The sequence below is a fragment of the Vicia villosa genome, linkage group LG6 (assembly GCF_029867415.1).
Source record: "Vicia villosa cultivar HV-30 ecotype Madison, WI linkage group LG6, Vvil1.0, whole genome shotgun sequence".
Classification (NCBI taxonomy): Eukaryota; Viridiplantae; Streptophyta; class Magnoliopsida; order Fabales; family Fabaceae; genus Vicia; species Vicia villosa.
In genome coordinates this window covers 162,843,704-162,915,792 of record NC_081185.1, presented here as the reverse complement: position 1 = coordinate 162,915,792, position 72,089 = coordinate 162,843,704, and the positions used below count along the sequence as shown (strand labels likewise).

At 32.7% G+C, this 72,089-nt stretch overlaps 5 protein-coding genes and 1 pseudogene across 10 annotated transcripts; 1 reads left to right on the top strand and 5 right to left on the bottom strand.

Moving 5' to 3' along the window:
- Positions 1-14,394: 14,394 nt before the first annotated feature.
- LOC131615210 (protein FAR1-RELATED SEQUENCE 5-like) lies at positions 14,395-16,620 on the bottom strand (annotated as a pseudogene).
- Positions 16,621-31,873: 15,253 nt separating this feature from the next.
- LOC131613061 (transcription repressor OFP6-like) lies at positions 31,874-33,197 on the bottom strand. The gene has a single exon (XM_058884778.1). It carries the CDS (start codon positions 33,093-33,095, stop codon positions 32,496-32,498), a length of 600 nt encoding a protein of 199 aa, XP_058740761.1. The 5' UTR covers positions 33,096-33,197; the 3' UTR covers positions 31,874-32,495.
- A 3,749-nt stretch (positions 33,198-36,946) lies between these two features.
- Positions 36,947-46,336, bottom strand: LOC131610932 (uncharacterized). Of its 3 annotated transcripts, XM_058883024.1 has the most exons (14): positions 46,216-46,330; positions 45,879-45,983; positions 45,717-45,790; positions 44,554-44,625; positions 44,427-44,455; positions 44,293-44,343; positions 43,832-43,882; positions 43,201-43,260; positions 43,003-43,085; positions 42,569-42,716; positions 42,061-42,111; positions 39,948-40,052; positions 38,316-38,494; positions 36,947-37,446 (listed from the first exon to the last, which is right to left on the bottom strand). In XM_058883024.1, exons 1-13 carry the CDS (start codon positions 46,314-46,316, stop codon positions 38,348-38,350), a joined length of 1,077 nt encoding a protein of 358 aa, XP_058739007.1. In that variant the 5' UTR covers positions 46,317-46,330; the 3' UTR covers positions 36,947-37,446; positions 38,316-38,347. The 3 variants fall into 3 exon arrangements, with proteins under 3 accessions (XP_058739007.1, XP_058739008.1, XP_058739006.1); XM_058883025.1 differs by having other exon boundaries at positions 36,947-38,494; positions 45,875-45,983; positions 46,216-46,336; XM_058883023.1 differs by having other exon boundaries at positions 36,947-38,494.
- Positions 46,337-46,743: 407 nt separating this feature from the next.
- LOC131615209 (helicase swr-1-like) lies at positions 46,744-47,715 on the bottom strand. Its single transcript, XM_058886688.1, has 3 exons — positions 47,583-47,715; positions 47,081-47,345; positions 46,744-46,978 (listed from the first exon to the last, which is right to left on the bottom strand). Exons 1-3 carry the CDS (start codon positions 47,713-47,715, stop codon positions 46,744-46,746), a joined length of 633 nt encoding a protein of 210 aa, XP_058742671.1.
- A 10,476-nt stretch (positions 47,716-58,191) lies between these two features.
- LOC131610930 (putative HVA22-like protein g) lies at positions 58,192-60,572 on the top strand. 4 transcript variants are annotated; one of them, XM_058883018.1, is made up of 8 exons: positions 58,192-58,287; positions 58,438-58,485; positions 58,562-58,602; positions 58,736-58,834; positions 59,207-59,263; positions 59,351-59,414; positions 59,575-59,790; positions 60,250-60,572. In XM_058883018.1, the coding sequence occupies exons 3-8, from the start codon at positions 58,571-58,573 to the stop codon at positions 60,355-60,357; spliced, it is 576 nt and encodes a 191-aa protein (XP_058739001.1). In that variant the 5' UTR covers positions 58,192-58,287; positions 58,438-58,485; positions 58,562-58,570; the 3' UTR covers positions 60,358-60,572. The 4 variants fall into 4 exon arrangements, with proteins under 4 accessions (XP_058739001.1, XP_058739003.1, XP_058739002.1 ...); XM_058883020.1 differs by having other exon boundaries at positions 58,199-58,217; XM_058883019.1 differs by having other exon boundaries at positions 58,222-58,248.
- A 99-nt stretch (positions 60,573-60,671) lies between these two features.
- LOC131610931 (uncharacterized) lies at positions 60,672-61,264 on the bottom strand. Its single transcript, XM_058883022.1, has one exon. The coding sequence runs from the start codon at positions 61,159-61,161 to the stop codon at positions 60,676-60,678; it is 486 nt and encodes a 161-aa protein (XP_058739005.1). The 5' UTR covers positions 61,162-61,264; the 3' UTR covers positions 60,672-60,675.
- Positions 61,265-72,089: the final 10,825 nt, after the last annotated feature.

Sequence of the window (72,089 nt, the reverse complement as noted above, 5' to 3'; positions counted from 1 at the left end):
GCTGATGGCTACAGAAGATGATGAATCAGAATCTACATCAGAATCAGATTCTGAAGAGGTATTTTCTGAACTATCTAGAGAAGAGTTAGTTTCCAGTTTAACAGAACTTCTGGAACTCAAGGCTCATCTTAGTATCAAATACAAAAAGCTGAAGAAGCAGTTTGAATTTGAAACTAAGAAGCTGGAAGTGGAAAATTCTGAACTGAAGGAAAAAGTTTTAAATCTATCCAAAGATAGTGGATCTCCTTCTGAAACAGAAAAATCCATTCCTAGCATGAATCATATTCTGAAAGAATATGACTCGAGCTTCAGAAAGTTCTTATCTAGAAGTATTGGCAGAAGTCATCTTGCTTCTATGATATATGGTGTTTCTGGAAACAGAAGGTTTGGTTTTGGCTATGAGGGTGATACCTCACATAAATTTGAACCTATTGATGATCTGAAGATCACATACAAGCCATTGTATGATCAGTTCAAATATGGCCATGCACATGATATTAGGCTCACTTCACATGCACAGAAGTTTAACACTGTTCACACCAAGAAGCATGTGACACATCCTAAGAAATATCATGCTGACAAACCTAAAGAATATCATGTTGTTCCTCCTGTTAAATATTTTGCTAAACCCAAGTTCAATCAGAACTTGAGGAGAACTAACAAGAAAGGACCCATGAAATTGTGGGTACCTAAGGAGAAGATAATTTCTGTTGTAGATATCCTTGGCGGCAAAGAGGACAAAAAGCAAAATGTCATGGTACCTGGACTCTGGGTGCTCGCGACACATGACGGGAAGAAGGTCTACATTCCAAGACCTGGTGCTTAAACCAGGTGGAGAAGTCAAGTTTGGAGGAGATCAGAAGGGCAAAATCATTGGCTCTAGAACCATAAGTCTTGGTAACTCTCCTTCCATAACTAATGTACTTCTTGTAGAAGGATTAACGCATAACTTATTGTTCATAAGTCAATTAAGTGACAATGGTTATGATATAATCTTCAATCAAAAGTCTTGCAAGGCTATAAGTCAGAAGGATGGCTCAATCCTATTTACAGGCAAGAGAAAGAACAACATTTATAAGACAGATCTTCAGGATCTTAAGAATCAGAAGGTGACGTGTCTTATGTCTGTTTCTGAAGAGCAATGGGTCTGGCACAGAAGATTAGGACATGCTAGTTTGAGAAAGATTTCTCAGATTAACAAACTAAATCTGGTCAGAGGACTCCCAAATCTGAAATACAAATCAGATGCTCTTTGTGAAGCATGTCAGAAGGGCAAGTTCTCCAAACCTGCATTCAAGTCTAAGAATGTTGTTTCTTCCTCAAGGCCGTTAGAACTCTTGCACATTGATCTGTTTGGCCCAGTCAAAACAGCATCTGTCAGAGGAAAGAAATATGGATTAGTCATCGTTGATGAGTATAGCCGCTGGACATGGGTAAAGTTCTTGAAACACAAGGATGAGTCTCATTCAGTGTTCTTTGAATTCTGCACTCAGATCCAATCTGAGAAAGAGTGCAAAATCATAAAGGTCAGAAGTGATCATGGTGGCGAATTTGAGAACAGATTCTTTGAAGAGTTCTTTAAAGAAAATGGTATTGCCCATGATTTCTCTTGTCCTAGAACTCCACAGCAAAATGGAGTTGTAGAGCGAAAGAATAGGACTCTACAAGAAATGGCCAGAACCATGATCAATGAAACCAATATGGCTAAGCATTTCTGGGCAGAAGCAATAAACACTGCGTGTTATATTCAGAATAGAATCTCTATCAGACCTATTCTAAATAAGACTCCTTATGAATTGTGGAAGAACAGAAAGCCCAACATTTCATATTTTCATCCTTTTGGATGTGTTTGTTTTATTCTGAACACTAAAGATCATCTTGGTAAGTTTGATTCTAAGGCAGAAAAGTGTTTCCTTCTTGGATATTCTGAACGCTCTAAAGGCTACAGAGTATACAATACTGAAACATTGATTGTAGAAGAATCAATCAATATCAGGTTTGATGATAAGCTTGGTCTTGAAAAACCAAAGCAGTTTGAGAATTTTGCAGATTTTGATATTGATATATCAGAAGCAGTAGAACCAAGAAGCAAAGCTGCAGAAGCTGGCAGTCTCAGAAGCAATGGATCAGAAGATCAAGTTGCTGCATCTTTAGAGAATCTCAGGATTTCTGAAGAACCAACAGTCAGAAGATCACCTAGACTTGCCTCAGCTCATTCAGAAGATGTGATCCTTGGAAAGAAAGATGATCCTATCAGAACAAGAGCATTCCTCAAGAACAATGCTGAATGTCAATTAGGTCTGGTTTCTCTGATCGAGCCAACTTCTGTTGATCAAGCTCTAGAAGATACAGACTGGATAATTGCCATGCAAGAAGAGTTAAATCAGTTTACAAGGAATGATGTTTGGGATCTTGTTCCAAGACCTAAAGGATTCAATATTATAGGAACAAAATGGGTTTTCAGAAACAAGCTGAGTGAGAAAGGTGAAGTGGTAAGAAACAAAGCCAGACTGGTGGCTCAGGGTTATAGTCAGCAAGAAGGGATTGACTATACAGAAACCTTTGCACCAGTGGCCAGGTTAGAATCTATTCGTCTATTAATTTCTTTTGCCACTCAACACAACATCACTCTTTATCAGATGGATGTTAAAAGTGCCTTCTTAAATGGTTACATAGATGAAGAAGTTTATGTCCATCAACCTCCTGGTTTTGAAGACTCCATGTCTCCAAATCATGTTTTTAAATTAAAGAAATCATTATACGGATTGAAACAAGCTCCTAGAGCTTGGTATGAACGTTTAAGTTTTTTCCTTCTGGAAAATGGTTTCACTAGAGGAAAAGTGGACACTACTCTCTTTTGTAAAACATTTAAAAAGGATATTTTAATTTGTCAAATATATGTTGATGATATTATCTTTGGAACATCTAATGCTACACTTGGAAAGGAGTTTGCTGAGTCTATGCAGGCTGAGTTTGAGATGAACATGATGGGTGAACTCAAGTATTTCCTTGGGATTCAAATCAACCAAACTTCTGATGGAACCTATGTTCATCAAACGAAGTATGTGAAAGAACTTCTGAAGAAGTTTAATCTTTCTGAAAGCAAAGAAGCCAAAACTCCTATGCATCCAACATGTGTCCTAGGTAAGGACGAGGTAAGTAAGAAGGTAGATCAGAAGTTGTACAGAGGTATGATTGGATCTCTTCTATACCTAACTGCTTCTAGACCTGACATTCTCTTCAGTGTTTGCTTGTGTGCTAGATTCCAATCAGATCCGAGAGAATCTCATTTAACTGCGGTTAAGAGAATTCTGAGGTATCTGAAAGGTACTACTAATGTTGGTTTAGTTTACAGAAGATCCAAAGATTACAACTTAGTAGGATTCTGTGATGCTGACTATGCTGGAGATATAATAGAAAGAAAGAGCACTTCTGGAAGTTGTCAATTTCTTGGAAGTCATCTGATCTCATGGTACAGCAAGAAGCAAGCTACTATTGCCCTCTCAACAACAGAAGCAGAATATGTTGCTGCTGCTGGATGTAGCACACAAATGCTCTGGATGAGAAGTCAGCTAGAAGATTATCATATATATGAGAGTAACATTCCTATTTTCTGTGATAATACTTCTGCTATATGTTTATCTAAGAATCCTATCTTACATTCAAAAGCTAAACATATTGAGATTAAACATCATTTCATAAGGGACTATGTTCAGAAGGGTGTTATATCTTTAAACTTTGTGGATACAGACCATCAATGGGCTGATATCTTTACAAAACCCCTTGCTGAAGATAGGTTTAAGTTCATTCTGAAGAATATCAGTATGGATTTATGCCCAGAATGAGAAGATGAGAAGATCTTATGTATGAGTATCTTCTGAAATGAGATTGGATTAGTCTTTTATAAGAAGTTCTATTTGTAATCAATTAGAAGTTGTGATTCTGTTATTACTAACGTTTCATTGTCTAAGTTGACTCAGAATCTCTTTAAAGGTAAAACAGTTGTAACTGGCTATCCAGATGGTAAACACGTGTTCACTAATTCTGGACAAGCGTGCGTGCAGTTGAGGGGACGCCTACTTAGGTAACTGTGCTAATCACTTCTTTTGTCATTATTATCTCTCCTCACGTCATGTAACATTAAATGCCATTCATCATTTCAGTTTCTTTTTATACTCTTCAAACGTTTCTTTTCCCTCTATTTATTTCTCTCTCTCTCTCTCTCTCTCTCTCTCTCTCTTTATCTGCATTTTGCATAAACCCTAGTTTATTCATCTTCAACGTAGCATTCACCATGAATCCGTCTTCAAGTTCCTCTCAAGAGGTTTCTCCACTGAAAACTCGCTACATTCCTCCATCGGAAATGGAAGTTTTGTGTAAATCTTCTGTGGACTCTGATGACTTGGGTGCTTATGGTTTCAAACCAAAAACGAAGACGAAGACTCAAGGGTGGTCGATCTATTTGAATAGAACGGCTAGAAGGGTTGTATGGTTCCAGGTTGAGAAACAAATCTCGGGGATCGCTGACATTGATTTCAAGACGGATCTCTCAAGACTCCAAGAAGTCTCAAGTCAGATCTCTTATGTGATGTTGTTATCAACATTTATCCAAAGGAAGAAGACTTTCTTGAGATATTGGATGATGTTAAGGATCATGTTCTTGACTTCTATGTTAAGGGAAAGCCTCGTTTGAGACATTAGCTCTCTTCCTGTGAACTGTCTCTCACTTCCTCCTTGAATTCATGCATTCTCTTACAGTGGAGGTTCTAGTCTGGACAGGCATGCAGAGTTTTAAGCTTTCATGGCTAGACAAACTGAGAACACCGCAGGGATTCATGATATGTTAGCTAAGATTATGTCTAAGCTAGGGTTGTAGTCCTTAAGTCTTTGTAGTTTTCTTTCCTTGTTGCATCTGTTTTCTGCATACATCTTTTGTAATTCTGTTTGCTTAATCAATGAAAAGTTTGATTCTGTTTCTTTCCTTTGTCGTTTTCTACATCTGAATATTTTATATTCTTTTTGATGTTATGACAAAAAGGGGGAGAAAATATATGATAAATGATCTGATTAATATTATCAGTTACCGGGTAAAAAGGCCCCACATTACTAACAGAACTTGCAAAGTTCTATGCTTTAAGTTGTGCTGTTGCAGGAATTGAAGATTCTCTTTAAAGATCAACATGAGAAGCAACAAGATGAATGCTATGGATTCTTGAAGCAAGCTGAGTGCTATGAAGCTTCAGAATCAGAATCAGAAGCAAGAAGGAAGAATGTTCAGATATTCTGATGATAGAATATGATCTGAAACATTATGTCTATTTGTTCTGACACATTCTATATGGCTCTGATACATATTATGTGTTCTAAAACATATTCTATGTTTTGACTCACTCATGCTGACTTTTGTCGTTTAGTTTTGTTCTGTAACATTTCAGGATGTAGAGATGCTCTGATGATGCTTTGGTACATTCAACAATGTTCTGATACAATCTAGCATGAAGTGATGTAAGAAGAAATTCAAGCTCTGAAGCTGTCCCAATGGAAGCAAGAATCAGAAGCTGGGAATGTTCTGAAGATCAAAGAAATTCAAGTTCTGAAGCTGTCCGATGGAAGCAGAAGTTAGAAGCTGGGAATGTTCTGAAGATCAAAGAAATTCAAGTTCTGAAGCTGTCCGATGGAAGCAGAAGTCATAAGCTGTGAATGTTCTGAGGATCTAAAGAAATTCAGTGTTCTGAAGCTGTCCTATGGAAGCAGAAATCAGAAGTCATGAATGTTCTGAAGATCAAGCACTGTGAACGTCTCTACTGAAATACTCAGGGAAGTCTTTTATTCATAAAATTCTTCTAGTATTAATCTCAGGGGGAGATTGTTAATCTCAGGGGGAGACATATTCACATGCTTATGCTATAGCTGTGTAAATTGTCTTTAGCCGTCTGCTCTTTCTGATCGCAAATTCATATCATTTATATATGTTTTTGTCATCATCAAAAAGGGGGAGATTGTTAGAACAAGATTTGTTCTGATCAATATTCTTAGTTTTGATGATAACAAGGATATGAATTTTGTGTGAGATAATGTGGTACTCTAATACATTGCAATTTCCTTTTCAGGAAATATATAAAGAGTATGCACAAATCAGCGCTCAGAAGCTTTGACTCAGAAGGTTCAGCATGTAACATCAGAACATGGTCTGGCAAGACATCAGAAGATGGTCGAAGCAGAATCAGAACATGGGTCTATGGAAGCATCAGAAGAACTTGAGATCAGAAGCAGAAGCACTGAAGTTCTCATGGTATCACGCTCAGAAGCACTTCAAGGTCAGAAGACAAGAAGATGTTATGCACCAAGCTGTTTGACTCTGATGATATTCAAACGTTGTATACACAAACATCAGATCAGAAGAAAGTACAGGTGGCAGGCTACGCTGACTGACAAAAGGAACGTTGGAAGCTATTAAAGGCAACTTCAGTAGACACAGCGTGAACAAGGCTCGAGGTAGTTGACAAAAGCGTGAAACATTAAATGCAATGCTGTACGGAATACGCAAAGCATTAAATGCTCCCAACGGTCATCTTCTCAAGTGCCTATAAATATGAAGTTCTGATGAGAAGCAAGGTTAACAATTCTGAACGAACTTATTCTGAAAAACTTGCTGAAACGCTGTTCAACTCAAAGCTCAGAAACTTCATCTTCATCAAAGCTCACTACATTGCTGTTGTAATATATTAGTGAGATTAAGCTTAAAAGTTAAGAGAAATATCACTGTTGTGATTATAGCTTTTCATAAGCAATTGTAATACTCTTAGAATTGATTACATTAATTTGTAAGTAACTAGAGTGATCAAGTGTTGATCAGGATACTCTAGGAAGTCTTAGCTTGTGTCTAAGCAGTTGTAATTAGAGTGATCACGTGGTGGTCAGGATACTCTAAGAAAGTCTTAGCTTGTGTCTAAGCATTTGTTCCTAGAGTGATCAGGTTGTGATCAGGATACTCTAGAAGACTTAGTCGTGGGCTAAGTGGAAAACCATTGTAATCTGTTGCGATTAGTGGATTAAATCCTCAGGTGAGGTAAATCACTCCGTGGGGGTGGACTGGAGTAGTTTAGTTAACAACGAATCAGGATAAAAATAACTGTGCAATTTGTTTTTATCGTTCAAGTTTTTAAGACTACACTTATTCAAACCCCCCCTTTCTAAGTGTTTTTCTATCCTTCATGAAAATCCTAGAAAAAAAATTAGATAAGAATGTGATGCATAGACATATGTTTCCATTATTTTTTACTTCTTTTAACACTTGACACTCAAAAGATCAAAATAGATTGAAGGACCGTGGTAATGCTATGAAACTTTGCAACTTTTCTCTATTCGTTGTCATAGAAATCCTTTACAAAATTTATCAAAATACGACGCATTGGCCTATGTTTATGTTGTTTCGGTCTCTTAAAAAATATATTAATATATGTGTTTTGATCAAAAAATTCAAAAAAAAAAATTTATTTATTTGAAATGGAACAAAACTTTTCAGATATTTTATGTGTTATAGAAGAAGTCGATGCAAAACATTAGGCATCATTTCAATCATATGCCTAGATTTATGTTGTGTTTGTTTTAGGAAAATTGACACTTAAAAATTCATTTATAATTAATGTCACCTCAAAAAAAGCTTCAATTTATTTGGGAGAGATTCTTATAATGTGATATACTTTCATGAATAATAATCATGAAAAAATCAAGTCTAGGTCATTACAAGTAGGGGTGGCAAACGGGCATGCCCACTCCGTTTAGACTCGTCCCGCAAAAATCCACAAAAAAGAGGAACGGGCGGACATATTTGAGAGTGCGGATCTAAATGAGAAGTTAGAGACTTAGAGATGAGCTTTAGAAACACATGGTTTTCACCTAAGCATAAGTAAGACGAAGTATATGGAATGTAATTAAGTTGAACAAAAGAAATAAGCGTGTCTAATTTGAAGTTGAAAATTGAAGACCATATCATCCCTCAAATCACACGATTTAAATATCCTAGGTCCATAATACAAAAACGATAGAGAAATAGAAAATGATGTAAATCATCGAATTCAAACCGTGTGACTGAAATTGAGAAGGGTTTCAAACTACAATAAGACTTGCGATATTGTACGAGACAGAATGTCAGTTGGTTAAGATCGAACACAAGAATAAAGTTAGTGTAGCATGGATGAAGATGTTGCGTTAGATGTGTGATAAGACTTGACATAATAGGATTAGAAATGAAAATTTTAGAATGTTGGGGTAACATCTATAGTAAAGAAAATTGTGGAAAATATATTTAGGTGGTTTGGTCATGTAAAGAGAAGATATGTAAACTTTATGATAAGAATAACGAATCTAATGGAAAGAACTCAAAAAATTTGAAGAATGAGAAGATCTAGAAAAACAAAAAAAAATATTAAGAAAATTTTAATATTAACAATTTAAATAAAAACATTGTATTAAATAGAATATTATGATAAATATTCATCTATGTAATCTATAACCATCTATATTTAATGTGATAAGGCTTTATTGTTGTTGTATATCTTTTTATAAAATATATTTAGTATAGTGATTTTAATCTATTACTTTTTGACCTTACAAGTGCGAAGTGCCGGTTAAAACTCTTGTTTGTGTAGGAGGTTGTTCATTCCATTCTTATAGTGCGACTAACATTCATAAAATTTGAAAAATATATTTTTTGTGTTTGTAGATGTATCTTTAAACACACCTAAAATTTTACTAATAAATACATTGCAAGTAAAACACTTTTATTTTATAAAAAAAAAAATTAAAGATGGATCTCAAAAAAAACTCAGAGATGTATCTATAAAATTCATTGCAAATTTAAATCTACTATCGTGCAATTCTACTATTATTTAATGCTCTAATAAAATTCTCCGTCTGCAAGTTTAAATATTCATAATACAATTTCTTAAGATAATGATGATAATATTTAAGTATCGTTTAATGCAAGTGACTATGAACTAGTAACTCTGATTATTGACACTCTTTCACAAAAAACAGATACAGTGCATTGTTACTAAACTCACAGTTGTTTTGCCATTTATAATAGAATATTTCCTTATTTTTTAAATAATTAAGATCATCTTAAAGAGAGGTGGTATGTTTTCTTTCTTGAATAGGTAGAATGATAAATGAAAAGTAATGCTGAGAACATCGTTTTTAATTCTCTCTATCCAAACTATTTTTTCCTTATTGAATATTTATGTGTTCTTCCATTTTGAAATTAAATAAGATTCACATGATTTTATTAAATAAAAGAGTGAATATTAAAAAATAAATACTTTTAACACCCTTCACAAAAGAAAGTGCAAGAATACATAGAAAAATATCAATAATTATTTATTTTATATTTTATTTAATCTCATATTTAAATTTTATTTTACCTTCTACACATTATAATAGAAAAAAGAAGGAAAAAATTGAAGAAAAAAAAATCATTTGTAGAAGGCGATCACGCGGATCCAATCAAAATAAACTTACAAGTAGAGATGGCAAGCAGACCCAAATTCGCGGGTCCCACCCGCACTCGAACTTGAGTCAACGGATGAAAATCTGAGTTGATTGAGTTTGGGTTCGGCTTCGGGTGTCACCGGTATTTCGAATTCGGGTTTGGATAGTGTGAAACTCGTATCCGAAACCCGAAATCACACCCGATATATTATATTTTGTGAAAAGTTGTAGGAAAATTGTAGAAAAAAATATTTTATAAATTTTATTGCAGGTTTGCATAAAAAAATCTGAACCCAACAAATATGGGCGTGAGTGTTATTTTACCACCCAAACAGCCTTTAGGTTCGGGTTCGATTTCGAATGCAGATTTGAGTAATGCAAAACTCGCATCCGACCCAATCCGTTGTCATCCTTACTTAAATTAAAAGAGACTACTTACCCAAAAAAAAAAAAATAAGATTACTACATGATGTGATGAGTCTACATTTCCCTGTCATTAATCATTATATCAAATAGATAAACATTGATTTAGATTTTTTTTTTAATCTTTCCTTTCACTTAATTTCTTTTATTTTAATTTTGAAAAAATTTCTCTATCAATAATGTTAAAGTTTATACTATACCACAAGTTATAACCTAAAAGCATTCTCCTATTCTTCTTTTGTATTCAATCAAAATACTCAAAAGTATGCAAAGGCTTATGAGTGATGATGCTCTGGTCTCACTTTAATTGAAAGTTGGATCTATTAATTTCAGCCTTGAATGCTTTGCCTCCATAAAAACCAATGTCCATCTTACTTCAATGCTGGCAGAACCTGACGATAACTATGCCAAATGATGATATTTCCAATCCCTCAATTAATTGCCTTTATACTCCAACAGTAGATACGATACTGAAAATCTAATGAGTACTAAGTTACATTACAACTTTAAATTTTCTTCTTTTTTTTTTAAGCCAAGAATGAAGTTAAAACTTCTGTTTGTTTGTGTTGTCAATTCAGAAGTTAATTACTGTAGTTTATCACTTTAGACTAATATGTCGTAACACAATTTTTTAGTGTTTGCAATGAAGAATAAACTTTCTCCTTTAATCATGTGTAACTTAACCATTTCAAGGATTCATTAAGAATGGATGTGAAAAAATGATCCAATAGTTTAAGAAATGCATATAGATATAATAAAGAAGAAAAAATGTGTAAAATAATTAGATTAATTGATTGTAAAGGTTAATTGTTGAGCTGTAAAGGTTAATTGTTGGCCAAAAGCAAAAGGAAAAATCAACATGGCTTCTTAATACACTTAACAACACTAAGATGAGTAATGTAGCAGATTCCTTTGAGTTGTAAAGCTGACAATAATATCATCTCAATTTTCAGATAATTCCAAAGAAACTTTATTCCCTTCTTATCTTCATCTCTTTTAAAGCATAAAAGCCAAAGTAACTTTATTGATTTCTTATCTTCATCTCTTTTTAGACATAAAAGCCAAAATAACTTTAACGTTGGACAAAGACAACTCTTATCTTGAAATTTAATAACATTATTGTAATATTATCATGGTAATAATATCCTAGATCCTTCTTAGAGATCTAGAATACCGTAGCAGTCGTCTTCATTTTTCGGTGTCAATTCTGATATGCGGGATGCATCTGAATTGGCCTAGCTTTGGTTGGTATATTAATTTCTTTAAAATTGAGTTCGTAAGGTAAAGATACAACAAGAATTTTCCTTTTCCAAAAAGCGTTAGGTTGTTTGAACAAAGGTCTTTAACAAATTTGTCTTGTATTTCCTTAATTTTTTTCTTTAATTTTCTTAGATTGTAATTGTTCATCTATTCTTTTGAAATGAATTTCTTTATTAATAAAATTAATTTATTTTCTTTTTATATCTATTTGATTTATATGGGATATACTTTTTTTCTTTAATGAAATTATTATATCCATTTCTAACATTATTATATCTATTTAATTTATATGGGATATACTCTTGTATACCATTGATGGGATTTAATCCTACCAATATTATCTATGTAATTCTCAAAATTATTAGTATCTGATGTTGAAGGAGTCTCAGTTGATCTAATCTTTTGTTCTTGACTAATAATAAAATTTCCTTGAAGCTCTAGGAATTTTAATTCTAAATTATCTACACGTTCCTTTAGATATCTAATTTCAGTCTTTAATATTTTTATTTCATTATTGAAATCGTTAATAGTAATTGTTTTAGGTGGTTCAAACATTTTCATAATATCTTTAAATTCTATTTTATGAACGTCGTTATCGTTAATAATATCTTTTATTTGACGCATGAAAGCTTCTTTACTTTTAGAGTCTTGCATTTTATCTAATATGGTGATTAATGTATTAGCTTGACTATTGGTAAGGACATTAATTCCTTTAGAACAGTTGTTACAACTACAAAAGTCTAATCCAAAGCATTCATCAGAGTCAGAGGCTGGCTCTTCTGAACTACTTAGTTGATTAACATCATCATACGGTGATTTTTAGAATGATTCTTCGGAAGATGAAGAATCCTCATTGTTTAGCATAATATTTTCTAAAGTGCTAATGAGGCTTTCTTTTAATTCATTAGAAATATCTAAGTTACTGATTTGATTAATTTTTTCTTTAACATTGCATTTATTAGGGTAATGACCAAAATGACTACATTTAAAACATTTTACATCTTTATCTTTGTTATGAGTTTTTTCAAAGTTCTTTTACTCTGTGGTTTCTTACCATAATTCCTTTTGTAAAATTTATTATAAAATTCCTCATTATCTTTTTTATAATATTTGTTATGGTAATGAAAAGTTTTTATTTTGTTACTAACTTGCTTTTTTCCTGTTTTTCCTTTGAGGTTACTGGGAGCCCTTATAGGGATAACTCCATATTGTTCACAAAATATTCTCATTTCGTGCTTACTATTTATTTTTTCATTTTTAATTTTATTTTGTATTTTATAATAAGTACATATTTGTATACATGTTTCTAATATATAGTTGGAAATTTCTCCCATAGACAAAGCATTGTAGGGAACAGTCCCATTACAGTTTTGTTTAATATTGGTTTTAACCTTTTCAGCGAATAATTTAGGTAAGCCACTAATAAATCTTTCTTTCCAATAATTCGCCGCTCCATCAAATCTAAGGTAGAGTTTAGAAAGAAACATGTCTTTCTACTAAAGATAATCAGACATGGTAGGGCAATAAAGGTTCATTAATTGATTCAGAGTAACTGCCATATCAATTTTTAATTTATCATCTGGGACAATGATGTTATCCCACCAACCCTTTAATTGACCAATAAAGCCCATGACTATCATATCTTTGGACTTCTTATCACTATTCCTTCTAATTTTAAAAGTTGTAGTAGCCATTGTCATTTGTTGAATGGTATCCAAAATATGTTGTTCCGAAGCACCATCTATATTCTATTAAACTATAGCTTCTCCAGAGTAGTTATCTCCTACAAAGCTACCTCTTTCTTCAAATTGCAATTTAGCAAATGAAGGCCTAGGATAATAATTTCTAGTTTTTGGCCTAGGGCCTCTATTACCTAATTTATTTAATGTACTACTACTTTCTCCTCCGTGAGAGAGGGTGTGTAATATATATATATATATATATATATATATATATATATATATATATATATATATATATATATATATATATATATATATATATATATATATGTGTGTGTGTGTGTGTGTGTACGTTAGTTTTTATACATCTCGTTGAAATATCAAATGATTTTCGATTTCAATTTAATTTTATAGACATTATCTATATGATAATATATTTCAATCCTACGGTGGATTTTATTATACGGATATGCGGTAAATATTTATCAGAGGTGTCATTCGATCCTGACCATATATATATATATATATATATATATATCATGAGAAAGTCTTTCTTATGTGAGAATGAGAGGGTCTCTTTTTAGCTTTTAGATTACAATGGATGGTTGAGATTATAATAAATGAATAAGCGAGTCACGTGCTTATGTTTTAAGTTCATTAAAGAAGTTGTTTTTTTTTAATCTTACTTCTCTCTCCTCTTCTATTACGTTAACTGTTTTTACTCTTTCTTCTCTCTCCTATTCTATCTCTCTCTTTAATAACTTTTATTTTACAATCAATAATATCACTATGCCATTGATAACATTCCTAATAAACACACCAAAATTATATATTAAAACAAACTAGTTAATAGAACTAGAAAATATGTTCTTACTGTAACTGAAAGAATTTATAATTAGTTTTTACTATAAGAATGAATCACACCATAATAATAACGAATCACATTATAAATTGATGTTTGACAATCCTATAATGAATTTATAATTCACTATAACAATGAATCATACTCTAATAATGAATTTCAAATTAGTTCTCATTGTAACTAATTTAAAATTAGTTCTTACTGGAATTTATAATTAGATGCTTGACAATTTCACTCTAAGAATGAATCACACTCATATTTTAGAGACCTTAAATAATATTATATTCTTACTTTCTAAGTATAAACTTCAAAATGAATAAACTACAAAGTTTCATCCAGAAATTAAAAACAAATTACAAAGTTCCAAAAATAAAAAGCTAATTAAACTCCATTACATCCATGACAAAAGTTTCAAATTAAAATCCTTCATCCAACCGTGCAAGTTACTTCAACAAACAAGAAGTTACTTCATCCAACAGAGCAAATTATTTCAATCAATAGAGCAAGTTACTTCATCCAACAGAGCAAGTTACTTCATCCATGATAGAAATTAAAATTCTTCATTATGACTCCAAATTTTCAACCAGATCCTGAGTAAAAGTAATATGAAAAGTTAAGCATTTCAATAAAGTAAATCTCTAAAGATAAAGCTGAAATATAAATATTTCTTACCAAAAATTATGAAGATTTTGTGGGACAGTTGCGACTATCATGATACGCAAATTGTCTACAAGCTTTACAAAATCTTGTTCGCTTTTTTTGTTGTTCCATTGCTTTCTCTTTTCCCCCTTTGATTCGTTTTCCACATCCTTTGGTATTTGAATGTTCAGGTGGAAAAATATCAATTTCTTTTGGTACATTAGAACCGATGAAAACCTCTAATTCATCTAAGGTTGTTGGTGCAATATCATTCTTCATCTTAGCCAATTTTGATTCAGTACTAGCACCATCATTTATAATGAGGAGCAATTTCTCCTTATTTGTACCAGTCATATGCATGCATTTAAAAAATTGTGCTCATGCATTTGAGATTAACTTACTTTCACTTTCAAATTTAGAACAGTCCTCCAACACATTTTCAACGGAAGCAAAAACGGATCTACTTGTTGCTAACTTCGTCCATCTATTAACAACATAATGACTTGGTATTTTATTCAAACCTTTTCCCTTCAATATAAAAAGAATATGCCGACAGGGCATACCTTCAGACTCAAACAATTTACATGAACAATGTGCAATATAATTTGAAAGTTGATACACAACCTCTCTATATTTGCTCAATTTGTTTCCATTTACCACAATGTTATCTATTATAGAAAACAATGAATTCTCACCTTCCTCTTTCTTTCCTTCTATTCCACAATCTACACATGCACTCCACAACTCTCTCTGAAATATGTAAAAGTTTTCATGAGTATATACTTCTCTACCTTGCTTCTCTAAATCCATTTGCAACTTCAATTCTGGAAAAGAATGAAGTGAATCATTATCTGCAAGAAGTTCCTTATGCCTTTGTGCCTCTATTGCAAAATCAAATCGCATCCAAAATTCCACCAAGCTGAGGTTCTTGTTCAAGTAATTTCCAAAGAATGAATTTTCGCTCTCTGATCTTGAGGTTGTTCTCAAAATTCCCGCCATAAATATATCTTTAAAATAGGCTGGTATCCACATACTTCTAATATCAAACATTTGAGAAAGCCAATCATTCTCCTCTAATTTAAAATCACTAATAATACTATTCCATCTTGACTTAAATTCTTCAAGAGTCTCTGAATTCCAAACACATGACTTAAGACGATTATTAAAATCAATGTTGGCATTTAAGAAAACGCCTACCTTTTCTGAAACTTTTTTTAAAATATGCCATATGCAAAATCTATGTGAAGAACCATTAAATACCTTCTCTATTGAAATCTTCATAGCTGGGTCTTGATCTGTTATAATCACAGTAGGTTTGTGCCCTTCCATTGCTTTCAAAAATAACTCAAACAACCACACAAATGAATCGACTTTTTCATCAGCTAAGAATGCAGCTCCAAATGTTACACTTTGACGGTGATGATTTACACCTGTAAATGGTGCAGAAATCATACAATACTTGTTCGTACTGTATGTTGTGTCAAATGAAATCACATCTCCAAATAAAGAGTAATTTTTCCGACAAATACCATCAGCCCAAAATACATATTTCAGCCTACCTTCATCATCAACCGCATAGTCATAGAAAAATGAATGGTTCATCTCATGTTTTCTCCTAAAATTATCAATAAACATATGTGCATCTGAGTCTTTGATCAATTCTTTCAAATTTCTTGAATAGTTTTGAAAATCTCTTTGAGTGCATCCTATATTTTCATAACCCTCAACTTGCTCTTTCAATAATTGGTAAACTTTGGAAGTTCCCACATTAGCTTTGTTACAAGAAAACAATAATTCCTTGTGAGCATTGTTAACACTCCTTGCTGATCTTAGGAGTTGTTTCTTTCTAGGTGTGACTAATGCATGTGTATGACCTTCATAAAATTTTGCAACTTCATATCTACCATCTATTGTCCTCTTAAAAGCAATTTTTGCATTGCATCCTTCCCTTGTCAATTTTCTTTTTCTCACTTTAGGCAAACTATTTTCACTAATAACCAATCCCTGTAAGGTTACCGGTTTTTCTACTTTAAATCCTTCTTTTGAACATAAAAAATACTTCCATTTCACCTCGTTTTTATCACTTGTTTGAGATGAATTACGCACGCTAAATCCAACTGAATGTGCATACATTTTATAAAAGTTCTCTCCTTCTTCTATAGAATCAAATTCATCTTCACACATAGGAATCCATTCTTCTGGCATGTTTTCTACATCATCTAAATTTTTTGATGTCGATGCTAAATCAACTCTTTCGTCACTCATTTCCATACAAATATTCCTATAATAAATATCAAAATACATGTAAATAAAATCAAAAAATAACAACAAAAAATTCATCTTAATATGTATTTCAAAACAATAGATATTAATATTCCAAAAGTAGTATATACTGCAAAAAAAAATATTAATAAGTGTTGTTCCATTTCATGTGTATATATATATATATATATATATATATATATATATATATATATATATATATATATATATATATATTAGCATATTACTAACATGGAAACAGTAAAGAAAACACTAATATAACTAAAATGAAAATAGTACAGAAAATAGTAGATGGAGAGAAAGAGGAAACAAACTTACCGAAAATGTTGAAGATTGGAACAAAATGAAAATAATGTAGCAGTTGAATTGCAGGTAGTAGGCGAAGAGATGCAAGGCTTTAGAATGGAAGAGTAAAAGTTGAGGCTATCAGTAAAATATTGCAAGACTTTAGTAGGGAAGAGAAAATGTTTTATTAAAAGAAAACACAATTAAATAGATAGATAGAAACAAAATCACGTGATAACTTAAAACATTATTTAATCTTAGTCATAAATTTTGATCCAATGGCTTATAATTACTCCTCTCACTCTCATATAAGGGACCCATTTCTCACTTGATATGCCCTCTCACTCCAATGGCTTGTGTGGTTCTTCCTTAACCAATACTCATAATGTCTCGAATACTCTTCAGATGGGAAGAAAAGATAATATGTTTGTGTATGGTGTACTGGTGATCAGAGCCTATAAATAGAGTGATGGCCAATTAAGGTTCCCATTATTCTAAAAGGGGTCATCCTGACATTCACTCATGTTTGAGTTCATACCCAATTAATTAATTAAGTTCTAAATGAAATCTAATTAGCCTTTTAACTTTATTTTATCACTTAATTTGTAAAATAATTTATATATATATATATATATATATATATATATATATATATTAAAATAATAATAAAATATTCTAACAATCTTCCACTTGAGCAATATATCTTAATCATTATATCACAGTTCTTTAGGTATGTATCTCTTAGCCTGGAATTTTGAGCTTAGCATTTCGATATGAATGTGTAATATAAGATATATATATATATATATATATATATATATATATATATATATATATATATATATATATATATATATATATATAAAATGCTAAGTGTGATTAGATGACTTAGACGTTTTATACAACAGTGACGATTTGAAGCGGGTCAAGTGATGAGGACACGTGGAAACAAATCAGAAGACGAAAGTCCACATAACAATATACGTGTCAGAATTTGAAGAGTTAGTCGTTGCTATTAGTTGATAGTGTACCTAGTATATAAGCGAGTTTTTACTCTCTAATCAGTGGTTGCAATTCATTTATTCTCTTTAGGACTTATACATTTGATTCACTGGAATAACGAGTTTGTGATAAATGTATGAATCTGTGATCCATTTACAATTTAAGCGTTTCAATTGCTTTTTTGTTGTTTACTCATTTTCTTGCTTTTGTTAATTTAAGCAATTTTACTCTATTTATTTTGTTATTTACATTAGAAATCCTTTCAGCACCATTACATTTTCTCAAACATTTTACGCAAAGTATCATTTAGGATTTTCGAGTTTGATCCTACAAGTGAACTAAAATTTGTGATTGTTTAATAAAAACACCAGTAAAAAAATTGGCACACGCGCTGGGACCTACTTTTGTGCAAAATTAAACTTTTGTAGAGAGTGTATTTGCTTTTATTTTTGTTTTACGTTCTTCATACATGCAAATGGTTTCAATCGTTGAGTGTTTATGCGTTTAAGGAGTGTCAAACTTGTTAAGATGTCTCATCAATCATCAAATAACTCATCCCCTTCAGGAGTTCTTCCTCTCCAGAACAACACTCTAAATGTAGAAGCATAACCAATCGGATCGACGGTTGGTGGAGGAAGCTAATTCGACAACTGATAGAGAAACTGTTTCTTCCATGAGTCAAACTTTAGTTTCGACAACGACACTAGATATGGTGATACCCCCGCCATAACCAACCATTTTTCCTATTATTCTCATTGTTACACAAACCATTATAGGAGGTTCTCGGCCTCCATTACTTCCAGGCTTCACACTTCCCCATGGTGGTAAGGAGTATCCATATGTCATGCCAACTGCATTGATGGCAAGCCTACAAATTAACGCGTCGACGTATGCAGATAATGCAATGGTTGTTGTCTCGCATGTCAATCAATACATGGCATCGGGATTTACCATAAGCAACCTTGGTTGAATGGGTCAACCTCGTGGAGGATTAGAATATATCCCTCAGGTTATACCACCTTTAACTGCTAGTTCTCTCTTGACTATAATGCAACAAATGGATGTCAGTAACCATGATATTGTTAGAACAAGATTTGTTCTGATCAATATTCTTAGTTTTGATGATAACAAGGATATGAATTTTGTGTAAGATAATGTGGTACTCTAATACATTGCAATTTCCATTTCAGGAAATATATAAAGAGTATGCACAAATCAGCGCTCAGAAGCTTTGTCTCAGAAGGTTCAGCATGCAACATCAGAACATGGTCTGGCAAGACATCAGAAGATGGTCAAGGCAGAATCAGAACATGGGTCTATGGAAGCATCAGAAGAACTTGAGGTCAGAAGCAGAAGCACTGAAGTTCTCATGGTATCACGCTCAGAAGCACTTCAAGGTCAGAAGACAAGAAGATGCTATGCACCAAGCTGTTTGACTCTGATGATATTCAAATATTTTATTCACAAACATCAGATCAGAAGAAAGTACAGGTGGCAGGCTACGCTGACTGACAAAAGGAACGTTGGAAGCTATTAAAGGCAACGTCAGTAGACACAGCGTGAACAAGGCTCGAGGTAGTTGACAAAAGCGTGAAACATTAAATGCAAAGCTATACGGAACACGCAAAGCATTAAATGCGCTCAACGGTCATCTTCTCAAACGCCTATAAATATGAAGTTCTGATGAGAAGCAAGGTTAACAACTCTGAACCAAATTCTGTGAATATTAACTTGCTGAAACGCTGTTCAATTCAAAGCTTAGAAACTTCATCTTCATCAAAGCTCACTACATTGCTGTTGTAATATATTAGTGAGATTAAGCTTAAACGTTAAGAGAAATATCACTGTTGTGATTATAGCTTTTAAGAAGAATTGTAAAACTCTTATTTGATTACATTAATTTGTAAGTAACTAGAGTGATCAAGTGTTGATCAGGATACTCTAGGAAGTCTTAGCTTGTGTCTAAGCAGTTGTAATTAGAGTGATCACGTGGTGGTCAGGATACTCTAAGAAAGTCTTAGCTTGTGTCTAAGCAGTTGTTCCTGGAGTGATCAGGTTGTGATCAGGATACTCTAGAAGACTTAGTCGCGGACTAAGTGGAAAACCATTGTAATCTGTTGCGATTAGTGGATTAAATCCTCAGGTGAGGTAAATCACGCCGCGGGGGTGGACTGGAGTAGTTTAGTTAACAACGAACCAGGATAAAAATAACTGTGCAATTTATTTTTATCGTTCAAGTTTTTAAGACTACACTTATTCAAACCCCCCCCTTTCTAAGTGTTTTTTCTATCCTTCAATTGGCATCAGAGCGCCGGTTCTAAGGTGCAAGCACTTAACCGTGTTTAGAAAAGATTCAGGAAGAGAAAAACGCTTCAGTAAAAGATGGCTGGTGAAATTCCAACAAATCCAGCTGCATCTACATCTGGCTCTGCTGAGCAATACAATGGTAACAATGGTTATACTAGACCACCAGTATTTGATGGTGAAAACTTTGAATACTGGAAAGATAAACTGGAAAGTTACTTTCTTGGTCTAGATGCTGATCTATGGGATCTTCTGCTGGATGGTTACAAACATCCTGTTAAAGCTACTGGTGTAAGGCTCACGAGAAGCGAAATGAATGATGATCAAAAGAAAGATTTCAAGAATCATCACAAATGCAGGACTGTTTTGCTGAATGCTATCTCTCATGCTGAGTATGAGAAGATATCTAACAGGGAAACGGCCCATGACATATATGAGTCCTTGAAAATGACTCATGAAGGAAATGCTCAAGTCAAGGAGACTAAAGCTCTTGCTCTAATCCAGAAATATGAAGCCTTCAAGATGGAGGATGATGAAGATATTAAGAAGATGTTCTCAAGATTTCAATCTCTAACTGCTGGATTGAGAGTTCTGGATAAAGGCTACACCAAGGCTGATCATGTAAAGAAGATTATCAGAAGCTTACCCAGAAGATGGGGCCCAATGGTGACTGCATTCAAGATTGCGAAGAATCTGAATGAAGTCTCTTTGGAAGAGCTGATCAGTGCCCTGAGGAGTCATGAGATTGAACTTGACGCTAATGAACCTCAGAAGAAAGGTAAGTCTATTGCATTAAAATCTAATGTTAAAAAATGCACTAACGCTTTTCAGGCTAGAGAAGAAGATCCTGAAGAATCAGAATCTGAAGAAGAAGATGAACTGTCCATGATCTCCAAAAGGGTGAACCAACTCTGGAAGAGCAAGCAAAGGAAGTTCAGAGGCTTCAGAAGTTCAAAGAAATTTGAACGAGGAGAATCTTCTGGTGACAGAAGATCTGACAAGAAGAAGGCTGTCTGCTATGAGTGCAATGAGCTTGGACATTACAAGAATGAGTGTCCAAAACTTCAGAAGGAGAATCCCAAGAAGAAGTTTCATAAGAAGAAAGGTCTTATGGCAACATGGGATGATTCTGAATCAGAATCAGGATCAGACTCTGAAGGAGAGCAGGCAAACTTTGCGCTGATGGCGACAGAAGATGATGGATCAGAATCTATATCAGAATCAGATTCTAAAGAGGTATTTTCTGAACTATCTAGAGAAGAGTTAGTTTCTAGTCTAACAGAGCTTCTTGAATTAAAAGCTCATCTTAGTATCAAATACAAAAAGCTGAAAAAGCAATTCGAATTTGAAACTAAGAAGCTTGAGTTGGAAAATTCTGAATTAAAAGAAAAAGTTTTAAAATTATCCAATAATGTTGGATCTCCTTCTGATTCAGAAAAATCCACTCCCAGTCTGAATCATATTCTGAAAGAATATGATTTAAGTTTCAGGAAGTTCTTATCTAGAAGTATTGGCAGAAGTCAGCTAGCTTCTATGATATATGTTGTGTCTGGGAACAAGAGAGTTGGTATTGGTTATGAGGGTGAAATCCCATACAAGCTTGAATCTGTGGATGATATGAAAATATCATACAAGCCTCTGTATAACCAATTTAAATTTGGCCACTCCCATGATATTAAGCACACATCACATACACAAAGTTTTCACATAACACACACCAAGAAGCATGTGACACAACCTAAGAAATATCATGGAACTCAGAATAAGGAATATCATGCTGTTCCTCCTGTTAAATATTTTGCTAAACCCAAGTTCAATCAGAACTTGAGGAGAACTAACAAGAAAGGACCCAAGAAATTGTGGGTACCTAAGGAGAAGATTATTCCTATTGCAGATATCCTTGGCGGAAAAGAGGACAAAAAGCAAAATGTCATGGTACCTGGACTCTGGGTGCTCGCGACACATGACGGGAAGAAGGTCTACATTCCAAGACCTGGTGCTTAAACCAGGTGGAGAAGTCAAGTTTGGAGGAGATCAGAAGGGCAAAATCATTGGCTCTGGAACCATAAGTCTTGGTAACTCTCCTTCCATAACTAATGTACTTCTTGTAGAAGGATTAGCGCATAACTTGTTGTCCATAAGTCAATTAAGTGACAATGGTTATGATATAATCTTCAATCAAAAGTCTTGCAAGGCTGTAAGTCAGAAGGATGGCTCAATCCTATTTACAGGCAAGAGGAAGAACAACATTTATAAGATTGATCTTTCTGATCTTGAGAATCAGAAGGTGACTTGTCTTATGTCTGTTTCTGAAGAGCAATGGGTCTGGCACAGAAGATTAGGTCATGCTAGTTTGAGAAAGATTTCTCAGATTAACAAACTAAATCTGGTGAGAGGACTCCCAAATCTGAAATACAAATCAGATGCTCTTTGTGAAGCATGTCAGAAGGGCAAGTTCTCCAGGCCTGCATTCAAGTCTAAGAATGTTGTTTCTACCTCAAGACCGTTAGAACTCTTGCACATTGATCTGTTTGGCCCAGTCAAAACAGCATCTGTCAGAGGGAATAAATATGGATTAGTCATCGTTGATGATTATAGCCGCTGGACGTGGGTAAAGTTCTTGAAACACAAGGATGAGTCTCATTCAGTGTTCTTTGAATTCTGCACTCAGATCCAATCTGAGAAGGAGTGCAAAATCATAAAGGTCAGAAGTGATCATGGTGGCGAATTTGAGAACAAACTCTTTGAGGAGTTCTTCAAAGAAAATGGTATTGCCCATGATTTCTCTTGTCCTAGAACTCCACAGCAAAATGGAGTTGTAGAGCGAAAGAATAGGACTCTACAAGAAATGGCCAGAACCATGATCAATGAAACCAATATGGCTAAGCATTTCTGGGCAGAAGCAATAAACACTGCGTGCTATATTCAGAATAGAATCTCTATCAGACCTATTCTAAATAAGACTCCTTATGAATTGTGGAAGAACAGAAAGCCCAACATTTCATATTTCCATCCTTTTGGATGTGTATGTTTTATTCTGAATTCTAAAGATCATCTTGGTAAGTTTGATTCTAAAGCACAAAAGTGTTTCCTTCTTGGATATTCTGAACGCTCTAAAGGCTACAGAGTATACAATACTGAAACATTGATTGTAGAAGAATCAATCAATATCAGGTTTGATGATAAGCTTGGTCTTGAAAAACCAAAGCAGTTTGAGAATTTTGCAGATTTTGATATTGATATATCAGAAGCAGTAGAACCAAGAAGCAAAGCTGCAGAAGCTGGCAGTCTCAGAAGCAATGGATCAGAAGATCAAGTTGCTGCATCTTTAGAGAATCTGAGAATTTCTGAAGAACCTACAGTCAGAAGATCACCTAGACTTGCCTCAGCTCATTCAGAAGATGTGATCCTTGGAAAGAAAGATGATCCCATCAGAACAAGGGCATTCCTTAAGAACAATGCAGAATGTCAATTAGGTCTTGTTTCTTTGATCGAGCCAACTTCTGTTGATCAAGCTCTAGAAGATCCAGACTGGATAATTGCCATGCAAGAAGAACTAAATCAGTTTACAAGGAATGATGTATGGGACTTGGTTCCTAGACCAAAAGGATTTAACATCATCGGTACTAAGTGGGTTTTCAGAAACAAGCTAAGTGAGAAAGGTGAAGTGGTAAGAAACAAAGTCAGACTGGTTGCTCAGGGTTATAGTCAGCAAGAAGGGATTGATTATACAGAAACCTTTGCACCAGTGGCCAGGTTAGAATCTATTCGTCTATTAATTTCTTTTGCCACTTAACACAACATCACTCTTTATCAGATGGATGTCAAGAGTGCCTTCTTAAATGGTTATATAAATGAAGAAGTTTATGTTCACCAACCTCCTGGTTTTGAAGACTCCATGTCTCCAAATCATGTTTTCAAATTAAAGAAATCATTATACGGATTGAAACAAGCTCCCAGAGCTTGGTATGAACGTTTGAGTTCTTTCCTTCTGGAAAATGATTTCACTAGAGGAAAAGTGGACACTACTCTCTTTTGTAAAACATTTAAAAAGGATATTTTAATTTGTCAAATATATGTTGATGATATTATCTTTGGAACATCTAATGCTACACTTGGAAAGGAGTTTGCTGAGTCTATGCAGGCTGAATTTGAAATGAGCATGATGGGAGAACTCAAGTATTTCCTTGGGATTCAAATCAACCAAACTTCAGATGGAACCTATGTTCATCAAACGAAGTATGTGAAAGAACTTCTGAAGAAGTTTAATCTTTCTGAAAGCAAAGAAGCCAAAACTCCTATGCATCCAACATGTGTACTGGGTAAGGATGAGGTAAGTAAGAAGGTAGATCAGAAGTTGTACAGAGGTATGATTGGATCTCTTCTATATCTAACTGCTTCTAGACCTGACATTCTCTTTAGTGTTTGTTTGTGTGCTCGATTCCAATCAGATCCAAGAGAATCTCATTTAACAGCGGTTAAGAGAATTCTAAGGTATCTGAAAGGTACTACTAATGTTGGTTTAGTTTACAGAAGATCTAAAGACTACAACTTAGTAGGATTCTGTGATGCTGACTATGCTGGAGATAGAATAGAAAGAAAGAGCACTTCTGGAAGTTGTCAATTTCTTGGAAGTCATCTGATCTCATGGTACAGCAAGAAGCAAGCTACTATTGCCCTCTCAACAACAGAAGCAGAATATGTTGCTGCTGCTGGTTGTAGCACACAAATGCTCTGGATGAGAAGTCAGCTGGAAGATTATCAGATATATGAGAGTAACATTCCTATTTTCTGTGATAATACTTCTGCTATATGTTTATCTAAGAATCCTATTTTACATTCAAAAGCTAAACATATTGAGATTAAACATCATTTCATAAGGGACTATGTTCAGAAGGGTGTTATATCTTTAAACTTTGTGGATACAGACCATCAATGGGCTGATATCTTTACAAAACCCCTTGCTGAAGATAGGTTTAAGTTCATTCTGAAGAATATCAGTATGGATTTATGCCCAGAATGAGAAGATGAGAAGATCTTATGTATGAGTATCTTCTGAAATGAAATTGGATTTTTTTTTATAAGAAGTTCTGATTGAAATCAATTAGAAATTGTGATTCAGTTATTACTAACGTTTCATTGTCTAAGTTGATTCAAAATCTCTTTAAAAGCAAAACAGCTGTAACTGGCTATCCAAATGGTAAACACGTGTTCACTATTTCTGGACAAGCGTGCGTGCAGTTGAGGGGACGTCTACTTAGGTAACTGTGCAAATCTCGTCTTTTGTCATTATTATCTCTCCTCACGTCAAATAACATTAAATGCCATTCATTATTTCTTTTATTGTCCTTTATGATTTTTATATCCGTCAAATGTTTCCCTTCCCTAGAACGTTTTCTTTCCCCACATTCCCTCTATTTATTTCTCCATTTCTTTGCATTCTTCAATCAATCTTTGTGCTCTTGCTTTCTTTCTCTCACTTTTCTATGAATATCTTTTGTGATAACCCTAGTTCATTCTTCATCGATCTAGCATTCATCATGAATCCTTCGCCCAATTCCCTTCATCAAAACTTTAAACCAGTTGAAGAAACTAAGTCTCAACAGTGGCTGATCTATTTGAATAGAACGGATGGAAGGGTTAATAGGCTACAGGATGAGAAACATATCTCGGGATGGCATTCCAAATTTTTCTCAAGTCAGATCTCTTCTTTGATGCTGTTATCAACATCTGTCCAAAGGAAGAAGACTTTCTTGAGATATTGGATGAAGTTAGGTTCCAATAAGGACTTAACTTCTATGTTAAGGGAAAGCCCATCTGAGAATACGCTCTCTCCTGGTGAACTGTTCTCAGTTCCTCTTTTGTATTCATTTACTTCTTTCTCTGAGAGCTGCTCAAGCATGCAGAGTTTCAAGATTTGATGACCAAGCAAGAGCAAGAACATCGCTGGGATTCATGATATGCTGGCTTAGATTAGGACTAGGCTAGGGTTGTAGTCTTTGTGTCCTTGTAGTTTTCTTTGCTTGTTGCACTTGTGTATCAGCATACATCTTTTGTAATCCTACTTGGTTAATCAATGAAAAGCTTATTCTGCATAACTCTTGTACTTCTGCTTTTTATCAATGATTATTTGTTTTTCTTTCCTTTTGTCTCTTGCTTTACATCTGAATCTTTTATTCTTTTTGATGTTATGACAAAAAGGGGGAGAAAATATATGATAAATGATCTGATTAATTTTATCAGTTACCGAGTAAAAAGGCTCCACATTTACTAACAGAAGCTGCAAGCTTCATATGTTTTTAAGTTGTGTTGTTGCAGGAATCGAAGATTCAAGATCAACATAAGAAGCAACGAGATAAGCAACGAGATGATGAAGCAACTCTTTAGAGAATCAAGCTCTTGGATTCTTGAAGCAAGCTGAGTGCTAGGAAGCTTCAGAATCAGAAGCAAGAAGGAAGAATGATCAGAAATAGCTCTTGGATTCTTGAAGCAAGCTGAGTGCTAGGAAGCTTCAGAATCAGAAGGAAGAAGGAAGAATGATCAGAAATTCTGATAATAGAATCTGATCCAAATCATTGTCTAGTTGCTCTGATACATTGTCTATTGGATCTGATATATTCTATATGGCTTATATGGCTCTGATACATATTTTGTGTTCTGATACACATTTTATGTTCTAACTCATTCATGCTGACTTTTGTCGTTTAGTTTTGTTCTGTAACATTTCAGGATGTAGAGATGCTCTGATGATGCTCTGGTACATTCAACAATGTTCTGATACAATCTAGCACGAAGTGATGTAAGAAGAAATTCAAAGCTCTGAAGCTATCCGAGGGAAGCAGAAATTAGAAGCTGTGAATGTTCTAAAAGATCCAGAAAACTCAAGTTCTGAAGCTGTCCTAAATGGAAGCATGAATCAGAAGCTGTGAATGTTCTGAAGATCTAAAGAAATTCAAGTTCTGAAGCTGTCCTAAATGGAAGCATGAATCAGAAGCTGTGAATGTTCTGAAGATCAAAGAAATTCAAGTTCTGAAGCTGTCCTAAATGGAAGCAGGAATCAGAAGCTGTGAGTGTTCTAGGAATCTAAAGAAATTCAAGTTCTGAAGCTGTCCAATGGAAGCAGAAGTCAGAAGCTATGAATTATCAGAAGACAGAAGCTTATGTGATCGTCTCTACCGAAATAATCAGGGAAGTCTTTTATTATTAAAGTTCATCGAGTATTTATTTCAGGGGGAGATTGTTAATCTCAGGGGGAGACATATTCACATGCTTATGCTATAGCTGTGTAATTTGTCTTTAGCCGTCTGCTCTTTCTGATCGCAAATTCATATCATTTATATATGTTTTTGTCATCATCAAAAAGGGGGAGATTGTTAGAACAAGATTTGTTCTGATCAATATTCTTAGTTTTGATGATAACAAGGATATGAATTTTGTGTAAGATAATGTGGTACTCTAATACATTGCAATTTCCATTTCAGGAAATATATAAAGAGTATGCACAAATCAGCGCTCAGAAGCTTTGTCTCAGAAGGTTCAGCATGCAACATCAGAACATGGTCTGGCAAGACATCAGAAGATGGTCAAGGCAGAATCAGAACATGGGTCTATGGAAGCATCAGAAGAACTTGAGGTCAGAAGCAGAAGCACTGAAGTTCTCATGGTATCACGCTCAGAAGCACTTCAAGGTCAGAAGACAAGAAGATGCTATGCACCAAGTTGTTTGACTCTGATGATATTCAAATATTTTATTCACAAACATCAGATCAGAAGAAAGTACAGGTGGCAGGCTACGCTGACTGACAAAAGGAACGTTGGAAGCTATTAAAGGCAACGTCAGTAGACACAGCGTGAACAAGGCTCGAGGTAGTTGACAAAAGCATGAAACATTAAATGCAAAGCTGTACGGAACACGCAAAGCATTAAATGCGCTCAACGGTCATCTTCTCAAACGCCTATAAATATGAAGTTCTGATGAGAAGCAAGGTTAACAACTCTGAACCAAATTCTGTGAATATTAACTTGCTGAAACGCTGTTCAATTCAAAGCTCAGAAACTTCATCTTCATCAAAGCTCACTACATTGCTGTTGTAATATATTAGTGAGATTAAGCTTAAACGTTAAGAGAAATATCACTGTTGTGATTATAGCTTTTAAGAAGCATTGTAAAACTCTTATTTGATTACATTAATTTGTAAGTAACTAGAGTGATCAAGTGTTAATCAGGATACTCTAGGAAGTCTTAGCTTGTGTCTAAGCAGTTGTAATTAGAGTGATCACGTGGTGGTCAGGATACTCTAAGAAAGTCTTAGCTTGTGTCTAAGCAGTTGTTCCTGGAGTGATCAGGTTGTGATCAGGATACTCTAGAAGACTTAGTCGCGGACTAAGTGGAAAACCATTGTAATCTGTTGCGATTAGTGGATTAAATCCTCAGGTGAGGTAAATCACTCCGCGGGGGTGGACTGGAGTAGTTTAGTTAACAACGAACCAGGATAAAAATAACTGTGCAATTTATTTTTATCGTTCAAGTTTTTAAGACTACACTTATTCAAACCCCCCCCCCCCCCTTTCTAAGTGTTTTTTCTATCCTTCAGATATGGTTAACATGTTTACCCAACAAATTGGTATTGTGTTTGATTCTCTGATCTAAAATACCAATCATAGTTATTAATAATTAGCACATCAAATGGGTCGAATTGCTGATTACTTTGGTGCTTCTCAAACACCCTCCAACCAATTCCTCAAATCCAAGCAATTGGGGTAGTCCAAGATTCAAGAGTTAGACACAATGAAGGTGTTCCTAATAATCAAGTGCAACAACAAGTTATGTCTCAGCCATTCGAACACCCTATATCCAGGGTAGTCGAAGAAGACTTAGGTCGAAACAATCCAGATGTGGTGTTGGTGAACAGGAACCAATATGCATATCAAGTGGTTAGGATAGTCCAACAAAATAATTTTGGGACCAAAATAACATAGCCAATATGGTTGAACAACTCCTAACTCAAAATGGTCTTAATGTTGGCTTTCATAGGCTAAATTTCATCTGTGCCTTATCTAAATATATATTACAGATTGAATCCTCTAGAGGTTGGAAAGTTCCTACATTTACTATGTTTGCAGACGATTCTAACAAGTCCACAATCGAACACATTACTTGATACCAATAAGAAATTAGTGATTTGACTAATAATAAACTGTGAAACCTAAGAAAAAAAGGTTTTAGAATTTTGAATGAAGAAGATGAATGTGCTATGAAAAGGAAAAGAAAGTTTAAAGATTTTGATTGAAGAAGATGAGAGTATGTTTTATTTCTCATGCTCATCTCGGAGTTGTATTTTTGTTACTATTTTTTTTATTCATATTAGTAAATGAAAATTTCGGTATATTGATTGAATTTAAAAAAATGGTAACATTTTTTTATAAAAAAAAAAGGAAAAGCTAACATGTGCCCTAAGGGCACAATTTAATAAGCTATTTATAGAAATATTTTATTGAAACATGTGCATTCAATGTCTCGAAACTTTAAATATGAATTTATTACATTTAATTATATTTGACTTTTTCTAATTATAGTATCATTAACATGTGCCCTTAGGGCACATGTTAGCATGACCCAAAAAAAAAGCTATACATTTAGGCTACGTGACTTTTTGAAATACCACGTATCAAAGTTTAAAGCACATTTTAAAATATATATATATATATATATATATATATATATATATATATATATATATATATATATATATATATATATATATATATATATATATATATATATATATAATTTTTTCTTTTTAACTAAAAAATTATAGTGCTTGGTAAATAAAACAGAATAGTCCCTCCATGTTATTTTAGTGACGATTTTTAAATAAATTTTTTTTCCTACTCTCTTAGAGGTAGTTCCCACCTCATCTGTGAATTAAAAATTGTTTTCATAAATTTTTTAAAATGTATCTTCGAACGCGCTTTAAATCACTTTTTTTATCAAAACTGGTTCAAAGATACATATGTGATTATTCGAATGTGCTTTTTTGAAAACACTCTTAAATGCATTTTTAGCTATTTAAACATTATTTTAAAAATACATTTCCAAAAAATCCTCTAAATATGAAAATAACGATTATTTCTAAAATGAATATGTAGACACACCCTAAATTAAAAAAAGAAAAACGTTCTTTCATTTATGCTTATTTTATGAGAAAATGACGCATTAGTATAACTTATATTAGTATAACTTATAAAGGTGGGAAAAGTTCCCTTTATAAAATTGTTTCCACTCATTATACAAATTGCATCTTCTACTAAATTTTACATAATTTACAATTTTATCTAAAGCGTGCCCAAAAACTAAATATAAATATGTTCCTATTTTTTCTATAATGAACGTTAACTAGATTTAGATTTAGATGTGAAAAAATGAAAGTCTTGCATTGTTATCATGATTCAAATGCTAGCTGGCCTTTATTATTATGACTATTAGACCCTACACCTCTTGTGTGATTTAAATACACAATTAAAGCTACCTGCGACCATATTATCAATGCCTAAATAAATGTATCAAGTTTGAAGTCGACGCATGCACTGTCACACTAGTAATGAAAACTCAGAACTCATATTACGTCATTTACACTTCAATAGAAGTAATCTAACCAAAAAAAACAAAATAAATAAATGTAAGTTCATTCAATTCAATGGGTAATTTTCACCCTATAAATCAGATTTTATAAGACTGAGTTAAGCAATTACTTAAAAGGGGGCATTTTGTCATGCAGTATCTAATGTGTGCGTTTTCTGTAGCGCGAGTGGAGAATCGTTATTGCATATCCTTATACAATGTCCTTTTGCTATAGAGGTTTGGAAGCTTGTATGTTTATGGGTTGGTATAGATTTTTTTCTGTCTAATTCCATCTCTGCTCATTTGTTATCTTTTTCTAAATCCGTTGGAGGCAGAACTCCGGCAAAGAAGAGGTTGCTGTTGTGGTTGGTTTTTTGTTGGACTATTTGATGCAAACGCAATGCGGCAATATTCAAAAACGAGGTCGCGGTAATGGCAGAAGTGTTTGAGCAGATTCGGTTTTCCTCTTGGCAATGTAGATATTAGGGTTTAAAATAAAGGGCCCAACTAATTATTATTTTTATTTTTGATGTCAAAATGCGTTGAATTCTATGCTAGTGTAATGGTTTAAGTAAACGGGCGAGTACCTCTTGTACTCTGATATGAATGTTAATCTTGTATCATTGCTTATAAAAAAAAAAAAGTTTAACTACATTTTTTAATTTGTATAAATACATCGGATAAAATTTGTTGTATCATCTACTATTAAATTTTCGCTATCAAATTTTTCACTATTTATTTTCACATTTAAGATATTCAGCCTTCAGTGTAAAAGAGTGAGTTAAAGAACTCAATCAGACAATTTATCTGATCATCCACCATTTATTTCTACGTTCCAAATGTTCAATCTTAAATATAAAAAAATGTGTCACATCGGACAATATATAACATAAAGATATATTTATAAATGAGAACAATTTTTATTCTATAAATCGATTTTGTATAATTGAGATAGATTTCAACATTTCTTAAAAGTATTGTGGCAAGTGGCAAGTATATTAGTTACATTGGAAAATACAAGGATGTCAGAATGAAAAGTTTCTATTCTCAGTCTTCATTGAAATTCATTAAACCATCTGTCCCTATTACATCAGACAATTCTTATTACATAAAATTTCAAATCCCGATGTCTATATTTTCCCACCAGTGACCACCATCTCATCTCAGTACTCAAAACTAAGCATTTACTTTGACTATATCCTACACGCCAAAACTTAACTCAACCAAGTCCAACCACACAGACACAGTGCATGGATACAGATCCTAATCCATTGTGTATTGTGTATAGTGTATTCTCTACACAAACACAACATGGTCCATAAATAATGGAAATTACCATTTTAATTCATTCTTAATTATAACTTGTGAGTTGTGATTCTAATTGCTACTATTAAAATCCTTAATGAGAATCATTAGATGACAGAAAATGAAATTAAAAAAAACCTTTGTTATTCTTCAACTAGGACAAACAAAAGTTCCATTTTTTTTTACACTTAGATCAGAATCAGCAAAACATGCATCACGACACAGTACAACGTTAGTACTAGCAACTTCATAGTAAAGTCATAGCTGAACTACATTCAACCTAATACATAGCACATAGCACAGCTATATTTGGTTAACTAAAACATTTCCAACAAAACAGTTAATATTCACGTGGCTTACGGGTACGGTTCGCATGAACCCTATGTGAGCCACCCCTCTTATCAGAAACACCATTCCAAATCTCAGTAAAAGCTCTCACAATAACACCATGATGATAAGGAGCATTCAGCTGAAGAAAACAGTTGAGAAGCTCTCTAAGATCATCCTTAGAGTATATCTCATTCTCCAGTATCATTTGCAGCATGGAGTGTCGGAAATCAAGATAAGGGTCTTCAGAGTCCTTCTCAACAGCCACACCTTCTCCTCCTCCGCCTCTTCCTAAACCTCCTACTCTTCTCTGGTCCTTGGCATAGGTTTCTGTATCAGAGAGGTTGGAGGAGTAGAGAGGTGAGAATGTTGTGGCAGTGTTAGTGTTGGTTGTGTTTGTGGTGCTTGTGGTATCATATTTGTCTTCATTCCAAGGACCTGAGGAAGAGGAAGAGTAGTGGTTGTTGTTGTAAAGTTTGTGTTTTTGGTAAGTGGGGTTTTTGGGTTTGGGTTTTGGGTTGAAGATGTTGCTTAGTTTAAGTCTTCTGCAGCTTCCACAGCCTAGTTTGACAGAGACAGTGTTCAGATGAACCTTCTTTCTGGAGCTAGACATTGCTGTTTTTTGTGACAGGAAGAGGAAGAATATGGAAAAAAAGAGAGAAATGGAGGAAAGTTGGCTAAGTCAAAGGGTGTGTGTAGGATAGTGTTGGTAAAGAAAGTGGGTTTTTATTTATGGAGATAGGTCTGACTAAGAAGGTTTTAATTTAATGTTAGTGTTGCATGTGAACTAGTAATAAAGGTTGCTCTAATTTGCTTGGTTTACTTTGTGTACAACAAACTTAGGTGGACCCTTGATTTTTTTTTTTTTGGGAGTAAATGTTTGTTTTCATTTTTAAATATGTTAATGTTAGAAAAAATTAAAAACTTGAAACTCATTTTTTTAGAAACATTAATCAAAGGAATCAATTTCAATGTTCACTAATGAAACTGCTAGAGTAAAATTATGTATGTAGTTACACGGTTCACGCGCAGAGAATATTCTAATTTATAACTAAAAACAATTATGTATAAGTTAATTCAACTCAGAGATAATTAACACCTAACATGATTTTTTGAAATTGAAAATATAACAGGAGCACACTGATAATTGGTCAATCTCCTGCGATTATGATTCACTAATGTTAAAGGGTTTATTATTCTTTTGGTTTGGTACATTAACTTTAAATTTTATTTTAATCTCTTAAATTTAAAAGATATCATGTTAATTTTTTAACTCGGCAAATTGTACCATACTATTAATTATTTTCGTTAATTAGCAACGGATTTAGAAATTTTTCAGTTGTTAACTAGAAAGAAAAACACTAAGAGTCTGTTTGGTAAGACGAAAAAAAGAGCTTTTAGCTTTTAGCTTTTCAGCTCGTATTAATAAAAAAGTTCTGTTTGGTAACTCTATTTTAGCTTTTAGCTTGTAGCTTTTTTACTAGCTTGTAGCTTTTTTTCAAAAGCTATTTGAAGTAGCTTTTATGCTTGTAACTTTTAGCTTGTGAGTTTTTCTTCCATTAATACCCTTATTATTTTAACTAAAATATATTATTACCCTCATTAATTAAAATGTCATTAATGTCATTTTGTATCTATCAGCTAATGAAACAGCTAATTTACCAAACAGTCACATTAGCTTATCAACTATCAGCTATCAGCTACCAGCTATCAGCTAACAGCTAAAAGCTATCAGCTATCAGCTATCAGCTATCAGCTATCAGCTAAAAGCTATCAGCTATCAGCTATCAGCTATCAGCTAGTTTTACCAAACAGAGCCTAAGATAAATTTTTTTTAAAAGTGTATCAATGAATTTTAAAAATGGACCCGGGAAAAAAATACTTAAGAATGGTAAACTGTCTCACATTTAAAAGTCAGAGTGACTATATTAGTATTTTATTTTTTTAGAATAAGAGGCATTTAAGGTTTAGCGCATGGCATTAAATGAATATTTAGAGGGGTCATTTATGTTGCTAATATGATAGGTTTTGATTTGGGAAAATAATAAATGTCTACTTAACTAGGAGTTAAAGTATGAGATTTGGAAGATCTTGTCTTTAATGGCAAGCGTAGGAACTGATATGTAGCAGAGTGAGGATCTTAGAATTAAATTTTGAGGCATTATTATTTTTATAATTAATAAAAATTTGTACGAATATGAATATCCTTTTGTTTTGAATGTTTAAGATATTTGTTAGTAATATTTTAAGACTCAATTTCAAATGAAACAAATATTGGCAGAGTCAATGTGTTGTTTATTTTAACTTTCATTGAAATAAAATTTAATTTAGTTTCTTAAGAATTTGCTTAAACGGAGTACTATGTAGTAGTAACAATCTAAGCCCACAAAAGATAAATTAAGCAACCGTTGAAGTTCCTCTCAATTGTAGATGCTGTTAGTACACCTCATATAAGCACCTACACAGCATCTACAATTTGACACAAATGCTAGCTTATTTCAAAACTTTAATGCAGAGCTAGTAAGCAAGAACCCACAGTTTCTCAAAGATCCAACTTTTGAAGATTTGTTATAAAACAAAGCAGAGTAAATTTACTCTCAACGTGAACAACCGACAACTAATTGATTGTGAATGTTGGTAAACTCAAAATTACTCTTTAAAAGCCAGGCACTATCATTATATTCATCGAAATTGTTTTTCAGAATTTGGAGAAAATTACGAAAAAAGTAGATAAATTTAAAAAAAAAATTATATAAAATAGTAAATGAATATTTGCTACTGACACTTTTTAAATTTTTTGGTATAATATAAGAACATATATTTAAATTGTATAGCTCATCTAAACTCTAGAAAAGTTTTAAAAAATCAACATACATGAAAAAGAAAAAATTATAAAATTCTTTTCACTTTCTTTCTTTTTTTCCAAAAATGTCTTCTCTTACTCTCCCTTCTAAATTCTCCAATTGTATCAAAATTGCAAACATGACTTCAATCTATTGTTAGTTAATCATTTTATGGATTAAATTGATCAAAAAAAACATATCAAAAGACTAAATTGATTACCTTATCATATACTCCATTATATAAAAAAAACTAAAGTACTCTCTCTCTCTGTTCTAAATTTATGTTATTTTATAAAAAAATCACTTAAATCAAAATTTATCTAAATTCTTAGATACCAGGAATTTTTACTACATGACATTTCATGAATGAGTGATGGATAGGTACCCCAATCAAAATTCACACTCAAGTGTTCACCAAATTTTTCTCATATTATCATATATTATTCGAGTAAGATCCTCTGACCTCCATTTCTATTTAGGAAATGAAGTGAATTTCTACTCATATTATTCATTCCTCTCTTCTTCTATTTTTCTTTTTAACTTCATTTTTTCATATCATTATTAAAATAAATTATTTACACATAATTTTTTTCTCATACAAAATTAATTACACTTTTTAAAATGAACAACTAAAATATTATAGAATTTAAAATAGAGGGAGTAATTAATTAAAAATACTTCTTTGGATATTATAGCAATTTCTATAACCATAGTAATTGTTTACCCTTTTCAAAGCATAGGTTACACAATACACTATTAGTTTTCTCCCGGAACCGTATGAATTTACAAAATTATCCCCTTTACCTCTTCCGGATAATATTATTCGGACAATCATAGCAATGCAAAATATGATATTTAAACATGATTATCAACTAAATTAGGGGTTTGTTCAGATAATATTATTTGGACAAACATATGTAGATGCAAAATATGATGTCTAATAGAGTCATAGATTTCTATGACTAGTATTGTTTGGACCAAAAAAAACATATAAATTGTAGTAGGTCTAAGTGCGAGTATTGCAACAGTTTCAGTCGCCACAATTCTCAATCTAAACATGGTTATTGACTGAGTCATAAATTTGTCCGAATAGTAATATCAAGACAGACTACAAAAAATTGATAAATTGTAGCGCTCTAAATATGAACCTCATGGTGGTTTGAGCAGCCACAATTATCCAATACAACATGTTTCTTATCTGGACAAACATATAGGATACGGCCGGATTATACTATTCGAATGGGACATTACATTATGTGTCATATAATGTGTTATGGCACTACGGTTTGGGACACACTATAGCCTATGCGTCCATGCAGATATTTTGGCATTAGAAAGGAATCTTGTCTACTAATCTACTATTAAAATAAAGGTATTGGAAAACATTTTGTTTGATCAATCACATGTAGTCACGGGGTACAAGCTTATTTAGATTAAGCTTTCTAAAAGACACTCGTGATTTTGCTTAACTTCATCACCAATTTTGGTTACTTGTCGTACATAGCATTAATTTTGGTTACTTGCCGTCTCATTATTTTATCTAATACTTTTATCAAATTAGTATTTTGGTGCAAACTATAACACTCAGAATAAATTCTAAAGTAAAAGATAATAATAATAATAATAATAATACAAAAATTTTAAGGAGCACGAGAATCTACAAGCAAAAACTTTCCCACAGTAATCAAAGAATGGCAAACTCCACCAACAGGTGCGCATGGTGTTTCAGCCTCCACCAACATACTTTGAAGTTCAAATTTATTCATTGGTTTTCCATTCGATTTTCATCGACATACGATCAGCCGTAATAAAATTTTGAGAAACTAATGCACTAGTAGGTAAGGTTGTAACATTGACAAAGAAATGCAACTCAGTTTTTTTAAGCTATAAATATTTCAAATTTAGCAACGTTTCAATCCTTTCGGTGATCAACTTTAAAACACACAAAACACACAGGCCAATAATAAAAAAGGATTCAGACCTTATTGACTGGTATATGCCACTGGATTCTTGATAACGTCTTCCATGTTGAGCCACCCATAGCGAACCAGCCTCGGTTCAACAGAAACCGCAAGTGTAATTTTCTCGTCCAATGAAATAGCAATACCTGCTACCTGGAACCTGCTTTGAAAACTCTGGCTAGAATATACTAGTACTATATATTATCACAATAATCATTCTATGCTCTGTAAATGAGGAAGAAAACTTGAGAACAAATTGAAATTACTAAGAAAACTTATCAAGAAACAGAAGCACTGCGAACATGGATAGTATTCAATGTCTTTATTAACAAAAATATTTACCCAGTCTGTTAACTAGGGTGGTTTCACTTTTTACGACGGGGAGACACAAGTGCTACAATTTCATAGAAAGCAATTGGCATCTGATAGTGCGTGTCGCGCCTCTATAGCTGCTCATGTTTGAGCAGTAGTTAGTAAACGTACCTAATTCTGCAAACTATTTGTATCCCTATAAGGAGGTGTTTGAGTAAACGACTTAATTAAGTTTATGATAAGTCGTTTTACAATCAAATAGAAAATGAGGGTAAACTCTACATAAATTTGTATAAATTGTTTCTATAAGTTAACATAAGGAACTTATGAAAATAAACTGAAAACAACCTATAGCATACCATTTGCTATTTTAAAGTTTCTTTAAACACGTGCACAAGTGCTTATATGTCATAAGATAGGTTTATATAAGCTCTTCCAAACGTCCCCCTAAATATTGATTCAGTGATCATCCGGATTAGTTTTTCTCATTCTAATAAGATCATATAAGAATTTCATTCACTTTTCTCAAATATTATCTCCAATTTAAAACACCCTACAATCCTTATAACTTGGATTCTTTTTTTTTTACATGTGATGAATACAATGAAGATGATAAAATGTGAAATTACAATTGTTGTCTGAAGTATCAATAGCTATGTGATTGTGATAAATTACCAAAGAGCCAAAGAGCCAGTCTTTTTAACTTGAAAAACTCACATTTTACAAGCCAATAGCCAAAGAGCCATACTTCATTTGTTTGTAGATGCCATATGATTCTTAATTAAGTTTGCCACATGCTCAGCCACCCATAATGAACCAGCCTCAGTGCAACTGAAACCATGAGTGTGGTTTTCTCGCTCAATAAATAAGGGAATGCCTGGAACCTGCTTTGAGATCTGTTACCAGAATGACTAAAGTTAAGCTGTGATAATCATTCAATACTCCGTGAATAAAGTACACTTGAGAACAAACACAGATCACTAGAGAAGCTTATGAAAGAAACAGAAGTACTGCAATCATGACTAGCATTTCAATCAACGCTTCGTTTCCCATAATTTAATATTAACGTGGTATTTATACTATGAGGCATAGATACGGGTACGGTACCCAGTACGGGCACTAGTACAGGCTACGGTATTTAAGAAAAAATCAAGGTACGGGTACATCAACAAAAATTAAGAGTTTTTATATAAAATGTATCAAAAGAGAACTAAATTGTTCAATTCAAATAAAAACATCAGAATAAAAGTTTAAAAATTTAAAATTTGTGTTAAGTTAAAATAACAAAGAAACTAAAATACATAATATATTATATGAGTATATAAGAAAACCACAAAGTTTACTCGAAACAGACTAACGAAGAAAAAAAAACGAAGTATCACAAGTTTTGTACGTGCATCCGGTACGGGTATGTACCCACCATTTTCAAAGTACCCATGCTTTAGATTCGAGATGATTTGCATATTTCTTCATGGAAGTATAAATATTTTACTAGAAAGTTTTGACTCTAACCAAATGCTAAATTCACCCAAAAAAAATGACAGGTAATATAGAGAACACTGGAAGACCCTCCTCTAATATCCAACTTACGCAGCTGGGGCTTGAGGCAGTTTCTTTTCACTTTTTGTTTAAGCTAAAAAGCATTTCGTTGGTTTTTCGAAACTACAAATGTACATTACTTTGAAACAAATAAGAGAATGGGTAAAAAGAAAGTGTTTCGGGTATTGTCAATGTATATAATTTAGTATCGTGTTTTTATAATCAATGTATTGTAATTTTGCAAGCATCAGTTATTTGATACATTATTTTTATTGATTAGGCTGAAAACAGAGAAAATTAATTAACTTTCTCGATGTGTGTATAATTGAAGGTCCACAGCTTATAGTAGGGAAATATGAAGAGGAAGGGGAAGATCAGAATTATCAGATCACAATTCTTGTAAAGATCTCAACACAAACCAAAGCCTCAGCTTAATGGCATGGACAGCTGTAAGCTTACGTATTATAAAAAAATAAATATAAGGTTTTTTTTGCTTCAAGTCGAATAAAAGGTTCTTTCTTTTTTACTTTTAATATATTTAGAGAAAAAATCTGCAATTTTGATATGAAAAATCTTTCTTCAATAATAAAAAGAACACTCAACTTTGATCATTTTGTTGCACTATTTTGGGACCATAAATGATCACCAAGACTAATACAACCCCAACCAAGTAACTATCCCACATACACACACTCAGAAGGAGCCAATCCTGGTCCCGAACTATGCTTGAGGCCTAAATATACCTTGAGATGAAGCAAAAGCTTTCCAGATGATAATAAAAGTAACCAAACAAAATATATGATAACATACCTCTTCAAGCAATTGAAGTGGACCCCAATGATCATCAACACCAAATAAAAATGCACACTGATCCTTCCTTTCTCGTAAAAATGTCCAATCTTGTGGCTCCGCTAACTAGCATAGTAAACACATGGTATGACTATCAATGCAGTCAACATTGTCAAATATAAGCAAGCGCTACTAAATGTGTTCAAACTTCAAAATAAGATTTGTATGCTTGATCTCCCAGAATACCAGGTTGGGTAGAGAGTCCCCCATCCTCAAAAAATAGCTACATAGTACATTCAAATATGAAGAAATCCACAAAATCGTTTAAAATCTATTTTGCTCCTCTAGATGACAAAGGGCAGCTGGAAGTACTGGCTACAAATCAGCAAAACCAAACAGCTATGACTTTTTTAAATTAGTGGAGGGGGAATTGTATTACTTATTTAGAGGGACGGGGAGGCATTAAGCCATTCACACCAAATGAGGATTCGAACACAGCCCCCTTGGTTTACAAAGCCAGGCAGTCACCGTTGTGTTAGCACCCACGAGATAGTTAACATACTAAGAAACTACAGTGATGAACTTTGATGTTTTGCGCATCATTGAGTATTGAAAAATTATGAGTGCCTTGATAGCTCTAATAAACATGTCCCCCTCCCCTCCCATTCAATTTTCTTGTGATAGACTAATACATATGCTAGAAAAATAAATGGGCTGAGGAGTGGGTTAATTGGAAATGTTAGATGCATGTGAATGAAGGAGGAAGCAAGAAAATATTTCCCGAGTTAAAAAGCCAATGATTATGCTAGAGAAGGTGTCAAGGTGTTAGCTTAGAATTGTGGCAGTGAGAAAATCTGAGAGAAAGATGAACGAAGTGCAGAGGTAAGAAAAAAACTTGGACGGTGTCTAATATCTGTAATTTCTGATTGTTCATGATCAAATGAGCTGAAGTAGATTTTACACTTACACAGAAGGTGGGGCCTTGAAATTCAACTAGGTATACTAGAAGAAACTACCTCTGGCAGAATAAGCTGATCAAGCATATTCTGTTGTACACAGTTACAAACTAATATGACAAAAAAAAAAAGTGAGGACTGGGGTGAGTTGGATTATTTTGGTCACTGCAAAATATCTCCATTATTGGCAGAGGGCTGCCTCTGCTTGTGAGGAGTTTGGTCTCCATAACTTTTAATGTATTCTCAAGATTCTATCAATTTGAATCATGGGAGATAAAGATGAAAGAACAGAACAAAAATTTAAGGGTTTGACGAAGGAGCTTGGTGAGCAGCAAAAATGATTCAATGAAATGCTGAATGGTTTGACTAGTGCATGGAAAAGAGGTATAATGATATTGCTATGAGAAATCAAGGGCTGGTGATGAGGTGCATGGGAGCGAAGGCGGCAAGGAGGAGGGGGCTAATGACAAGATGAAGCATGGTGAGTGGTAGTGTGAGGTACTCCCTTGGTACACAAATATAAGAAACAGCAAGTCATGTTTCCTGGACTCAAATATAAGCAGATTTCAACTAACTTCATTATATTTGTCAGCATTTCAAAAAGTACCTTTCAATTAAAGTTTTCAGGAAAGAAATTCCCATTGAAAATTAAATTAAATTAAATGAAGATAGAAGATAGTTTGGTGAATATAATTATATCTTTAATTACATCAAGAGAAGTTAATTAATATTATTAGTTAGAGTACAATTGATATTTTGGCATACATGTAAGTTTAGAGGGAGTATTGTATTTTACTAGGGAAGACCCAGGTTGGTGCATCGTCCCAGGTAATATTGCCGAATCAACCCTGTACCAGAAAGGGAGAAAGTAGCTACAGAAATGGTTTTCTTGGAGGGATGAGCACTGAATTGGTTCAATGCTTGGATGGGGAAAATAAAATTGATTTGTAAGTCGGTAAGAAAAATAACTCCTACTTAACAGTTTGGTAAGAGAATATAAAGCAATGTCATACAACAGCAACTAAAACTTTTCCACAAACTGAGGTCCATTACATGGATCATACAATGCTATAGTACTTTATTTCAAACAAGGATTTTGAAGAAAAATTTCACGTGTAGATGAAAAAATGATAAAGGCTAAATATAAAAGATATATTCATAGAAAGGAAGCAATTTACCTCTTTGAATTCAGTCATGGCCAAATAGAGGACATTTCGCATGGTATGGTACTGTTAAGTTATTAAAGTTAGAGAAAATCAATATAAAAAAATATGCAAATGTAACCCCACTGTGAATAAATAAAACCAGTATCATAAAATGTAGCTCTTTTATTCGTATTCCAATTATAACTAAATAAGAAAAGGTATCAATATTCAGAAAAGGGAAAACCACAACTCCCTCCATTCAAAAACTTTGGTTGTGTAAGCATTTTAGTTTTGTTTCAAGACTTTAGGTTTTTTGAAAAACCCCAGACATATTTGACCTTTTTCCTTCCAAATGCGCTCTAGATATAATTAACATCATTTTCTTTTGAAAAGATTATTTGAGATATTTATAGATATTTGTAAAACATTTAATGATTTAAATATATGCAAATACTTTAAACAACCAAAGTTTCGGAAATAGGAGTAACTTACATGTTCATATGACTTAACATTGAAGCCCTTTTTTAACAGTAAAGCTAACCTGTGACAAGTGAGAGCATGCAGCCTCAACTGCACTGGCAGACCATGACTTCCCAAGGGATTTTTTGACAATAAACCTCAAAGCCTTAACTGGTAACAATCCTAATGATGCTGTCAGATAGCTAAGAGCAGCAGCTACAATTTGGGATCTGAGATCCTATTAGACATTTCAAATAATAGCTCGGATTTTTAAACATAAATTGTCATTAATTAGCTTTGATGATAATATGATAACTATTTGACAAAAAGAGATACCTAATTACTAATTTTTATGCGAAATTTGTTCAGATTAAACTATTGATATTATTTTGTGTAAATCGAATCCAAAGAGGTAAGAAAGAGAGTTTGTGCCAAGTCAAATATGTGATATCTAAATTCACTACTAGTTCGTGGCATATCTAACAAGAAAGGCAGTATCAAAGGGGGTTGACTTACTGTGCAATTTTTGCAATAATTAATTGTGTTGTTGAGTTTGGGTTTAAAGTCAAAAATGGATAAAGTCCAACGCAATATTTCACCTGCAGACCCAGGAGATATGCAAGCACATAATTTACAAAGACCAGAAATAATAAATTTTATGGGTGGGTGGTATTATACGTTCATGCTTAATTAAATATGCAGAATTCCAGGCACCTTCTCTAGAGACTTCTTGAACATTTCAAGAGCTATGTATGAACCAATAGAGTGCCCAACCTGGTAAAAAAGCTCTAAATTAGTTATCAAAACTTCATTTCAGTAAATGATATTAAACTTTTCTATATCCAAAATATTTTTTTGGATAAAACAAATGTTACTTGAAGAATTAGTTTTAACCCTGTTGAATAGAAACATTATATATGATAAAACATTATGTTGTTGTTTGATCCATATAGCCGATCCCACTTAGTATTTAGTTTTTTGTTGTTATTGTAATTAGTTTTAAACCCTCTTGCAAAATACTTACTGGTGTCCCAATCCAATAGATATATGTGTTGAAAAAACATAGATGGCAACTGCTTGCAAATAGTTCAGCTAAGAACCAGATTCGTTTGATTTATTAATGATAATCCAACATTGTTCTCTTTTAGCTGATAAAAGGGTGTAAGTTGAAACATGCAAATAAGTTTTGAACTCAGTATTTCTAACATCGCCCTGAATTTTATGTCCTCAAAAGGGAAAGGAGATTGTTCAATTTGCAGCACATTGGTGTTATAGTTCTTACAACACTGCAAATGAATATGACCCTGGGGAAAAATATTGGAGGTGTTGATGTAAAAGAACCCACCAGTATTATAGGAATCTCGATACCTTGCAGTTCTTCTTTGATAAAATCAATCTAGAAAAACAGAGAAGTGAAGACTACAGTTACACATCAATACAATGTTAAAGTACATTTATCTAAGTCAAGAATGGAGAAAAAGGAAAGCATAAAAGTAACCCAGTTAAACCAGTAAACAAATACAGGAATGCAGAGATTTGAACATGATGAAATACAAACATGCTACTGTTTCCATACCAACCATCGATAAATCAATAATTTTACACGGGAAGTAAAAAAAATGAATGATTTCTAGTTAAGTTATCTCGAATACTAAATTTATTATATTTTTTGTAGTACAAGTGCTCCCAATGTACACATGGTATCGCCAACTAGTAAATGAGTATTCAAACAAACCAATTGACGAACTTCCTAACACTAAAACCAGCAAACGCTATGTGAAGATCAAATATCAAGCATCAAATTACCTTATGATCGATTTGTTCTTGTAAAGAGAACAACCGTCCATGCTCCCAATCCTAGTAACAAAACACTGTGTAAGAAACCCACTAATGCCACCAACAACCCAACCCCGCATATCAAACAAAACAAAATGCATTACCTTTGTTGAGTGAGAGACCTGGCCAATAGCTGATAGTTGAAATAATAATGAATAGTAAGCATACACTAGTTAATCAGATTTCCACACTATAACTAGTAGCCATAAAGAAAAAACTATCTTTACTTGCCTGTTACAGATGCAGTTCCCCCAAGAAGCTCATATAGAAATTCCACAAAGTCTTTGTAGAATAAAACAACACCTGCAGTAACCAAACACCCAAATGCTATATAAACAGCTTAATTAAGTGTTTATCATATACTCCATCCACCTCATAAAAATATCCTATTTAGATTGTGCGCAGTTCTTAAGAAAATAAGAAGTTGAGGTGATTTTAATGATTAAATGAACTTTATTCGTTAAAATATCAATATTAATCATAATTAGTTGAGTAGTTAAGGGGACTGAGATTCAATAGATAAGGATATATTAATGAAAAATATATTTAAGAAGGTTTAATTTATAGTGACGATTATTTTAAGGCAAATAAAAATTATAAATGAGACATCTTTTATGAGACGGAGAGAGTAACTAGTTAGCTATTTCTATACCAAAAGATAAAGTAAAGTTAAACTATTTTCATATAAACTGTAAGTTGTGATGGGATACTGGATTTGGGCTCTAGCCCAATTGGTGAGTTGAATGGGAGTGACATGGTAGGACTCTGTTAATAGTCAGTTAGAATATTCTCTGATTTTAAAGGACTCTCTGTTATAAAAGAGAATGGAGAGGAGTGGAAAATTCATTCAAAAAGTTAGTCGTAAACAGTTAGGAGAAGTTTCTCTCTGGTTTAGGAGTCTAGCTCTTGTTTAGAAGTTCGTAGAACCTTTACATTTTCTTGTTCTATTTTCATCATTGTAGAGGCTGAAGCTCATCAATTTCCATTCAATTATATACAGTTTCATTACTTTGTTTTTATATAAGTTCATACGCTATCCTCACAAACTTATAGAAATAAGCTAAAAACAGCTAATGGATATGTCATAAGTAGCTAGTGAATATGTCATAGGTATTTATGTCTTTCTAAAAGTCTCAAGTGTCTATGTCTTATATAGAACTGACACTTCTAATCAAACGCGTGTCTAGTCCAATGTCAGCACTAACACGACACTGACACATGTGATTACATTTAAATAACTCATTTTTTCAAATTATTCTCGGCATTGTTGTTTCGGTGTCTTTGTCGGTGCTTATTAGTCTATATCAAAAGATAAGCTCAAATAAGTCAATTAATACCCCCATAATAACATGAAAAACATAAACACCCGCCACAGCAAAGTTTCAAAGCCACACCTGGGTTTCCAGGAACAAACAGAACATGTAAACTTGGAGCATCAGCTTGTATCTCCAGTATTTCAGACGTATAACTACACAAAATTACAAAACCACTCATAAATGACAAAACAATGTTAAAAAAATGCTCTCAAATTCAACAACAATGTAACTATTACCTACTTTGACAATTTGCATAATCGAAAATTGGCACGCTTTCTACCATTAGAAAGCAAATTCTCGTCCACACCCATGTCCTCGTACAAGCACTTTGCAATAAACCTTGTCCTAGAATACAAAATTGGGAGAATGAAAATCTGTGTAATAAAATAAAGGAATCGAGGTAGCAGATAAATCTTATAGATTAAATTACGGAAAAGCTTGATTCGCGTATTCTATTGAATCTGATTGAATTTGTAACAGAAATACACATCTAAGAAGTAATAATGGACGGAGAGTGAGAGTGTGCAGAGGAAGGAACGATAATGATGATGGAAGATCGAAATGCGTTGGAAGGTACCTGGAAAATGAACGATGAAAGCGGAGAGAGTGGGAGAGTGTTCGTTGAGTCCAATATGCAAGATGAGGGAGAATTTGAGAGCTTAACATGGAATTGTTCATTTCTAACTGTAAGGGACTATTATTTTATTTATTTATTAAAATAAAAACTGAAAGGGAGAATAAAAAGAATTTTAGCCAAAAAAAACTAGTAGTACTTTTGTTCTTTATAATTTAAAAAATAAATAATAATAATAATAATAATAATAATAATAATAACTCGTCTGACGCATATTTCTCCTTGAAAACTCATCTGACGATGATTTCTTCTTGAAAACTCATCTGACGCTGATGACTTTCTTCTCCTTTGGAAGCTCAGTTAACTCATAAGTCTTGTTTCTTTCTATAGCCTCAAGTTCTTTTTTCATGGCATTCAACTATATTATCTTCTTGAGAGCTTCTTCAATACACACTTGTTCAAAATCTTCTTCTGATTCTGGAATCGTATCTCCTTCTAGACATTCTTCAGAAGAACGGCTACCACAAGAAGCTACACCTTTGTTAACTTCTGGACCTCGTCCAGAACCATAACCTTAAGAAGTACCGCCTTCAAAAGTTGGATTTCCTTCAGAACTTTTCCTTCAGAATCATGACCACCGTCAGAGGCTGGACTATCTTCAAAAGCTCTTCCTTCAGAAGTTCTACCTTCAGAGTCATGATTAACACTAGAAACATGATCATCTCTAGAAGCTTGTCCTCTGGAGCTAATGTCTTTAGAGTTTTCCCTTCCAGAAATATGATCACCACCAGATTTAACATATGGATCAAAATCAGATTCACCATTTGACTCATCTTCAGAGTCTCCAGAAGATTCTTCTTCTTCTGACTCTGACTCATCTTTAGAACCTTCAGGTTCTGATTTAACTTCAAAAGCATAATCTTCTTCAGATTCTAACTCATCTTCTAATCCTGTTTCAGACCCAGAATCACCTTCGGATTCTAACTTGTCTTCAGCTTTAGAGTCATCTTCTAGCTCTGACTCATCTTCAGAAACCACAGATTCTGACTCTTCTTTAGAATCTTCAAAGTCATCTTCAGATTCTGACTCATATAAAAACACTCCTTCAGAATATTCAAAGTTATCTTCTTCCCCTTCAGAATCAGAAAACAACAAACTCACAGGTTCCTCATCAGATTATAAGTCATTAATAGCACAGGTTCATCGTCAGAATCTCCTCTGACTATTTTTGCATCTTCTTTGTTTGACCAAGAATCTTTAGCAAAATGGCAAACCTATTGCAACAGTAACATTGAACCATTCTCTTGTCATAATTCTCTTTTCCCTTCAAATGTTTCTCCTCATCAAAATAGAAGACTTCTGAGACCTACCATATCTTTTCTGCTTCTGGTCTTTCTTGACAAAAGAAGCTTTCAGAGTCTGCTCAACCTTCCTATCAGAGGTTCTTTCATTCAGACGCAACTCTTGTGCCTCTAGACTACTATGCAGTTCTTTTATACTCATGATGTCCAGATCTTTAGAATGTTCAATTGCTACAACAATGTAATCAAATTGAGGATTGAGAGAGCTCAATACCTTTTCTATGATTACTTGTTCAGAAAGGGTTTCTCCACAAGCTTTCATCTCATAGTAATCAAAATCACTCTAGAGATGTACTTAGAAACCTTCTCGTTGTTCTTCATGTTAAGATTCTCATACTTCTTTCTCAGGGACTGAAGCTTCACCTTCTTCACTGATGCATCACCACCGTAACATTTGATTAGTGTGTCCCACGCCTCCTTCGCCATTGCTGAATTAGCAATTTTCTCAAACACGTTCACATCCACACACTGATGGATGAAGAACAATGCCTTCTGATCTATCTTCCTTGTTTCTCACTGTGTTTCTCTTTGTTCCTCTATCGTATCCGCTGCAACCGAAACATAACCTTCGGTAACAAGCTCAAGAACATCTTGAGCATCGAACAACACACACATTTGAATCATCCACCTATTTCAGTTATTTCCATCAAGCACCGAAAGTTTTGTATTCAAATTACTTCCACTCATTTTAACCTTGTGCAAGTCACTCAGATCTCACCAAACACAATGTTTCCCAATCCCGCAGAATCAGAAAATGTGATTCTGTTCCAATTTTGTTCAAGATTCAACACGAATACAAGAACCAAAATCAATCACACAACGCCTCACTGTTTCACTCGTGTTTCTCCGTGGATCCGAACTAGAGCTCTAGATACCAATTGTTAGTGCACAAGGTGATGAGAGAAAGCAAAAGGAATATGATATTCTTTATAAATGACGGCTACAAAAGTTGTGGAAATGATTAGGTTTAAATAACTACTACTACTATTCTATTTATACACAGAAAACTAGGGTTCCCCCGTAGGCCCTAACAAAAATAAACTTAATAACTAAGTAAAAAAATAAACTAGAACCCCAGAAGCTGAACATACTTCTAGACGCAACATCAGAAGCTTCTGCTTCTAACTGATAACAAATTTTGACTAACAACAACTTCTTAGTATGAATTACTTCCAACAATATGTGCATAAAGTAATTACTTACTCTTTACTGTATCCCATTTATAATTGCTTTTTATCATTTTTCACTTATTTAATTTAGTTCAATTAGATTAAGTATCTAATTAATGGTGTTCTTCTCCGAGAAAGTATAGCTAATCCAAAACTACAGGATTATTTTGATATAATATTTGATGAAACTCGTGAACCTCCTCCTATTTTTTCTACGTACATTTTTTCGTACATTTATGTAATGTTGTTTCATACAAGTTCAGAGATATATTTATGAGATAATGAAATATTTAGTTAAAATTTATTCTTATAATATTAATGAGTGGATCATGCCTGCCATGCTAGGAGAGAGAGCATGGGATCTCCGATGTCTACGGTCTCATCGGGGAGAAGGGCTTCTTGAGTGATCCTGAGGAGGTGTTCACCGGGTTTATGCCCGGGGATTTTCTTTTCTTTGAAGACGGGGATATGTTATTCTGGAGAGGAGATTTACGATCCTGTTTCTTGATTGTTGGAATCTCGTGATGGCGATCTCTGGGGTGGGGAGAAGGGCTCGGCGAACGTCAGCGACGTTTCCGCAGGGCAGATCGCCGATGATGCGCTCCCTCCAAAGCCCTGATCCATTCATTTTACTGCAAGATCATGGAATTTAGTCTTCCTCTTCTTACAACACTATTATCAATAAAAAATAATAAAATTTTAATAATATTGATGCACAACATAACACCTATTACCCTTACCTACTCCTCTTCTTTGTATTCTTTCATTTGTGTCTATTCTTCTTTCATTTGTGTCTATTCTTCTTCCATTTCTGATTTTGAACGCGCAAATGAACACTTTATATTCTTCTTTTATTTGTGTATATTCTTCTTATAGTTCTGATTTTGAAAGTGCAAATGAACAGAGGAGGAGCGCATAGAAAGATGAAGTCGTTAGGGTTACAACCGCTCTGCCCGGGATTGAACCGCGATTTACGACCAGTTATAACGGATAAAGCGACTGATTTCACTAATGCAACTGCACCCTTCTTCTCGTGCGGTGGGTGGCTGCCTCGGTCGGAGCGCCAGGGATAGCAGCGACCGCGACCGCTTTTGACAACCCTGGTTGCAACATCCTGATAAAATGTAATATTAAATTTAAGTTACCGATTATCTATGTATTATTAATGATTATCTATCTCATGATACATACTTTGATGTTAATTTATATTTTCTTCAAGTTTCTACATTTGTTACTACTGGTTTGTGGTTTAAGCATACATAGTATATTTTAAAGATGCATCTCCGTAAAATTCATAGAGTTTTGAAATATAAGTTGTTACGGAGATGCAACTCCAAATACTTTATGTACAACATGAGGTGTCCCGCTCACCAAGACGTTGATTGTGTGTGATTTGAATACGTTCAAAAATACATCATCAGAATCAATAACCTTTTGTGACTTTTTACGAGAGTGAATTAGCACCCTTAAGAGTGAGAAAAATAATACCCAAATAAAACTACTTAAACTATTTGACATATTGGAACCAAATGCAAAGGAGGTGGAGTGACCTTCTTCAAGAGGCGGAAAATGGGAATAAGCTCAATAACTATATTGCAGCATTCCATTCAATACACGTGAAGGGCGCCGAGTCTCTCATAAAAAACATGAGGCAATAATAATAGTGACCAAATATGGAGTGAAAGCTTCTACAAAAGAAGGGGGGTCTGTACAAAATAAGAGAAATACCAATAATATGTGCATATATTTAATTTTAATAGAAAAAACATCTAGACAAAAATATTCTTCTAATTGAAAAACATCTTAAGGTAATGCGAGTACACTTATCCCTAATTGAAAAAAGATGTTGTTGCGGAATTCAAAGGCAATGTTTCCACAAAGGAAAAATATTACTGTTTTTTAAATATCAATATGCAACTTCTATATAATATTCTTCGTGACCAAGACAAAAATAAAATAAAATTTGTAACAGTCAAACAAAAATAAAATTTTCTATTTCATGGAAAAATTCGAGGAAGTTTACTCGTTCAAAGCTGAATTGAAATAACTAATTAAACTCCAATACTTATCTTGTTATGAAGAAGATGAAATGGACTAGAATAAATAATGACTGAAATTTGTTTTCAATATTATTATAATAACTCAACGAATCCCTCTGTTTTGTTGCGTCTCGCCGCTACGACAAAGCCAAACATGTATCAACAAGGTAAGTGATGACGAACACGTATTGATAATAAAAACCAGTAAACAGTTTTGTTAGAGTTGCTTAGGTGGATCAACAACCCTTCTCTTCATGAACAAGTCAATGCTAATTATATCATCTAATCTACTATACAACAAGTAGTAATAATGGATTAACTAATCTTAGCCAATTCCACTTTTTTAATCTCCCTAAACATTTTTTTCTTTCCTTTTTTGGTAACATTATAAGTAAATTATATCCACATTATATTATTATATTAGGAGTATATAACAGATGGTTTATATTAGGGGTGTTCGCAGTGCGTTTTGGACGGTTTTAACGAAAAAAATCATCCGAACCGCAAGGGAAAAAATCGTGCGGTTTGGTTTGGTTCGGTTGACATTTAAAAAAAATTCGAACCAAACCAAACCAAACTAATGCGGTTTGGTTCAGTTCGGTTTTTTTATAAATATTTTATTGAGTCATACATACACATATAGATGACAACAAAACTTTGTATTTAGACATTCATACACTATCAACTAACAACAAAAGTCGTCATATTTTGACAACAACTTTCCATTTAATATGTAAAAATTAAATTAGACAAAAGTGGAATAATAAACATAACATAATAACATAAAACAAAATAAAAATATTATAATAAAACAAAAAAAATAGAAGAGACGAGCGATTAATGAAAGTGAAAAACAAAAAACAAAATAGTTGAGAGATTAGAGAAGAAGATGTGCATTGAAAACGAAATTGAAATAGATAACATTTGCATAGAAATGAGAAGGTGAAAAAGAAATAATATAAGAGAATAGAGATTATAGAAGAAGAGGAAATATGCATGTGGCAAAGAAGGCGTGATAATGCAATTAGAGATTCGAGAAGATCGGGATTGAAATCATATGTGTAAGGATGAGAAAATTATTTGTAATCATAAGACTAAGGTATAATAGGTTTAAGTTTGGGATGAATGTGAGTTAAGTAAAGGTTAGGTTGTAACATAATGTCGTTTCATTCAGTTTGGTTCAGTTTGATTCGATTTACAAAATACAAACCGCAAACCGAACCGAACCGTGCGGTTTTGTTAAAAGATGACCCAAACTAATTCAAACCAAATGCAGTTTTTTGCGTTTTCAATTTGGTTTGCGGTTTTTTATTGGGTTGGTTTGGTTTTGAACACCCCTAGTTTATATATTTAAATATCAACCATTATTTTTAAGAAATAATTTATTTTAAAAAAAGTGAAATCTATTTTTAAAGTACCAATTCAATCGCAGAAAAAAATTTCTATTTAAAAATTGTGTAATTTTTAATAAAATATTAAATATATTGATTTAATATTATTTTTTATAGAATGGTCTCCTTCTTTCCGTACCGACTAATCCATCCGAAAATATTAATGCTTCACGTAGCCTCCGATTGGTCCTAGGCACCTTGTACCAACGTAGCTTTAGTTTGTCGAAGTTTTGACCTATATCTTTATGAAATGCATGTATAAACTATAAAGTTGTGTTGGTGAATATGTTGAAAAATTTACTTGTTCACTCATCTCAAAATTTTAATATGCTTTTATTTAGGGGAGTCAAAGCTTTAAAACATAATTGTTGATGAAGCCACAAGATCGAAGAAAGAACTTGTTTTTTCAAATGTGAATTCAAGACATATTTTGATTCAATTGTTTGAAATTAGTTCGTCGTGTAGGTAATGTCTTTGATCAGGGCCGGCCCTATGCATGTGCAGGGAGTGCTACAGCACAGGGCCCCCAAATTTTAGGGGCTCAAAATTTTTAAAAGATCCAATTTTTTTTCTATAAATATTAATAGAAATAAATAAAATATTATGATAAAAATTCAATAAACTAAAAAATGTTATAATAAAAATTCAATACATATAAAAATTGAGATAGATCAAAATTCAAAATAATTTTAATTAAATATATTATTGATTAATACATAAATATAATTTTTATGTCTCTTTTTTAATTAATATAATTGTATTTATATTTTAAATTTGGGCCCATTTTCAAAATTAGAACGGGGCCTCTGTGTTGATTGGGCCGGCCCTGTCTTTGATGACAATATATCAACTATGCAACTACCTCAATTCTTGTTAATGGTAGTTCTATTGTTGAGTTTAATATAAAAAAAAAAGTTGACGTCATGGAGGTCCCTTTTCTCCATTGTTATTTTTTATAACAGGAGAAGGTTTATCGATATATGCTTAGGAAAAAAAATTTATTGGCCTTTATCTAGGTTTCAAGTTAGGTATCAATCCTCATTTAAAAAATTCTCATCTCTTTTTTTTAATAAGCAATGATTGTATTATAACAGAGCACAGAAAATGCTCAAGAACAGATAAGTATACATGGTGGAAATCACCAAACCCACAAACCTACACACCCCAATATTACATATAATCTAAAGGACTATGTGACCATTTATAGAAATTGCACGGAACCTTCTGTTTGTTTCCAATCGCCAGCCACCACCACGATAACATCTTCACAGAACCTTCTGTGACCATTCATAGAAAGTTTAACTAACATTAGAGCTATTAAGCGTGATTTAATTATGTTTGAAGTTATATATAGTCTAAAAGTTAATTATCATAAAAGTTTACATGTTGAAGTCAATGTAGAGAGATCTTGGCCGGAATATGCTTCTAGTGTGTTTAATTGAAAATTAGGTTATGTTCTTTTCACTTACCTTTGGATTGTCACTAGAGGCAATCCAAGAAGTATATTTTTCTAGAGCCCCTTGAAAAGATTAAGATGAGGCTATCTGGTTGGAATAATAACAAATCTTCAATGAATGCATGTCTCATTTTTCTCAAATATACTTTGTTGTCGTTGCTTATTTACTTTTTTTTCTTCAAAACTTTTCTAGGGAGCATTTCTAAAATTGAACTTTTTCTAAATATTTTCTTTGGGGGAGGAAAAGTGAGGAAGCTCGCAAAGCTCTCTAGGATAAAGTATGATTAAACAAGTGTAAATGAGGTATAGGTTTTTGAAGGGTGAAGACGTTTAATTTTTTTCTTACTAAGTAAATGGTATTGGAGAATTATAATATACAAAGGTGGATTGTGGTTTAAGGTGTTCTCCCCAAATATGAGATTGAAAATGGAATAATTCAACATAGTGGAAAGAAAAGTTTTCGGTGGAGCGATTTACAAATTATTAAGGAAGGTGTTAATATAAGTAGAACCTCTTTGTTTGACGACTTTCTTTTCATGATAGTATATAATGGGGAATCGACGTTGCTCTGGCATAAATCTTGATTTAAGGGTGATCCTTTTGGAGAGTTAGATTAAGTAAGTTATTTAATTTGTCTCTTCATAGACATATTTTTGTGTTGGATCTTTTAAGACTCAATTGTGAGGGTAATGGGTGAGGGTGGCACTAGGAAAGAAATATTTATATTTTAGGAATAAGTTTTGTCAGAATGGTGTTTCATACTTTCTAACATTCTTTTGTAGGACAATGCTTTTGACACGAGGATTTAGAGACTTGATTGTAACAAGACCTTATTTGTTAAAGAAATTTATTAATTACTCGTTCAAGATGAGTTATAGGATATTTCCCCCTTCGAAAATTGATTTGGAGTACATTGGCTCATTTAAATGATTTTTTTTCTTTCTCTTGGAGATTAATTCAAAATCAGCTTCCTACAAAGAACTTGTTACAACGTGACATCATCAATGCATAATTTTCTTATTGTCTTCATGAGTGTGGAATCAAAGAAAACTCCCTAACATTTATTCTTTGATTGCACTTTTTATGGAGTGTTTGGTACAATATTTTGAATTGGTTAGGAAATTTAGTCGCATTTTCAAATAATGTTCATCATGCCTAACAATTTGTAAGTTTTTTTTTTAAATAAAAGATAATATATATTTCAAAAAACTGACAAATCAACGAGGCGATCTCAACTGATCCAGCCCAAACAAACAAACAACCAAAACAAGTCCCTAATCAAGCTATTACATCAAAAGTTCTCTTATGTGATTTCTATATTTAGGCCTCACCCAGCCCCTATACACTATAGTATCAATTATGGATTACACTATGGTATCTCTATAAACTTTCTTATGAAAAACCACATCATTGCGATACAACCAAATAGAATAAACTGTTACTGCCAACGCCATTTTGAGAAGACCATGTCTCCAGCCTTTTTCTTTAGTATTGCTTACAATCCAAAGTAATTCATCCTTCCACAAAAGAGGTGTATGATCAATCTCTAAGAAAGTAATTCATCATTTCCCATTCGTTAACCTTCAATTGAACATTATTTATCCATTATATTTGTCAATTATTTGTCTGTGATTTATCCACCATGAATATAAGAAGCCGTCATGATTTGTTATCAAACTTGTTTTTAAATATATGTAGTATATATTATTTTATCGATAGATGAAAAATCAATAACCATCAAACTTACTCACACACAGGGCCGGCCCTGTGCATGTGCAGGAAGTGCTACAGCACAGAGCCCCAGATTTTAGGGGCCCCAAAATTTTAAAAGGTCCAATTTTTTTCCATAAATATTAATTGAAATAAATAAAATGTTATGATAAAAATTCAATAAATCAAAAAATGATATAATAAAAACTCAATACATACAAAAATTGAGATAGATCAAAATTCAAAATAATTTTAATTAAATAAATTATTGATTAATACATAAATATAATTTTTATGTGTCTTTTTTAATTATTATAATTGTATTTATATTTTAAATTTAGGCCCATTTTCAAAATTAGATCGGGGCCTCTGCGTTGATTGGGCCGGCCCTGCTCACACAATTGAAAGTTCTAGATTCAAATTTTAATAATGTGCTCTATCTTTTAATATTAGTATTTTCAGATTAACTAAGGCTTACATATATTTTAATATGTAAATATATATAATATAAATTATATATCGTTTTTAAATATCTATGAGTAAAATTATAGTTTAATTGCTATTTCATATCAGTATAACTTGTTTACATAATCAACACATCACAATTATTAATGAACATGGCTTTAAAAATATGACAAAATTCAATATTTTTAATGATCTAATAATCGTAATCGAGTAATTTTTTAGAATTAATAATATTTTCTATTTGAATAACAAATTGTTTTATATAGAGATTACAGTGTAGTCTCTTTATCAATCATTGTGGTCATATCAGACTCGAAAAATTTATTAGTACACAGATATTTCTCAACTAGTAACAAACCCGTGCATACGCACGAGTTTTGGTTTGTTATGTGCGTTTGTTGACATAATATATTTATTTTATATCAAAAATAAAATTTGAATCAAAATTTTTGGATCATAAATATCATTTTTGGTATATAAAAATATTTAGATCAATAATAAAAAAATTTCCGTATACAAATATTATTTATGTTTAGGTATCATTTAGAAAAATATTTGGATCAAAAATAAATTTTCGTATATTAAAATATTTAAATTAATTATAATTTTTTCTCGTATACCATTTTTCAATCAAATTTTTTTGATTACAAATACTATTTTTTATATAAAAATATTTAGATCATTAATAGACTATTCCCATATACAAATATTATTTATGTTTAGGTATCGTTACAAAAATATTTGAATCAATTGTAAATTTACGTATATAAAAATATGGGTCATGCTAACGAGTGCCCCAGGGGCACTCTTTAAGCATTCTAAATAAAGAAAATATTCTTTCAAAAGTTCACCATTTCAATTTTCGATGCATTAATTACGCATATTTCCAAGAAAAACTTACTTTTTAAAGCTATTAAAGAGTGCCCCTGGGGCACTTGTTAGCATTTCCCTAAAAATATTTAGATCAATAATAGTTTTTTTCCGTATACATTTTTTGAATAATTTTTTTTTGGATTATAAATACCATTTTTCATATATAAAATTATTTAGATCATTAATAAATTTTTCCCATATACGAATATTATTTATGTTTAAGAATCATTTACATAAAAATATTTAGATAAATAATAATTTTTTTCCGTATACCTTTTTTGAATAAAAAAATTTAGATCATAAATACCATTTTTCGTATATAAAAATATTTAGATCAATAATAGATTTTTTTCCCGTGTATAAATATTATTTTTGTTTAGGTGTCATTTACAAAAATATCTGAATCAATAGAATTTGACAATAATTAATAATAGTATGTTACAATTGAATAAGTAATACACTTTTTCCCGTATATAAATATATATATATATATATATATATATATATATATATATATATATATATATATATATATATATATATATATATATATATATATATATATATATATATATATATATATATATATATATATATATTTCTCCTATTTACATTGATAACATATATTTGTGAATTGACATCAATAACAAATAATTTTTTTAATATTTAATTGTGCAAACATTATTTTAATTATATAAACTTTATTAATGACATATATTAAATGAAATACTATTTTAAATGTAAATTAACAATCATTTAAAATGATCATAATATTTTTTTTATTAAAAAATAATTTATTAGAATATTTTGATTAATAATTTATTAGAAATAATAATAAAGTAATAAAAAGTGAAAAGTAAAAAGTGAAAAAGTGAAAAATGAAAAGTGAGTTGGAAAGTGAAAAGTGAGTTGGAAAAAACCAACAAAAGACATTGTTGTCCCAAAATTATTAATTTAGACTAAGATAATATAAGATTGTTTTTGTGATTTTCAGAACAACAACTTTTCTTATATTATCGATTTATAAAGAAAGAAAAAAATCTCTCTCTATACCCCTACCCTCAACTTCTTTAACTAGGTCAACTACTTGAAATCATATCTCAACTAGTTCTGTACTATAATTACAGTTACAGCATTGGTTAATAGCATTTGAAAGCATACTTAATTATATTCATTAAATAAAAATAAAATTGTAACATAAGTTATATTTTTCAACAACTCACCTGATGTCATTATCATTAATCAAATACATAAACCACATTAACTATTCAAATTGTTTTTAAACATTAAAACCAAACTTCTAGTAAAAAAAGACTAATCAAAACATAGTGCAACAGCACCATAATTCATTAAACCCACAAAAGTGACAATTGTACATAATCCATACAAAATTACCAAAACAGCCCTTCATCGGTGCGTGCATTAACTTCCAAACGGTGAATCCATGCCATGAAATTGAAAACAAAAAGAAAGAATATATATAACATCCCCAAACCCCAAACAAGCAAGAGTAGCGTCTAAGATTCAAGAAAACCCAAAGCGTACGTGGCAAGAAATTCATTTCAATCCCGCGTAACTTTTCTCTTTCCTTTCAATTTCAATCAAGAAAAAGTAAACCAAATTTTCTCTATATATATAGATGTTAGTTATTTTTGTGATCTAACTTATCTTCTTCATCTCTTCCAAAGAATTATTAAACCCTTATTTTTCTAAACCTAAAGTTTCAAAGTCTAATTTGAACTTGTCAATTTTGGTTCTCAGTAGTAGACAAAGCGGTTTGAGTTTTTGATTCTGTCAACCAGCAGACAGGTAAATGTTGAACAAATTATGTTTCATGTTTTGTTGTTTCAGAAATTTGATGAATTCTTGTTGTTTGTGTTCATAGGGATTGGAAATGTTAGGAGATTTCATTACTCGGTGTCTTATGTAAGTGTAATGTATTTACTTTCTTTTTTCTTCTTCTTTTTGTTCAATCAGTTTCTCTGTTATTTCTGTATAATCTTGATTATATAAATTTCTGATTATTATTTTTATGTGACTTTGATTTTGAATTTCTCAGATTGCTTCTTGGATATGCATATCCTGGATTTGAATGCTATAAAACAGTAGAGAGAAACGAGGTTGAAATGGATGAACTTCGATTCTGGTGTCAATACTGGTAAAGAATATAGATTATAAATTTATAATAATTCTTTTTTTTCTTGTTTCTATGATTAATGTTTCTAAAATTTGCACTAAAATTGTGGATTATGGAATGATGTGAATGATTGTTTTAAGAGCTTTACTAGTAATGATTAAGAATCTAAAAAAACTAGTTGTTGAGTTTGTGCCAAGAAACGGATCTGCTTTTTATAATGGTTAAATTGAGGTCAATGGCTTAAAAAGTGGTTCAAACATTGAACCTAATCATGTGCTTGCAACTTTATCAGCATGTTTAGTAGTATTCATTTTGAGCACTTTAGTTTTATGTACATAATTATATTGTATGATAATGGTGTCTGGTATGTAATGTGCAATTCTTAATTTGCAGGATCATTGTTGCTTTTTTTACGGTTCTGGAAAAGTTTGCTGATGTGGTTATTGGATGGTGAGTGCTTGAATTTGAAGTCATTTCATTTGTATTATTGTTGAATTTTGTGCAAGAAATTATTAACACCTTGTAATTTTTATGAAGGTTGCCTTTGTATGGAGAATTGAAGCTTGCACTTTTTATATACATGTGGTATCCCAAAACTAAGGTAAGCACATAACATGTTTGAGAAAATGTCTATATGGCAACTTTAACATATACTAGTAGTACTTTTTTTCTCAACACTTTATTCTGTTGTTTCATTTACCAATGAAAGTGAAAGTGATGTTTAATCTTTAGTTAAATGAGATGAATGTTGGTTGATGCAGGGGACAGGATATGTTTACAATAAAGTGTTGAGACCATATGTATCCAAGAATGAAATTGATTTTGACAAGTTGTTTCAAGAATGGAGAGTTAGGGCGTGGGATTTGGCAATTTTTTACTGGCAAAATTGCACTGAGTTAGGACAGACTGCATTTTTTCAAGTTTTTGATCACTTGGCTGCTCAGTCCAAGAAACTTTCAAGCAAATCCTCCAAGAAGGTGAGTTACTTACAGCAACTTCTGAACCATTAAAGTTACATTACATGTTGCATATTAAAAATGTAATAAACCAATAGGGTTTTAAGAAACAGCCTGTTACCGCAAAAACATCCGCGTCAAAACGGTATCAGAAGGTGCCGATACCAATACCGTTATTCACTTTTTTTATCTTAAAAATAAATTGTAATTAATTCACACACACTGCGAGACTTGTTACGAGACCGCTTACAACATTTGTTTCAAGCGAAATTGCGAAAGTTTTTACTTGACACCAATGCAACTGCAGCAGCTACACATAATCTAAACTTTTTGAGGTTATAATCACAATCACTGCACAAGCATGGTATATGCTTACATTGCATACATTTGACCATAAATTTAAAATCACTACTTGTCATATTTTTAATGTTTAAATCGTTGTTTCTAATCCTGTTACTAAGGATAACATTATTTTTGCAGAAAAAAGATGGACAGAATCCTATTCCTAGTGCCCCACCATTGCCTGAAATAAGATCAGCTTTGTTTGAATTCCAACAAAATGATTTCTTTGGCCGCAAGAACAAGTAACTAACCCCAACCAAATACAGTGATCAAGCCCAATTATGAAGCCCACTTCATGTTGAAATTGCAACATTTTTGTACATATACTCACATTAAGCCCAACAAGATAACACCATTGTTGACTATTTTAACATTGTTGATGCTTTCTAGTTTCTACATGTAAATAAATTGTAACATAATATAACGTGCTGCTGAAGACTGTTTTGTCTTTTGTGATCAAATGATGTTTTTTATTCATTTCCAACATTATTTTGATGCCATAATAACAATTGAAAGAAAAAAATTAAAACTGTAATTACAAACTCTAAATAAAATAAGGGTCCATCATGCTCTTACTTGACCCCGGAATGCTTGGAGTATTTGATGAAAAATTCGGGTAAAACCCGAAACCATTGAAGTAAAACAAGAGGTTATTGAACTGGAGGAGGAGAGACGGTGGCAGAGGCGGCGGAGGAAATTTGGAGTGGAGGAGTTTGTTGGAAAAGATGACATGGGCTGAAGGTAAGCCCAGGCAGCTTGCTTAACGAGATGATTGCGGATTGAGATCTCGTATCCGGAGTTGATGGTGGCGGATGAGGTTGTCGGAGAGTTGACGGCGGCGTGAGGAGAAGGAAGCATGTCTCTGAGTGATGTGTATGAAGTGTAAGGGGATTTGAGTAAGAGAAGCTCCAAATCTAAGCTTGTTGTGCGGAGGGGTGGCTTGTTTGCTGAAGGGTGAAACTTGTTGGGTGTTATGGCCGTTATGGAGTTGTGGCGGCGAAGAGTTGGTGACGGCGAAGTAACGGCGGCGGTGGTGGTAGAATCAGACATGGTTGGGTCGGCGGCGTAGCGTGAAACACGCGATTAGGAAGAGAAGATGAAATAAAAATGTGGAAAATAAGACGCTCTCATAAATGTTAGACTATCAAAATAATTGAATTATTATGACATACATTGAGCCATCTCTATCATATTGTTTTGAATTTTTCTCTATTTTATATACAACTCCATTTCAAAATAATTCATGTATTAATATTTTATAATTCACCGAAATGAGAAATTACATCAATTATTTTCATAAAGTAATAATTACTATAACATTTATAAATTTATAAAATGTATTTGTCTTAAAAAATTGTCATACTTGTTTTAAATAATAAGTTATTTTATAATATTTCTTTTAATATTTTGTTATTTACTATTTATTATTTTCATTTTTAATTAAATTTTAAAAAAATAGTGGCACCCGTTTATTTTCCATCTTTATATAATTTTTATTATATATTTAAAAAATTGTATTAATTTATTTTTTCAAGACATTTATGAATATTCCTTTTCATAAAAATTTAATCTTCATTATTTATACGAATTGAACTGGTACAATGTATATATGTAATATAAAACAAATAAAATATATTACACATAAATTATTCTCTAATTTTTATTTATTATTATAACAATAATATATTAATAGTTAATAAACAATAATTAGTAAAATTATAATTCTCTTTTTGTATTTAACGTTTATTATTTATATTAAATGGTTAAATACAAAAATTATCATGAAATTATTGTTTATGTTCATATATTTTATTTGTCAAAAAAAGTTTTATGCATATCTTTATCTTTCTTTTGATAATAATTGAGATTCTCCTTTCTGCTCCAACTTGAACCAATCTTGAGTGTTGCATTAATTTAAATCAGATTCTCAATCACGTGTTTGCCAAATTGGATTGTTTTTTATTCATTTACGGTTTTTTCCGAATTAAGCTTTTTGTAATTTACTTCATTCGTCGCACAATAAAAAGATTTTACCAAAAAGATAAAAGAAAAATCTAATTATGGAAGTGATATAAAGTTAGGGGATTAATACTCCGTATAAAACATTTCTATATACATTTAATCAAATCGAAATGTTAATTTGACATTAAAAGGATGTCTCAAACAATTATTTATATACGGTTGTACTTTTTATATTATTTCATTCTCTTTTCTTTAATTACGTTCAAATTTGTTTTATTTGTTTTAGGTATATTTTGGTAAAGTGTCTTTATACAATGTTAAATGTTAGAATATCAATCAAATCACTTTCTTTTTAATAATGGTGGAAAAATGGATTGCACCTGCCCGTTTAACTTAAATTAACGTTTTGAATATGTATCTAATATTTTGACTAATTTTTACACTTTCAAAAACGAGCCTAAAGAGGATAAACATGCTTCTAAATTTTATAATGTATCGTAAGATTGACAAAATAAATTGAGTCTACCTATTCATTCCAATATTTTAACGGCGGAGTCAAAATTTTGAACGTATGTCCTCCACTTTGTTGATCGAAAAAACTAAAGTTCATTATTACATTATTACAAGGCTTAAGCCTTATATATAAAATTGTACATGGTAGATAAGTTTCCAACTACCTAAGAAATTGTAACTAACTATTATACCTATGTTCATAATCGATTATATCATAGATATAATTGATTATGTAGTGTAAAAAAGAAATTTTTTTTAAATTGCATTGTCATTAATCGATTATCAATCCTAATAATCGGTTATGTGGCGTTATAAATGAGAAAGTCGAGTAGACTTAATGGATAATCTATTATTCATTGTAATTTCCACCAATAAGGGATTATTTGACATGCAATAATGATATCCGAACTTAAGTAAGGGACTAGGGATTATGTTGATAAGATGGACAATATGTTATACATAAAAATTTCACACTATAAGGGGAGCATTGGAATGAAAAAATAAGGACCTAGCCACATTTATAATATGTTGATGTTTACATTGAACAATACCATTTTGTTGAAGGATTTCAACACACGACTTTTTTTCATGAAAGATTCTCTTAGAAAGAAAGGAATCACTCAAGATAACTTAGTACCATTGTTAAATCTAAGATATTTTACTGTTGTGTTAGATTTGTTTTCTAAACAAACAACAAATTTGATAATGTTGTTTCTAGTTTCACTTTTAGTTTTGAGAAAAATGACTCAGGTAAATCTGGAATACACTATACTACAGTAATAAAAATATTTATGTTCGAAATAATGATGTTCTAGAATATGGACTATATATCTCATTATGCAATAGTCAAAAGGAGACAAAGAAGTAGCAATGCTATTGGAAAATGGAAACTTATTTATTTAGAAAAGTGACAACTATCAAAAGGTGACATGTTATTCTTACAAGGTACAAAATAGAATTGTCTAGAAATGACTTGCATATCGAAATTTGATACACGACCTAATATGGAATGCCGAATCTCAAAAGAATCGGAAATAATTGAATTATAATTATGAATTACATCAATAATGTCTATAACATACAATCCCCTCTAAAGCTTAATTGTACCAATCATTTCCATTTAATGTGTAGTGTTATATTTGCATGAGGACTTTCCAAGGGTGATGACTAGAGGACAGAGGACGCCCCAGGAGAGGTGACAATAACATGTTTCCCGAGGGGAGGTATCACTTTTCCCCCAAGGCCATCCCGTCGCCTAGTCGTGGGAAACTTGAAGAATATACATTTCTGAGGCAGTGAGAAGCCAGGGTTAATAACTGATCCACGACTTCTTGAGAAATGAGGATTCAATGGTCCATCATTGACTGAGTGGACGGTGATCATTCCTAAGAGAACATTAGGGCCTAGAGGTCTATACAAATACATCTCCTATGTCGAAGGAAGGGACATATCTTAAGCCATACATATCATTACACCCCCAAAAGCATAACAGTTGAACATAACACACTGATCACACTCCTCATCGGCTTATACCTAAGGATATTCACCTCACGTGAGCATGACCCTTAAAACCACCGTAAAATACCACTATAAATGACTTCTCGCCTTCGTGGGCAAGCCCTAACCATGATATAATATAATATACCTACTAAAGCCTTCGAGTCTCCCTGTCCTTGCAGGGGGAACACACACTTCTACTTTTTGACAAGTACAGTGGCTCCCTCCGTGAGGCCCTACTAAAACTAAACTGAGCCACACTTTTACTCTAACCCCCTCCATTTTTCGCTCTGAAGATGTCCGATGTAACGCCTTGATTTTATTTAACTAATTTTCGTAATTGATTTGTGTGATTGTTTGTTTTTGTTGTTAGGTGGTTATGTTGGGAGAGCCCTTGAGTGTAGGGTGGTAGCCTTATAATCATGAGATTTAAGGTGTTTGGAGTGTGTGAGTAATAATGTAGAAATTGGGGGTGGTAGGAGTAGAATTAGTATTAATAGTAAATTAAAATTATTTTAATTATTTAAATAGTATTATGGGAAAATGTTATTTAAATAAATATTTAGTTAGAATAATGATTATTTTAATTAGTTAAATAATTATTTAGTGGGATAATATATATTTAATTAGTTAGGATAAATTATAATAATAATATTATAATAAATAAAAGAGGGGAATATAGAGAGGAGAACTGACAAAACATGAAAAAGAGAAGAGACAAGGAAAAGAGAAAGTTAGGGTTCAAGGAAGTACACCATTGTTAGATCGGTTGAAGCATTCGTCGCTAGAAATATCAAGGTAAGAGTGAGTCTTCTTCCTATATAAGGGATAGTATGACGCTATGTGGGTGGGTGCCTTAATATCTATAGGATTCTATTCTTTTCTCCATGTGTTGTGAAATTGGTGAATATTGATGTGATCAATGTTGTATGTTATATTAATTGGGTGTTTGTGGTGTGATTGTATGATTTTGTGTTTGGTGAATGATTGGGAATTGATATGTTGTTGTGATTCATAATGTAGAACTTGAGTACATGATTTCTCTCAGAATAATGGGGTTTTGGAACTGATTTTTGTACCTCGAGAATTTCAGAAAATTGCTTCTGGTTCAGTGGTAACCGATCACATGGATTGATGTAAACAGTTACACCTGCAACTGTTTTTTAAAAAAATCAATTTTTCCTGCATGTAACCGGTTACATAGTTTGATGTAATACATTTTCTAAACATTGTGAAAATGAGCATTCTAGGGGAATTTAACCAGTTAAATGGAATGATGTAACTGGTTACCACTGAGAGAAATTGCATACTCAGCTACTGGAATTGATGTAACCGGTTACATGATTTGATGTAACTGGTTACCACTATTATGTCTGAATTTTGGAAATTCATAACTTGAGTTCTGGGTGTCTGTTTGGGGCGTCGTTCAAAGCGTTGGAAAGCTAACAGAGTGAAACTAAATTTAAAAATAAGTTTGAGGACCTAGAATTGATTTATGTTGTCATTTGGTGATAAATGGTGAATAATTTGTATGATGTAGTGTAATGAATGTGTGAATGGTGTATGGTTATATGATGTGTTGCGACAATACTACTGATGAATGCTTGTAATGCAAAAATATATAATAAGTGACTGTTTTAGTATGGTACATTAGTTAAGGTGAATGCCATTTTACGTGTTATTGTTGTTCCATGTCATTCGTAATTCATGCAACAAGGTATTTGGACGGTGGTCCACTTTTGGTGAGCCTTAATCCTATGGTGGTGATTGAGCGCAAGTAGCTGGTTCTAGGTGGGAATTGGTGAAGCGTTATCTATGGTGATGGTAACAATTTTTGGTGTGCTTTGATCCTATGGTGGGGATTAGGAGCGAATAAACTCGAGAGTTCAAAATTGGTACCACATGCATTGAGTCATCGAGTTTCATTGCATTGCATCATATATATATATATATATATATATATATATATATATATATATATATATATATATATATATATATATGTTGTGTGGTGTCATTTGAAATGTGTGGAGTGAGACTTGTTTATTTGGATAATCATATATGTGATATTGGCATGCTTACATACTATTATGCAATCCTATTATATGATTATGAATTTCCACCCCTTTTGTTTGAATGTTGCTTCCACGTGGATAATACGTAGGTGATTCACAGTGAAAGAGTGGATGTGAATTGACGAGAATGCTCTTCATTATGCATTTATCGAGTTGAAGTCTGCTCTGATATGTAACATTGGGGGTGAACGCTTAGTTGTTTTGTTATGTTTGTTGGAGATTTTATGATATCTCCTAGGATGATAATTATTATGTTACTTTATAACATGGTTATGTTTTGATAAGTAAATGGATAATTTGTTAATGTTTTCTACTGCAATAAAAGTGAAGTTAAACCATTTGATATTTATTATTATTCGTATTCATCTTAAAAGGTTGTATGTGTTACATGTCCTATGATATGAGCAAGTTTTGTTGAATACATGTGATATCCTAATTGTGTGAATGTTTTGAATTAGTCATATTTTATTTATAATTGCGCCGAGGAAAATTAGGGTGTTACATCCGACAAAACCATAGCCTACAACACAAACACCATTGCTAGAGGTTTCATCTATGGATGTAACTCTAGATCTTCTCGGAGGAAATAAGCAAGGAAAGTGATTGTAGCAAATGTAATATCCCTGGCTTCCCCAGGAGCTCTCAAGGGAAAATACGTGTTAACATCATCTGCTCCGAAGAGGACACCCTCGATATTAACCCTCATGTCGATGATTCCTTGGTCATCACTATAGAACACGACAAATGGGACATCAGGCGTGTCTTGATTGATATAGGTATCTTTGCTGACGTCTTTTTGGGACACCTTCCAGAAGCTGTAACTCAACCCAAACAACATAAAAATGTTCAATAGTTCTTTGACAGGGTTATCTGGCAAACAAGTACAAATAATAAGCCACATAATCTTGGAAACCACACACGGCGAAGGAGCAGACACCAAAGCAATTGACGTCATTTACCTCATTATTGACGCCCTGTCACCATACAATATCATTTTGAGGCGACCGACTATCAACGCCCTGGGAGTAGTCGGGCTATATACAATTCTGCCTGAGGAACTTAGATTCTCCAAGATAACTAAACTCTCACCTAAAGGACTTAGTCTCTCTTCGGGTGGAACCAGACTCAAGGGTCACACTTGAGAGGCCCGACAAATATCTAACTTGAGAGACTTGATCAAAAGTCTTTCTTGAAGACTCGATGGAAGTCCCATCTAAGAAGGTCAAATGCTTTTCCTGGGGGACTTATAGTCTCAAGCTGATAAAAGCTTCGACTAACAGAATATATCCTAAAAAATCCTAGGTCCTCGAGATACTCCTCTAAGCCTTGATCTAAAAAACACTTTGTCCTTGTGCTTGAGGGAATATGTAATGTTATATTTGCAGGAGGAATCTCCTAGGTCATGGCTAAAGGACACCCTAGGAGAGGTGAAGATAACATGTCACCTGAGGGGAGGTATCACGTCGTCCCTAAGTCCTTCCTTTCATCTAGTCGTGGAAAACATGAAAAAAAGATGTTTTTGGGGCAGAGAGAAATCAGGGTCAATAACTGACTCACGACTTCTTGGGAAATAGGGATTCAGCAGTCCACCATTGACTGAGGGGGCGGTGAACCTTCCCAAGAGAATCCTAGGCCCTAAAGACCTCTATAAATACATATCCCCTATAGGAGGAAGGAAAAAATCTTAAGTCATACAGATCATTACACCCCAAAGCATAATGAATGATCATAACACAATGATCACACCTTTCATCAACTTATACCTAATCATATCACCATCCGCATAGCATATCACCTCACATGAGCAGGACTCCTAAAACCAGTGTAAAACACTACCATACAAGGCTTCTCGCCATCATGGACAAACCCTAACCACCATACAATATAATATACCTACTAAAGTCTCCAAGTCTCCCTGTCCTTATAAGGGAAACACGCACACTTATACTTTGTGACCAGTATAAAATGATTATGCAAAGTTTCACAAACATCAAGAGTAAAATTTAAATGATACTATTATTTATACTAGCTAATTTTGTGATAAATATCAAATTGGTAAGAAAACAAGGAATATAACGAACATTGTGCAAGTAAATATTGATACACCTAAATTAATTTAAATAAAAAATTAGCCCATAAAAAATAATTATCTATATAAAAGAAAAGTAATTATCTTTGGAACCAATTGTAGGCAGAATTTTTTTTCACTATTTCTAATTAAATTTAATTAAGCAATTTACGTTTCTGTATTGTTGCAAATTTGGCTGCTACACATAGCGATGCTGAGAATCCGAACTCGTTTAATTGTTTTTATATTTGTTATATTCTTTATTTATTTTTTTGAAACTTTACCTAAGCTAAGAAGTTTAATTATTTTCTCAATAGGGGAGATTAAATTATTTGATGAAAATGAAAGATGATTTACTTTGGTAAATTGTTAAATGCATTAAAAATGTTTTTACCCTTTAAAATTTATTTTTTAAGAGTCTACCTCTAAGTACGAATCAAGAAAATTTTATTTTCACTTAAAATTATATTTTTAAAAATTATTAGCATATTCTCAGACAATATTTCAAAACTCAGACCGACCTTCGTTACGGTAAAGACATTGGGTCTATGGTCAAATTGATGTATTGATTGGTCTCATGATTGCTAATTTGGTTTATACAAATAAAAACTACTCATACAATAAAATTGTTGACATAAATTTCATAATTATAAAATCTATAAAAAAAATTCTATAAAAATGTTCATGCAAAAAATAAAATTAATAAACTCATTAATATTATTTTTGCAAGATTTGTTTCATTTCAATAGAAAAAAATTAAACACATCTAAACTTAATACTTTAACGAAGAAGATGAAAGAACAAAATGAGAGAAGAGTCAACGGTGTAACAATATAGATATATTTTCTACCATAGTTCTAAATTGATGGAGAGAATTGAAGGTTTGAGTTTGAGGAAGATTGAAGAATTATAGGTGTTAATGGTCCTCATGAAAGTAATGAAATAGTGTTTTTTTAGGTTTCAAAAGATTTTTTAAAAGTAGGGAAGAAGAATTTTTTTCTAACTCTCCACCCAAAACGACGTTATTTTGATGCGTTAAAAAAATAAACATAAAAAGATTAGCATGTTGGTTCAAAAAACTCACCGGTTCACAGGTCTGATCGGCAAAACGATAAAGTCATATAAATTTTCTCTGGGAGTATTTCAACTACGAACCTAAAACTCACCGGTTCACAAGTCTAATCGGTGAGCTGATCGACCATTTTGGACCAAACTTTAAAACATCAGTCTTAGGAGGAGTCTGTTGACCCAATCCCCTATCATCTTTTAATTGTTAAACCAATAATGATTTGAAGAAAATGCTCTTAAATTTGATTTTAATGATAAGACAATATAAAAGAACAATTTTATCATCTAACATTTGGTACATGTGTTAAAACTTTTTTTTTTTGAATAAACATGTGTTAAAACTTTTAAATATACATAGTAATGTATTTCTACAATTCATCATCGAGTGTAATAGCTGAATCATAAAGATTTCATCTCAATACAAGTGAACATTTAAGCATTTTAGTGCTGCGCTTAATTGTGACAACCTTTAAGGGTGCGTCTTAATGACTTTCTTTGATATTATCCTTGATTGCAACAACCTTTAGGGACACGTCTTAATGACTCACAATGGTACTTATTAATTAATAGATGCTATCAACACCACCGTCTGGTCATGGTATTCAATCTATTAGCTGATTCCTCAAGTCAACTCCATGTTATCAAACCGTTGACTTGAAACTACTCGAGCTATCAAATCGAAAATGTTTAAATCAGCCAACACAATTTAAATCCTTTTTTTGGGTGTGTTTTTCTGACATTCAATGGCACGAAGAGAAGTTCTAAGGATCTAATCCCTAAAACCTTAGTATAAAAAGTTAACGAAAGTCTCATATTTAGATATACACTATATAACTCTAAATACCTATTACTTTCGACCGTCACTAACTTGAGCGTCAACGTTTATAAGTATCCCGCCGTTAGAACCAAATATCAAGATGTTAGATTTTCTACAAAATCTACTATCAGATCTTGATTCACTCCCCCATATATGAACTAATTAGGTCTTTCCAAGATCATATATAGTTACACAACATTAATTTTGTCATTTCATAATAATATAACCAAGTATCTAAGATGTTAGATTTTCTATAAAATTTACTATCACATATTGATTCAGTAAGTCTTTCTAATATCGAATATAGTTACACAATGTTAATTTTGACATTTCTTAATAACATCAAAATGTAAGTCATAAATTAATATAAAATTTTTGGAGAATTTCTTTGTTGACCCCAGCGAAATTCCAAAGTTGCCCCTGCTTCAGAGAGGTATCTCCGAAGTAATTTTTTAAAAATTTTTTTCCAGACTTCGAAAGTGCACTTCCGAAAACACTAAATGGGAGATGTTTTCGGAGATGCATTTCCGTTCCGAAAACACCTTTTTCACATTTTTGGGAGTTTTCGGAAGTGCACTTCCGAAATATGCAGAAATTGTATTTTTTTTATGTTTTTCTAAACAACGTTTAGTCCCGTATTTTTAATTAAACGAAAACACGCACTATAAATAAAATATAACCCAAATAAAATAAGCGACATATCAACATAAAATACTAATATTATATATACAAGCCGAATAAAATACTAATAGTGTGCGTAAATGTACGTAAATGTCAAGAAATACAACCTGAATACAATAAAGTCAACAAAAAATAAACCGGAACCCGCTAATGGATATGGCTAACCCTAACTCCCTGGGACCTCTTCTGCCTCCTATATGCCGCCGCACCGCCCGCATCACTGACCATCCTCTCCACCACGGTGTTGAAAGTATTTGTGGGTAAATATTTTCGGTAATATATCGTATCCACAGGGATTGGTTAATATCAGTGCCGTTCTATAGTTAATTATTTTGAGTTAGAAAAATTAATTGAATTTATTTTATGATTATGATACTATCAAATTTAAACAATAATTTAAATGCAAATAATGAACGTTTGTTAACGATTAAGGAGATATATTGAGCTTTAGGGTTCATCAACCTATTCCTATACAACTTATCAATTAATTCACAATTGAACAATCATTTGAATTACTATCTTCACTTATCCTCAAATATGATTCCATGTCTGCAAATCAAATTAGATAAACTTTTACCGGTATGAGATTCGATCTCTCCAAATATCAATGTCGATAATAGTAATAAGGAACGATAATTATGAAAACTCAATCACAATTCCATCTCTGCAAATTGAGATTGAATCAATATAGTAACCTAGGGCAAAAGTTAAAATCCTTTCTTTCGATCAAAGATTCAACAATGGTGTAAAGTAAAAACAAGGTTTCTTATTGATGATAAATTCAAACAATTGTTCATAGGAAATAATTAATGGCATTGCATATTCATAGGTTAACTACTACCTTAAACTCAACAAGAGGAATTTAGCTCTCCATAGACATGAAGAACACACAAGAATTAATGGAGGGATTCATCTTCATCAATGGAATGTCTTCGATTGGTAAAGAATTGACCTTCAATTGTTGTTCTTGACTGCAAACTCAAAATGCTCTCCTAATTTCGCTCACAAAAGATATGTTTTTCACTTGGAAGCTAGGGCTTTTATTTATAAGTTTTGGGCTTTTAACGCCGAGGCCGCGGCGCGGTAACGGAGGTGCGCGGCGCGATCAGAAACAGAGACTTTGGCGCGGCGCTGGCTAGAACTCCCGCGGCGCGCCCTTGTCAAACTTCATCTTTTTGCTTTGCCTTTGAGACTTCCAGCTTCCTTTCCTCTTCATGTTTTTCTAAAGCTCCAGTTCAGCTCTAAACCTGCATCAATAATACCCACAAGTGATTCGATTTGCTTTACTGATCCGCTG

Bases quoted from the DNA above. Each gene is read 5' to 3' on its own strand.
- LOC131615209 (XM_058886688.1), bottom strand. From the start codon at position 47,715: ATGAGTATAAAAGAACTGCATAGTAGTCTAGAGGCACAAGAGTTGCGT. The intron at 47,346-47,582 runs GTAGGTCTCAGA...CTGATTCTGAAG, and splicing joins CCAGAAGCAGAAAAGATATG to GGGAAGAAGATAACTTTGAA. The intron at 46,979-47,080 runs GTCAGAAGAAGA...TATTTCTGGAAG, and splicing joins GGTTCTAAAGATGAGTCAGA to GGAAAACTCTAAAGACATTA.
- LOC131613061 (XM_058884778.1), bottom strand. From the start codon at position 33,095: ATGTCTAGCTCCAGAAAGAAGGTTCATCTGAACACTGTCTCTGTCAAA.
- LOC131610932 (XM_058883023.1), bottom strand. From the start codon at position 46,316: ATGAACAATTCCATGTTAAGCTCTCAAATTCTCCCTCATCTTGCATAT. The intron at 45,791-45,878 runs GTAGGTAATAGT...AATTTTGTGTAG, and splicing joins CGATTATGCAAATTGTCAAA to TTATACGTCTGAAATACTGG. The intron at 43,086-43,200 runs GTGCCTGGAATT...CTGGGTCTGCAG, and splicing joins TCAAGAAGTCTCTAGAGAAG to GTGAAATATTGCGTTGGACT.
- LOC131610931 (XM_058883022.1), bottom strand. From the start codon at position 61,161: ATGTCTGATTCTACCACCACCGCCGCCGTTACTTCGCCGTCACCAACT.
- LOC131610930 (XM_058883018.1), top strand. From the start codon at position 58,571: ATGTTAGGAGATTTCATTACTCGGTGTCTTAT. The intron at 59,264-59,350 runs GTGAGTGCTTGA...ATTTTTATGAAG, and splicing joins GCTGATGTGGTTATTGGATG to GTTGCCTTTGTATGGAGAAT. The intron at 59,415-59,574 runs GTAAGCACATAA...TGGTTGATGCAG, and splicing joins TGTGGTATCCCAAAACTAAG to GGGACAGGATATGTTTACAA.